At 35.6% G+C, this 69,786-nt stretch overlaps 8 protein-coding genes, 1 long non-coding RNA gene and 1 other non-coding gene across 21 annotated transcripts in view; 6 read left to right on the top strand and 4 right to left on the bottom strand.

The window, feature by feature from the left end:
- Positions 1-526, top strand: part of LOC125202838 — a 2,299-nt gene extending 1,773 nt beyond the window's left edge. Inside the window, exon 2 of the long non-coding RNA XR_007173200.1 lies at positions 72-526. This is a non-coding gene — a long non-coding RNA (uncharacterized LOC125202838). The remainder of the gene's footprint in view (positions 1-71) is intronic.
- Positions 527-971: 445 nt separating this feature from the next.
- LOC125219967 (transcription termination factor MTERF4, chloroplastic) lies at positions 972-2,819 on the top strand. 3 transcript variants are annotated; one of them, XM_048122103.1, is made up of 2 exons: positions 972-1,071; positions 1,163-2,819. In XM_048122103.1, the coding sequence occupies exon 2, from the start codon at positions 1,233-1,235 to the stop codon at positions 2,718-2,720; it is 1,488 nt and encodes a 495-aa protein (XP_047978060.1). In that variant the 5' UTR covers positions 972-1,071; positions 1,163-1,232; the 3' UTR covers positions 2,721-2,819. The 3 variants fall into 3 exon arrangements, with proteins under 3 accessions (XP_047978060.1, XP_047978135.1, XP_047978210.1); XM_048122178.1 differs by having other exon boundaries at positions 977-1,071; positions 1,223-2,819; XM_048122253.1 differs by having other exon boundaries at positions 995-1,071; positions 1,274-2,819.
- Positions 2,820-4,090: 1,271 nt separating this feature from the next.
- Positions 4,091-6,371, top strand: LOC125205027 (carnosic acid synthase-like). Its single transcript, XM_048103857.1, has 3 exons — positions 4,091-4,545; positions 4,955-5,422; positions 5,699-6,371. The coding sequence occupies exons 1-3, from the start codon at positions 4,138-4,140 to the stop codon at positions 6,299-6,301; spliced, it is 1,479 nt and encodes a 492-aa protein (XP_047959814.1). The 5' UTR covers positions 4,091-4,137; the 3' UTR covers positions 6,302-6,371.
- A 12,507-nt stretch (positions 6,372-18,878) lies between these two features.
- TRNAV-CAC lies at positions 18,879-18,952 on the top strand. Its single transcript has one exon. It is a non-coding gene; the product is annotated as a tRNA-Val (tRNA).
- Positions 18,953-19,698: 746 nt separating this feature from the next.
- Positions 19,699-20,903, top strand: LOC125201648. Its single transcript, XM_048099848.1, has 2 exons — positions 19,699-19,890; positions 20,567-20,903. Exons 1-2 carry the CDS (start codon positions 19,754-19,756, stop codon positions 20,796-20,798), a joined length of 369 nt encoding a protein of 122 aa, XP_047955805.1. The 5' UTR covers positions 19,699-19,753; the 3' UTR covers positions 20,799-20,903.
- A 273-nt stretch (positions 20,904-21,176) lies between these two features.
- Positions 21,177-23,270, bottom strand: LOC125215140. Of its 2 annotated transcripts, XM_048116468.1 has the most exons (4): positions 23,148-23,258; positions 22,804-22,854; positions 21,686-21,793; positions 21,177-21,582 (listed from the first exon to the last, which is right to left on the bottom strand). In XM_048116468.1, exons 1-4 carry the CDS (start codon positions 23,229-23,231, stop codon positions 21,355-21,357), a joined length of 471 nt encoding a protein of 156 aa, XP_047972425.1. In that variant the 5' UTR covers positions 23,232-23,258; the 3' UTR covers positions 21,177-21,354. The 2 variants fall into 2 exon arrangements, with proteins under 2 accessions (XP_047972425.1, XP_047972433.1); XM_048116476.1 differs by lacking the exon at positions 22,804-22,854 and having other exon boundaries at positions 23,148-23,270.
- Positions 23,271-25,103: 1,833 nt separating this feature from the next.
- On the top strand, positions 25,104-27,789 carry LOC125200713. Of its 2 annotated transcripts, XM_048098454.1 has the most exons (4): positions 25,156-25,296; positions 25,387-25,460; positions 25,568-26,887; positions 27,571-27,789. In XM_048098454.1, exon 3 carries the CDS (start codon positions 25,570-25,572, stop codon positions 26,866-26,868), a length of 1,299 nt encoding a protein of 432 aa, XP_047954411.1. In that variant the 5' UTR covers positions 25,156-25,296; positions 25,387-25,460; positions 25,568-25,569; the 3' UTR covers positions 26,869-26,887; positions 27,571-27,789. The 2 variants fall into 2 exon arrangements, with proteins under 2 accessions (XP_047954410.1, XP_047954411.1); XM_048098453.1 differs by lacking the exon at positions 25,387-25,460 and having other exon boundaries at positions 25,104-25,296.
- Positions 27,790-29,280: 1,491 nt separating this feature from the next.
- Positions 29,281-33,787, bottom strand: LOC125205994 (vegetative cell wall protein gp1). Of its 2 annotated transcripts, none has more exons than XM_048105243.1 (7): positions 33,246-33,787; positions 32,667-32,719; positions 32,527-32,572; positions 32,312-32,389; positions 31,887-31,997; positions 30,483-30,562; positions 29,281-29,786 (listed from the first exon to the last, which is right to left on the bottom strand). In XM_048105243.1, exons 1-7 carry the CDS (start codon positions 33,732-33,734, stop codon positions 29,675-29,677), a joined length of 969 nt encoding a protein of 322 aa, XP_047961200.1. In that variant the 5' UTR covers positions 33,735-33,787; the 3' UTR covers positions 29,281-29,674. The 2 variants fall into 2 exon arrangements, with proteins under 2 accessions (XP_047961200.1, XP_047961208.1); XM_048105251.1 differs by having other exon boundaries at positions 31,887-31,994.
- Positions 33,788-36,066: 2,279 nt separating this feature from the next.
- LOC125220663 (protein transport protein SEC23-like) lies at positions 36,067-53,501 on the bottom strand. Of its 6 annotated transcripts, none has more exons than XR_007176352.1 (15): positions 52,934-53,501; positions 52,282-52,560; positions 51,861-52,034; positions 50,621-50,782; positions 50,144-50,286; positions 49,714-49,789; positions 49,459-49,634; positions 49,272-49,353; positions 47,899-47,976; positions 46,732-46,893; positions 45,833-46,096; positions 45,357-45,461; positions 43,752-43,921; positions 41,225-41,312; positions 36,067-36,531 (listed from the first exon to the last, which is right to left on the bottom strand). XR_007176352.1 is itself a non-coding variant. In XM_048122823.1 (14 exons), exons 1-13 carry the CDS (start codon positions 53,402-53,404, stop codon positions 43,778-43,780), a joined length of 2,316 nt encoding a protein of 771 aa, XP_047978780.1. In that variant the 5' UTR covers positions 53,405-53,501; the 3' UTR covers positions 36,067-36,531; positions 43,752-43,777. The 6 variants fall into 6 exon arrangements, 4 of the variants coding, with proteins under 4 accessions (XP_047978780.1, XP_047978792.1, XP_047978785.1 ...); XR_007176353.1 differs by lacking the exon at positions 41,225-41,312 and adding an exon at positions 38,148-38,286; XM_048122823.1 differs by lacking the exon at positions 41,225-41,312.
- A 4,228-nt stretch (positions 53,502-57,729) lies between these two features.
- On the bottom strand, positions 57,730-68,409 carry LOC125201956 (putative acyl-activating enzyme 19). 2 transcript variants are annotated; one of them, XM_048100262.1, is made up of 18 exons: positions 68,082-68,407; positions 67,016-67,507; positions 66,677-66,873; positions 66,063-66,266; positions 64,979-65,686; positions 64,240-64,898; positions 63,929-63,970; positions 63,676-63,751; positions 63,500-63,586; positions 63,051-63,094; positions 62,558-62,666; positions 61,087-61,146; positions 60,399-60,483; positions 60,044-60,108; positions 59,379-59,438; positions 58,576-58,620; positions 58,287-58,396; positions 57,730-58,219 (listed from the first exon to the last, which is right to left on the bottom strand). In XM_048100262.1, the coding sequence occupies exons 1-18, from the start codon at positions 68,371-68,373 to the stop codon at positions 58,027-58,029; spliced, it is 3,528 nt and encodes a 1,175-aa protein (XP_047956219.1). In that variant the 5' UTR covers positions 68,374-68,407; the 3' UTR covers positions 57,730-58,026. The 2 variants fall into 2 exon arrangements, with proteins under 2 accessions (XP_047956219.1, XP_047956220.1); XM_048100263.1 differs by lacking the exon at positions 63,929-63,970 and having other exon boundaries at positions 68,082-68,409.
- Positions 68,410-69,786: the final 1,377 nt, after the last annotated feature.

Raw genomic sequence — 69,786 nt, 5'->3', positions numbered from 1 at the left:
TTCCATATCGGAAACTTTATTCTGTCTCTTCTTTTCACGTTTCCAATTCTCCTCTGTCTCAACATTTGCAGGACATAAGGCATCATTATATGGATAAAGCAGAACCCAAGAAGGAACTCAGTGAGGATTCGACTCGTGAATCATTGATTGCGCTCTCTTATAGAGTACCTGAGAACGAACAACCTGCTGCAGCGTCTCCTAAAAATACCAGTGGCGAGAACGGTTGTGGCAGCCCACACTTTGATGGAAAAGAGAAGCTTAGGACTGAGCTGATTTCCATCTCCTATTCATCGTCACCCGATATGGAAGTCCGGCCGCTGTCACCTGTGGAGTTTGATGGTTAACGTTCGCTACAGCTTCAACCGCCAAAAGTTGCAAACAACTTTTCTTCTGTGTGATTTTCTATGTAATAATGATTTGTGTTGCAAAACTTGTAACATCAACAGCTCTTTTGTTCAATAGAGTGAACATGTTGTGGATACTTGTATTTTAACCCCCTTTTTATACAGTCATTATTAGAACTGAATAGTTTACTGCAGTACTAGTACCATGTGGGATAAATCATTCATAATTTGAAGTAATTTCTAACAAATATATTTTGAACTAAAATATGTTTTCATCGAATTATAAAAATAATACGTTAGGACATCAAAATTTCAAATCAAATTAAATAATCACATTATAGGCGTACCGCGTCTTTGTAACCACGATTTTGGTCCTAAACATACGATGAAGGGTCATTTAACAATAACTACAACAAAAGACCCAACAAAATCAACATAAAATTATTGGAATTTTTCTTGTCACAAACAGCAAAAATAAAAAATTTTAAATGAATAAGTTCGAAATAATAAATCTCATACGCATATTTTTACATAATTTTTTTACAGTATCCAATTGTTTTTTAATTGTACTAACTATTTTTAATTCGAATCATATGGATTTGTATTATCCGGGTCGGGTATGCGGTTTTTCAATATCCATTTTCAGCGCCCAATTTCAGAGGACAGAAGCTCCAGTTCTCTAACTACGGCGATTCACCCTCTTTCCTATGGCTGCATAATTTTTCAGGTAATATTTTATTTTATTTTCTCATATTAATAGATAGGTATACATGAATCTTCATTCTTAGAAATATTTCAGCCCCATACCCTTCTTTCAGAAAATTTCTGGATTTCAATAATATTAATCGAGAATCATTCATCGAATTCCCTTGATTGAGGTTTACTAAAATGGCTGCGGTTTTGCGAAAAACCGGTCAATTAAATTCCAGAATCTGCAAAACGCCCAAAATCCCATTTTTCGCATTCCCTCTTAAACCCCTGCAAAACCCTAATGAGCTGCTTCGAGAATCCTTTTCTACAAAGTCGTCGAATTTCCCCGAATACGAGATGCCTACTGTGACTTGGGGTGTGATTCAAGGCCGAAAGGAGAAATTGGTATCTAGGGTCATCATCTGTGATTACATGAAATCCTTAGGAATTGTGCCTGATGAGCTCGAGGAACTCGAATTGCCCTCCACCGTTGAGGTGATGCGCGAACGAGTCGAGTTTTTGCAGAAAATAGGCTTGACTATAGATGATATCAATGAATACCCGTTGATGCTGGGCTGTAGTGTGCGGAAAAACATGGTTCCGGTGTTGGGGTATTTAGAAAAGATTGGGATTCCAAGGGCGAGGATGGGGGAGTTTGTGAAGAACTATCCTCAGTGTCTCCACGTCAGTGTCGTGGTGGAGCTTGCACCGGTTATTAAGTTTTTGCGAGGGCTTGATGTGGAGAAACAGGATATGGGCTATGTGTTGATGAAGTATCCGGAACTGTTAGGCTTCAAGCTCGAGGGAACGATGAGTACGTCTGTTGCTTACTTGGTGAGCATTGGGGTTAATCCGAGGGACATTGGTCCGATGGTGACTCAGTATCCCTACATCTTGGGGATGAGAGTTGGGACGATGATTAAGCCCCTCGTGGATTATTTGGTTTCGTTGGGCTTGCCCAAGAAGATCTTAGCTAGAATGTTTGAGAAGCGGGCTTATATTCTCGGCTATGATCTTGAGGAGACTGTGAAACCGAATGTGGATTGTTTGTTGAGTTTTGGTATCAAGAAGGAAGCACTCGCATCCATCATTGCTCAGTATCCACAAATTCTCGGTTTGCCCTTGAAGGCGAAACTGTCCTCCCAACAGTACTTCTTCAACCTGAAGCTGAAGATCGACCCTGATGGGTTTGCTCGTGTTATTGAGAGGATGCCACAGATCGTCAGTCTCAAACAAAACGTGATTATGAAACCAGTCGACTTCCTACTGGGACGGGGTATTGCTTCTGCTGACATGGCAAAGATGGTTGTCAAATGTCCCCAACTAATTGCTCTTCAAGTCGGGCTCATGAAGAACAGTTACTACTATTTCAAGAGTGAGATGGGGAGGCCAGTGAAGGAGCTTGTCGAGTTTCCTGAATACTTCACATACAGCTTAGAATCAAGGATCAAACCGCGTTACCAGAGGCTGCAGAGCAGGGGGATTAGATGCTCTCTGGCGTGGTTCCTCAATTGTAGCGATCAAAGATTTGAAGAGCGACTTCAAGGTGCGTACATAGAAGCTGAAAGCTCTGGTCCATCTTTCACTGTAGGTGGAAAGTTAGAGCTTCCTGGGAATAATGATGTTGTATCGGAGGAAGATGAGAGTGATGATGAAATACTTTATAGGCGTACCGTATCTTTGTAACCACGGTTTTTGATCAAATTATACTGTATCTGTTTCTGGTTTAGAGAGGATATGGATTTCAAATTTTCATCTTTTATATCAACCTGAAATTCTTTGTCATTGTGATATGCTTCTTGTGTTTCGATGGCTATGATCTTTAACTCATTCTGCCAATTCATTTTGAAATAATACCACTGAAGGTTTGTTTGAATTTACAAACAAACCTTTCTTAATTTGGTGCTGGTTTGTTACAGAAGTTGTTCCCTGTTCTTGCTAGATTTCATGTTTTTAGCATTTTTAGTTGGATGCTGCTGCCATGGTGGGGTCAGCCAAACCCAACATCCGCTCTGGAAAGCCGCCGGAAACAATGCGGAATTTAGGGGGCAGAATAAAGTAGAAAAGTGAATAAATGAGAGATAATAAAGTAAGAGAGAATGAGGTAAAGAAAAAATGAGTTAATTATTACTGTATATAGAAATGAGTCAATTATAAAGGAACTTTTCAAAATGGAAAAATGATTCAACTGGAATAGAGGGAGTATTGCTTTGTTGGATAAAATTCTCAGAGATACTACTTACTGGCTTTGTTTGATAAAATTCTCATAGATACTCCATATTTACTGTTTAGCACTTTTGTACTCCAACTTTTTTATAAAATTAACAAAATATGCATATTACTAGTACACAAAAATTTACTGTATATCTTTATACAAATATATGCATATGAAATTTACTCTTTAAGTGCTCACAGTATTTCGCACTTTTGTAATTCGATTTTTTTTATAGAAGAACAAAATTTACATATTATTTCCATTGTCCCCGAAAATTTATCACTTATTTTATTTTCATTCGTCACTAAAAACTTATCACATTTCACTTTTACTATTTTTAATTTAATTTTAAAAATACTACTCGCTCTATTTTATGTTACTCGCACTTTTCTATTTTGGCTCGTCCCAAACTACTTGCAGTCTCTTCTTCAAGTAAAAATTTATATTTAATTAATATTCTAATGTTAATAAACTATTTTGTTATTAAGTAATCTCTAATTACACTTAGAATTTTAATTAAAAACCAATTCTAAATTTACGTCATAATAAAAGTGCGAATAATACTATACGAATGAAGTAGAAAAAGGGTGCCGTGTATTTACGGACTTAATTGGACAACTCCTATTGACTAATTAGTTTCTCTTATTTTAATTTCTAGTGGGGAACTGGGGATAGTAAAAATTAATTTAAACTCTAGGATAGGAACAATTAAAATATACATATAGTAGAAATTAATAATTATTAAAATCTATATGTGTGTAGAATTAGTAAATCCGGCCGGCGCTCATAATAACAGGGTTATTGTAACATATAAATATAATTAAGTCATTTTCTAATTTTTTTGCGTACAATAAATACAGAAGAAACGCATAATCATGAAACCAAAAAATGGTCGCTTTTCTTGTTTATATCGTTGCCTTCGTAGCAGCATGGGCCGTAGTTGTACTCTCACGGCGGAGGCGAGGCAAGTTCCCTCCGGGGCCCGTTCCCCTGCCGATAATCGGAAACGCCTTCCAAATCCGCGGGGCCCCACACAAGTCCTTCGCGGAGCTGGCCACAACCTACGGCCCTTTGATGTCCCTCCGCCTCGGGACTCAAAACGCCGTCGTCATCTCATCCCCCGAGATGGCGATGGAGGTACTCAAGAAGCACGGCCAAGCCTTCGCGAACCGATCCATCCCTGACGCAGCCAATAATCACGGCCACGAGAAGGTCTCGTGGAACGTGATACCCGCGGACTCGGCCGGGTGGAAAAGAATACGGAAATTGGGAAGAGAGAAGCTCTTCTCTCATCAGGTTATATATTTATTTATTTTATGGTTAAAGTGAACTGATACATATTTGTATCGCCGCATGGGGAGTGTTAGGGTGTCACCACCTCTTAAAATAACACTATACCACCATTTCTAGCCAATCATTTGTACATATGGATGAATAATAAGCTGCCATGTGGCAAAAAAAGTTAAAAAACACGGCCAGCAATATGCAACACTGTATACAACAATTTTTCTCGGCCAGCAATATCTAACACGCTATACATCAATTTATAGATTGCTGTGCAGCGTTTATAAAATTGTTGTGTAGCGTTTATAATATTGCTGTATATGTAGTGTCACGATGTCACTTTAAGAGGTGTAGTCATTTTAACACAAACCATCCCCGCATATTATAAATATTGAAAATATAAAATTATATTTATGATCAGGCGCTTCAACAAACCGAGGGCCAGCGTCTAGAGAGGCTGCGGAAGCTCGCTGAACACGTGTGCGGGTTCAGCGAGCGGGGCCAGGTGATGAACATCGGGGAAGCGACGTTCACCACCATGATGGATCTGGTGTTCTCGACTCTCTTCTCTATTGATCTCACTGACTACGGCGCGGGGAATAAGGAGTTCAGGGAGCATATTAATGCCTTCACAAGGTATGCGGGGGTTCCGAATGTTTCAGATTTCTTTCCGGTCCTTGCACCGTTGGATCTGCAAGGGATCCGACGGAAGATCGGGTATCATCTTGGAAGCTTGCTGGATTTTGTGGATGGCATAATCCAGAAGCGAATTCGTGAACGAAAGGAATCCGATTACCGGAACAAGAATGATTTTCTTGATACACTTTTGGACATTGCAGAAGGAACAGAGTATGAATTGACCATCAAAGAAATCAGACATTTTTGTGTGGTGAGCATATGTGACCAAGTTTATGTCAACTAAAATAATATTAGTAAATCACTAAGTTTTTAAATTTCCTCTCAATTGTTCCATTTGTGTCTAAAACGTCTTTAGTCACGTTCAAAACTTTATCATTTCATTTCATGAAATGAAATGGCATTATTTGAGCATGAGCAAAAGACGTTAATTTATACACAGATGTGAAAATTAAGAAAAATAGAAACTTCAAATTTGATCGGACTTACCAAATTTCGTTATCATTTTAACTAATTACGTTTACCTTAGGACATACTTATTCCGGGAGGTGCAAGTGCAGCCACAACAGAATGGGCACTGGTGGAATTACTACTCCACCCTGACAAAATGGCAAAGCTCAAAGTTGAGCTTAAGAATGTTCTTGGAGATAAACGCATTGTGGAAGGATCAGACATCTCCAAACTGCCATACTTGCAAGCCACAATCAATGAAGTGTTTCGATTTCACCCTGTTGCACCTCTACTGGGTCCCCGTGTGGCTGGGGAGGACACACAAGTAAATGGCTACACAATAACCAAGAACACAAAGGTAATCGTCAACTTTTGGGCAATTACAAGAGATCCAAGCATATGGAAGAATCCTGAATCATTTGAGCCAGAAAGATTTTTAGGTAAGGTTATAAATTTCGAGGGACAACATTTTGAGTTGATTCCATTCGGATCGGGAAAAAGAATTTGCCCTGGCATGCCACTAGCTAGTCGCATGTCGTTCTGCATGGTGGCAACATTGTGTCATAACTTTAATTGGGAAATTGAAGGAGGGATTAGATCCAAACTACATGAGAGAGAAGATGTTTTTGGACTAGTACTCCAAAAGAAACTCCCTCTTAGGGCTAAACCCATTAAAATTTAATGGTTTTTAAGACTTGTATGAATTAGCTTCTTATACGTTGCTCAGTAAGTATATGAATATAAAATGAAATACCGTTGTACTAAGGGATTTTCGAACCTCATGAAATTTATCAATTTAAACATGTTCATCATAAAAATTCCAATAGCTTATCATGTTGTGTTAGTGCTCAACACAACATTGTCTATAAGGCCCAAACCTTCTAGGTTTATTTAATTAATTTTAGTCTATCCATTATATTTTCTAATTAGGTGTTCTAATTATCTATAGCTGAAGCACAATGAAAACAATCAAGCTATTTGGATTCTATATCCTGGTTAAACAAGATGACGAGTCGTATTTTATTTGCTATTATACATAGATGATATTTTGATTATAGGAATTGATTCAAGTAAGATGAATAAGTAAAACTAATTGTTCGAATGATTTCGTATGAAAGTCTTTGTAGAGTCAAAGCAGATGAAACAACGTGGATTGAATAACGTGTTACACTCGTACATACGTTCTTTGAGTCTTTGTTTCTCCAATTTTTATTATTTTTGAGGTAATAAATGTCATTATTATAAAAATGAAATAATAAATAAAAATTATATTTTAAATTCTACTCTCTCCGTCCCAATAAATATGAAACATTTGGTTTTCGGCACATGATTTTATACAAGTGTTGTTTTGTGAGTTAATGAAGAGAGAGTAAAGTAGGAGAGATGAAAAAGTAGAGAGAGTGATGTTTCCATTTTAGGAAACGTTTCATTTTTAGTGGGACAACCCAAAAAGGAAAACGTTGCATTTCTAATGGGACAGAGAGAGTACTATTTATTTCATGTATACATTACAATTTGAAAATAGTAATATTATTAATTGTGGAAACAGAAAAGCAAAATAAATTTATATACATTCGGCCACTAACAGTGAGGAGGGGAAAGGGAAAGGGAAAGGAAAAAAGATAGGGAATTAATTAAACTAGCTAGCCCACAACCTGTTCGTCTATATATATGTTGATGATGATGGAGGTTAATCATCAAAAACACATGTAACCAAAATCAAACACACACACCAAATCGCGCTGTAACAAGAAAAGAAAGATGGGCAATAGGGAGATCAAGATCGACATGACTTTCGACGAGGCTTCAAGAGAAAGGAAGCTTGGGTCAGATATTGTTACGATTACAAATTAAAGAAGAAGAGGAACGCCACGTAAGAGTGAGCTGGGTTCGAGTGCTGTTAACCTATGCTTGATCACATCAAACACATCACCAAAAGAAGAGACATGTCATCACATGATAGGGACTCAACGTCCACACGATGCAACCTGGACCGGTCCATGGAACGAGAGACGCACAGGATTGAAGCTCGCAAGATACAAAGACTACATCTCCAATTAGTTATGATTTGCATATTTTCGTGCGATACCTTTCCATATCTTTTGTTATCTTTTTATTTAATTATCTTGCTTTAGTTACAAGATACTATTAGTCATTGAATTCTATAAATAATAGAATTATATAGTATTTTGAATCATTGAGAAATAATAAACAAATTATTCTATTCTGTACTCTTCCTCCACCAAAATTGATCTCTCAAAATCCCACAAACTCACGTTCAAAATCATTCTCTCTCAAATTCTCATGATCTAAATTTCTGTACACACCATGCCTTTTCTCGGGGAATCACAACAACACATTCTCCAAGATATCCGCAAGTCGCTTGTAGAATTACACCGACTGATCGAGACACAAGAAAATTCTATCATGCCAACAAAGTTTGGGCAGTGAGCACTGACTGAGGAGGCTCCGAACAGCCTAGACTCATACACGCCGAAGCAACCGATTGCCGTTTCATCAACTCGAACGTGGAGACCTCTGCCGTCACGCACTATTGGAGAATTTGTCCACACCCGTATTCGAACCGAAGCACCTCTCTTCAATGGAGATGATCCATTAGGTTGGATTTTCGGTATTCAAGACTATTTTAATTATTTTTAACGGACGAATCTGTCTGGTTGGCTGTGGTTGAAAAAATTATTGGACAACCAGCGTTAGATTGGTTTCGTTATTATCAAAAAAATAACGGTGAGGGCTCATGGGAGGATTTCTTGATGACTGTCAATCAACGCTTTGCTCCAGAATTTATTGAGGATGACGTTTTACAGGTCGTTGATGGCAATGATTTAAGTGCTCAACCTGCGAATAATGAGTCTAGCAACATTGTTTATGATGTAATTGGTTCAGATTCATTGATTTGTTATGAGAATTCAGAAACAAAAAGGCACGGATGTAACTAAAACTGGAAATATCAATGCCAATTCTACATGTAAGATAGGGCAGCCTGATGTTTCTTGGAAATGGATGCAATTATATACATTGATCCATTCTTTTGTGTTAGTAGTCAAGAGTCATATTATGATTTGGATTATTTAGGCGTGACCACTAAGGTGCACCCCCGGAATTGCAAAGTGGATGATGGTATCTTGCAGAGTGAAGCACGATATATTCGAAGGAATTTAGACGATATATTCGAAGGAATTTAGACGATGCAGCGGGCTTCCTTGATACATACGGCGATGCTCGACAAAAATTGGCAGTGGAATTGGTTGACAATAATGTCTTTGTTGATGTTGACCCCGTCAAACCCGCAAAGACTGGAGAACTGATATCTGATGATAGTTGTGTTCTAGAAGGAATATTCGAGGATGCATGCTTGATTCCGATGTGCAATGAGCTCCCTAGTGATGTCATCCCGATTGAGAACTTGGAGGGCCGTGGGAATTCTTTGGAGGCTCTTGTGGCTTTGTGAGCCGACTGATCCTATTGTTTAAGTGGAATCGACATGTATAGTGGAGTGTGATGAACTGGTAATTTGTTCCAGACTTACAATGCCAAAGGGAAACGAGATCGCACTTGTTCTAGATCCCATATTGGCAACGAATGTTACTTCATTTGCGTCGCAATGGGAGGCTGGAGCGACGGGACTTGCCACAAACTATTTCACTGTTGATGCCTTTGAAGATGCCATGTTTGATCGAGCAATGATGTACTCCGGACTAGACTCAAATGTTCTACTGCCAAGTTACGGCACCGATGCAACAATTGTGAAGAAATTCGGTTGGAAGAATGTCCTTATAGGGTACAATAATAGCAATTACGGAAGAACATCGATGCCCTGTTTGCGAGTGAATTTGATACAGAACAAGGCTTTGGTATCACACCAAAGTGTTGTTTCCTTCATCATGGATCAACATAGTCTGCCACATTCAAAGTTGTTAATGTTGCAGCCAAGGGTGTTTGTAGACCATATTCCTCCGGACCTCGGAGCCCATTTTTCAATGGTGGCTAGAGAAGAAGTAGGCCTGGCGGACACGGATTATGCTTGGGTGATCGCGGGGCTGTCCAGTTTTTGGATTTCTAAGGATTCAAAGTCTATGGAAGCAATGCAAGGTGTACTTGATGTGTGGGCTTGCATCCCATTATTCGAGGGTCTTGTCGATTTCAGAAGCCTGTCATATTCTTTGACAAGGAACGGTGATTGGAAGAGAAGAGATAGGGCCTTCGCTTCGCCTCCTATAAAGATTTAGCATATATATGTCCAATGGCATATTTATTGGTCGTCCAGCTCATCTTCCCATCCACCTTTGGATGGGGGTGTTGATAGGGACTCAACTTCCACACAATGCAACCCAGACTAGTCCATGGAACGAGAGACGCACGGGATTGAAGCTCGCAAGATACAAAGACTACATCTCCAATTAGTTATGATTTGCATATCTTCTCGTGATTCCTTTCCATATCTTTTGTTATCTTTTTATTTAATTATCTTGCTTTAATTGCAAGATACTATTAGTCATTGAATTCTATAGATAATAGCATATAGTATTTTGAATCACTGAGAAATAATAAACAAATTATTCTCATTCTTGGTTCCTAGCGGAAATCGCCCCCTAGCACTTCAACTACGATTTATCTCGTTTTTCTTCTCACTTCAAATGTTCGTGCTCTAATTCGATAGAACAGGGTTCTATCTTCACACTACTCCTAGCTGGAAAGATGTTCTGCTGCAGGAAACCAAGGGAATGGATAAGAAGGAGTGTGGCCACCACATTACTCCACACGCTAGCCACAATGTTGCTCCACGTATATAGTCTGTTAGATGTTTGTTTGTATTGAATTACATTCTAGATGTTTCCATTGATTAGTAATAAAATGTGATAGTATTTTGTCTTCCTCATCAATAAATGTGAATCGTCAAGATCAATCAATAAAACTTCTATATTTTGAGTTACTTTCTACCCTACTTTATTCATGCTTTTCCTCTTTTCCTATTAAGTGCCACGTCAGCTGATAAATGAGGACAACTGGATCATCTTATTTAACAACCAAGAGAGAGAAAGAGGAGAGAGAGGGGCTTGTGAGCTGGATATAAAGGAGAGAATGGAACAACACGACCTCATTCATGAAAATTGTGTGTGTGTGTGTGCGCGCGCGCCTGAGCACTTGGGCTAGGATCTGAGATCCGTAGCATTTATTGTAGCTATTTATTATTGTTCTTATTCTTAGTGACTGTTCCATTGTTCATCAATTTGTTCTAGTTTAATTGCTGGTTTATCTTCTATAATTGATCGATTGGAGTTATCTTTGTTTTGTGTGCATTTGTGGTGTTGATCTTGACGAGTTGAGCTTGCAAATGAGATGAATTGTTCCTTAAATCTTTGTTGAGAGGCAAGTTGCATCTGTTATGGAGGTGGAGGTATATTGGAGATCATCACCACTTGTTTATTCGTCGATACCAGAAAAAGGATGCAACAGATATAGCAAGTGGCTCAAATCATCAAGAAGACACGGTGGTAATCCCAGAAATCCAAAGTTGATTTGCCTATTTAAGTATGATGATGATGGAGGTAAGGGGTTGTTGGGCACATCTAATGAAGAAGCAAATGCTAGAAACCCATCTTGCATCACCTATTTGCCTATTTTGATCACCTATTTAACTATCAGATGTTGTGAAGATGAAAACCCTAGTTCATTTACTTTTGATGATGGAGAAAGGGGCAGTTGGGCATGTTTAATCAATAAGAAGATGGTGGAAACCAAATCTTGCTTCCTCTTTTCGATTATAGGGGAGAAAATGGGTTGTTGGGAACAAAAAGTGAAGAAGATGTTGGAAACCCAAAGGCTTCTCTTCAAGTTAAAGATATGCTTATGGTAATCCTAGTTTACTTGCTTTATTTGATGATGATGATGATGATGATGAAGGATAAAAGGGACGGTTGGGCATGTCTAATCAAGAACAAGATGGTGGAAACCCAATCTTGTTCCCCCTTTTCGATGATGATGGAGAAAAAGGGCTGCTGGGAACAAAAAGTGAAGAAGATGCAAGAAAAACTTCTTTTCAAGTTCAAGATCATACTTCAGGTAATCCTACCGTCCTTATTTTGCACCCCCTTTTTCTCTCTCTAATGATTAAGATACTTTGAGTCTTCTTCTCAACCCAGTCAATGTTGGAATATTAATAAATATACTTAATTTTATAACGGAAATATCTGCATGTTATGTAGAATTATCTGGAATTAAGCATGAGAACATATCTAGATATTTGATTAGAATTCTCTAGAATATACTAATTTCTCATATATTCCATTTAATATCTTCTCAAATATTTTTTCCAAACTAAACACTCCTTCAACATATAGTATCTTATATTCCAACAGTCAATACCTTCAACAAGATGCTCCAATTCAGCCCGCTGATCATGATTGTAACAGCCCGCCTCCCTAGGGTATAATAAATACGGCAACTGCTACCAAAACGGACTTAAAAGAAATAAACATAGGCTAGGGTTTCATTTAAAGAGATTTGACCAAAGTATTTAAAGGAACTATCAAAGCAATAAGTCAACGGTTTAACCTAGAAGCTTTAATAAGTAAAAAAAAGGTACCATAAACTATGATCAAATATCTCAAGAGTTTGACATAATTTCCAAGAGAACCACAAGAAGTCTAAAGCTTCTAAACCGAAAGGAATAAGTGCAAAATATCCAGATAATACTAAAGTGTTTCAAAAATTCAGCGGAAACGACCAAGAGAAAGTGCAGCTATGTATGAAGACACAACTACACTCGAAGTTCAAAACATCCATCTTAATTGATTAATATGCTCAACACCCGCCACCGCTCGTCGTCGTTCAACCTGCACATAAGGAAAACACATGCAATGGCTGAGTATTTTGAAATACTCAGTGAACTCGTTGCCAAAACATTTTATAAGTTATGTCACCCTTACCATAGTGAACTCGAGGTTTTACAATTATCAAAATAAATATCAACGAGTATCACAAAAACATTTCCATAGACTGGCCAGTCAAACAACTCCCCACTTTTCTCATCAAATTCCACAATCACAACTTTTCCATGGTGCGACGAAAGTGTGGACACACTTTTCGCCCACGAGACCGGCCGACTAGCAAGGACGGCTCCCGATCCCACCGTGTACACAACCTGGTAGGGTTTGCGGCCCTACTCAGACCCGAATTCGTTTAAACATATCCATAGCCCTATAGCCCAATGGAGCGAACTCTCAAACTGGGCATCAGGCGCACAATATCACAACCAAAACAGACATAGGCATGGCATAACAGTTAAACCACCTTTATCTCTCCATATTCATAAATTTGCACATAAAAGAGTTTAAGAATAAAGTCCACCTCGATTGCTTAGATTTCAAATATGTTCTTTCCCTTTGTTATCCTGCTTCGCAACCGAGGTTTCACCTTTTAATCACATAGGCACATATTGCAAATCAGTTTCAAAATCAACTCCTAAAACATGCATGTCTCAACGCTTTCCCTTTTCCCATCGACTTATCTTAATATCACCAATCAAAATCATGTTCGTCGTATAAATCTCATTCGCATCTTAACTCTAGATCTAACATCAACATATATCGCACATGAGTGTTTTGCCAACACACACACACAAACACACACATGCGACGCACACACGCACACACACGACGCACACGAACACACACACACACACGATTTCACACACACACACACATACATCCAAATCATCAATTTATTTCCCCCCTTTCACTCGTTCCATATGCATGAGGGTTCAAGAGCACCTATTAATCGGTTAGAAGAAGAAGATTAATATGAGAATACCTTTTTGAGAAAACGAACGGTAGAAATCAAAGTATTAGCCTTGGTTCTTCAAGATTCTTGGATTAAACTTCAATTCTTCTCCAAAAGATGACGAAATATTGGAGAGTAGAAGAAGAAAAATTGAGAGAGTGAGAGAAGAGAGGGAGACGTGTACTTTGGGTGGGGGGCGAAAATTTGATGGCTAGGGTTTAGGGGTTTCTCTTATTTATAGAGTTAAATAAAATCTCTAGGTAAATAAGTAGAATATTTGAGAAGATTTGATTCTACACAATTAAATAAATATTGTGGAGTAGGGAAGAAGAAATAAAAAAAAGAACTAGGGTTTCAAGGCATGGAGATTTCGAAAATTATGGCTCTTATTTAGCCAAGATTTCGTTTGGTATATTTTCCGGAGTAGAATAAAATATCACGGAGCAAAATAAAAATAAGAATCCTCCCAATAAATAGGAAAATAGGCGTGTAGAAGGGGTTCTTCATAAGGAATGGATTTTGAATATTAACTAAAATAAGATATGGCAAGATCTCTTGAGGTATGGAAAGATTTTGTAGAATATTTAAATTCTAGGTATGGAAGGAAATCAAATAAGGGATCAATTAAAAATAAAATAATTCTTCTTTCCCAAATAGAGGTGATTTTCGAAAATCACCTAGAGCCAATAGGGTTCGATTTTTTTCCTTATCAAGAAAATAGAGAATTTTTGGGTTTTGGATTTAATTTGGATAAATATCCCAAGAATTAAATTAAATCCGGAAAAATAGAATTCCTTCTCCAAAAGTCAAGGGGTTCGAAAATCTCAAAAATAAAATGGTTATGGAAAGTATCCTAATAATCTCACTCACCCTTAAACAAACAATCCACCTCATAAATTAATTAATCACATGCCACATCATATAATCAACAAGTTTGACTTTTCAAACTTCCAACGCAAACCCTAGACTCGACTCGGTCAAAGAAACTCATGCAATAAATTCATTCCTCAATTAATTCTCGTCTCCCACGTCATCAATAAAATTTTAGGGCTCTAAAATTAGGGTTCGAAAATCCGGGATGTTACAATGATTATGGTATAATGCTTACCAAAGAGCTCAGAGCTCGTGATGTCAATCCTAATGTCAGTCTGTCACCGCGAAGTCTGACTCCGAAAAATTGATCAATGCTTTAACTACCGGAAAAAAGAGAAAGTTGTAAACAGTATATGGAAGGTTGTCGCGACCGATCAGAATGGGGCTACAAATACACTGGGGTTAAGAAGAGCAATCAGAATGGGTCTAAAAATACACTGGGGTTAAGAAAGCATGGTGATTACCTAAATCTCGTTATGGAATGGGGATTGATGGCTCTATCAAATCAACTCAAGAAAGAAGAAAGCAGATGTGGTGCAGAAAGGAGATGTGGTGCACGGATGGGCTTCCAGAAAAAATGGTCTATTAGAAATGGGTGACTCACCCCTTATAAGGGGGAGGGTTATCCATACTTATATAGATGAGCTAGGATCATCACCAAGTCGACGTGGGACAATAATTAAGAGTTTTAACACTCCCCTTACGTATGGGCCGGAATGACACATCGGACTTCCATCACGTGGGTAGGCAAGAGAAAAAAGGTGGGCAAGAATTAAGAGTTTTAACACTCTCCTCACGTGTAGGCCGGAATGGCATATCGGACTTCCATATTGGATATGGTCACTCACCCCTTAAAAGACCTTATAAGAGGGAGGGTTAACCATACTTATATAGGTGAGGATCATTACCAAGTCCATGTAGAACAAGAATGAAGAGTTTTAACATGGTCGACAAGAATTAAGAGTTTTAACATTGTCTCTTTTTCTTTAATTCTCAATTTAGTTCGATATGGTTTGATGTAATAATTATGTGATGTGGCTTTCCCTTAAATGTAATCATCATGTGATGTGAGTTTCCCTTTTCTCTTACTTGTGGTATGATATCAAATGTTCTATATCAAATGTTGTCCCTCCCTCCCATCGTATTTTACACATTTCTTATTTTTTTTACGTATTTTAGAAAAATTATAATAAGTTATTAAAATGGAGAAAAAATAAATAATTAGAAGAGAGTTCACACTAAAACAAACCTAAACACTTTTCCAAATTTTATTAGTGAATGGTTGGAGAAAATCACTTATACTAAAATAAATTTAAGTTCAGTGCAATTAATTAAAAAGAAAATCATTTATATTAAAATAGATTTGAGTTTAGTACAAATGAGTAAAAATGCTCTTACAAAACGTACAATTATATAAACATGGTCAATTTTCATTGAGTTAAAAGAGTGTAATTTGAGAGTATATATTATGGCAAATTTGAGGAAAGATTCTTTTTGCATATCTCGATGATATGGTGATATGATATTATCATGTGGATCGAATCGATAAGATAATAAAAAAACGAAATAAGCTTTAGTTGGATTTATCAATCCATGACCTCTACTTTAATTATTTTTACTCTGTCCATTATATTTTCTTCGAATATACCCTCTTCTTCAAATTCAATTCTCTAAAATAAATTTCAACGTGCATAATTTGTTTATTAAATACTCCCTTCGTGAAAGATTCTTTTTTGCATATCTCGATGATATGGTGATATGATATTATCATGTGGATCGAATCGATAAGATAATAAAAAAACGAAATAAGCTTTAGTTGGATTTATCAATCCATGACCTCTACTTTAATTATTTTTACTCTGTCCATTATATTTTCTTCGAATACCCTCTTCTTCAAATTCAATTCTCTAAAATAAATTTCAACGTGCATAATTTGTTTATTAAATACTCCCTTCGTTACTTGTTAATAGAAACGCTTCTTTTTTATACGGATTAAAAATAATGCGTTAAGTAGATAGTGAATAAAGTAAAAGAGATGAAAAAAATAAAGTACGTGTTACTTTTTGCCAAAAATAAAAATAACTCAATTATTTAGGAACTTTCTAAAATAGAAAAATGACTCAAAATATTGAATGAATGAAGTAATATTTCTTGTATTTTGAAAACCATCTAACAGTTGTATATATGAACCATATCTTTTTGCATGTATGAATGACATAAATAATTTGAAGAAAATTTCCAATAGCTTATTACAAAAAAGTTTTGCAATAATAAATATATATGTTACCAGGAGAATGAAACAATATACAAATATAATATATTTTTAAATTGGGCTGGAAAGCAACTAATTCATTATCGGATTTTTACTTTTATATAAAGATGCCGTTATTTTCCTAAAGCGAATGGAACTGAGAATATGAAAAGAATATTTCGTTAAATATATAGGGGTAGAAAACAAATTAGTCTCTGCAATTTGTTAAATTTATCATATGAATTGAAGATGTCGTTATTTTCGTAAAGCAAATTAAAATAAAAAGAAAAGACGAAGATTGGAATTTTAGTTCATCTTGTTAATATTATCCTACAATGAAAGGGATTGGGAATGTTGTTAGTTAATAATCCCACAACGAATAGGAAATGGAATTGAAATTGAAACGCAATCTCCTCTATATATATCCAATGAATCTCAATCTGCAAATACCTTTCACCATCACAAATCATTCATCATAATATATTAATTCCTACGGGTTCGATAATATATTGAGAGCAATGATGTTGTTTGGAAAATATGTTCGTGCTGAATCTGATGGTAATCTCTCCTGCTCTCCTACTCATGATGGCGATATGGGTTCGATGATGGACGAGTCTTCAACTTCAAGGAAGATAAAGTTAGCAGCGACAACAAGCCCTAATCAACTCAATGGCTTATCTCTTGGCCATGTCGATATGGGCGAGAGTTCACGAAAAAAGAGGAAGTTGACAACAACAACAAGCCCTAGTGAAAAGGATGCCTATTATCTTGTTGAATTATCTGTTGAGTCATTTGCCAAAATTGAAAACAATCCTCCTAATGATCAAGAGGATGGCTTATCTCTTGGCTTGCCCACTGCTTCATCTACACAAGAAGATCAACCACCAACTATGCAAAACCCTAATCAAAAGGATGGATTATCTCTTGAATTATCTCTTGGCTTTCCCACTGCTTCATCTACACAAGAAAATGAACATGCTATGCAAAACCCTAATCAAGAGGATGACTTTTCTCTTGAGTTATCTATTGGCTTTTCCACAGCTTCATCATCTACACAAGAAGATCAACCTGCTATACAAAACCCTAATCAAGAGGATGGCTTATCTCTTGTCTTGTCCCTATCTTCTTCTACACAAGAAGATCAGCCTACTATGCAAAACCCTAACCAAGAGGACGAGGAGGTGGAAGAACAAGAACAACAACAAGAGGAGGAGGAAGTAGAACAAGAAGAAGAACAAGAACAAGAAGCTCCAGCTCCAGCTCCAATTCCAATTTTCATGTTTGAAAAGAAGCTTACTTCATCGGATGTTGAGAGGAATCACAACCGGTTGCTCATCAGCGGACACGGGAATAATCTGATGGCTTCTTTGACGGAGGAAGAGAGAGGAAGAGTGGAATCGATTGGAAGAAGAGATTTTCTGAGGGTGGTGACGATGACTGCAGGTATTAATCATGGAGTTGAATACATATTGCACTTAAAGAGGTGGGCTGGTTCCGGTGCCCTAGTTTTGAAACATGAATGGGGGAAGCTCGTGCGAGCAAGCGAATTGCAGATAGGGGATTCCGTTGAGGGACGGGGATACCGCGTAGATGATGAGCTCTGTTTGCTTCTCAATATAATCAGGAATCATCAAGTCCATTAGAAACTGCTCATCATCCTATCGTCTTTATTTTATTAGTCTTTTTTATTTCTCTTTTTTATCTTTCTCAATCAAAATTTGACCACATTACCACAATCTTTATTATCAGCACTCTCTCTAATCTCCTGAGTAACTGCATCAACCAACCATTCTCTTCTTCATTGCTAGCCTATCAAGTCGTCAAAATTTTAAATCAAATTAAACAAATCTAACTGTATAAATTCAATCTAATAGAATAATAAAGTGGTGTAATAGATATAGTAAACCCCAATTGAAAGGGAAAAATATGAGACAATATAAACAATTTAAATTTTAATGAATAGTATTTGTTGTCACAATCAGAAATAAGAATCAAGAGTATAAAGTTTGGAACAGTGCTTCCTAAAATCTGGTGACCAAAAGGAACATCGATCTCACTAGAAAATCATTATACGGAGTACATGGTTATTTTTGTTATACTATATAATCCCATATTCCCATATGAATTTCCCTAAAAAAATTTGTCACGTATCCATACTATTCAATAGAGAAAAAGACACGTGCCTAATAAAACTTTAAATCAGAAAAACCATCGATTAATTGTACTATCTGATTACATTGCCTAATAAAAAATCAAGCTACCAATTACCAACAACGTATAGGTAGCTATTCATGATTTAAATTGATTGGTGAGAGATATACGAAGCAACGAGGTCTGGGTGGTGTAGTCGGTTATCACGCTAGTCTCACACACTAGAGGTCCCCGGATCGAACCCGGGCTCAGACATGTTATTTTTTATTATATTTAAAAAAATTCATATCACATCTAATTTTCTAATTTTTTTCTGCTAATGGACCACATATTTGTTGGTTGTGTTGTGACCAATTCATACAACTTAAAATTACAAAGCTAAAAAGATTAGTTAGAAGAATTAAACTTATAAGTTAGTATAAAAAGATAAGATAGGCTGACTATCCTCTCTTGAAGAATAAAAGGCAAATAAATCTCAAGCTCTATTGACTATTTGTTAAATCATGTTTAATGGTGGATTTCTACACATTTTATGGGTAGTGGACTGTTGCTAATTCTTTTGCCATACACTTAATGATATCAATAAAAGAATAGACACGACAATTGAACCAGTACATGAAGGTTATAATATTCTAAAGAACGAATATAAAGAAAAAGTGCATAACTGCATATATTTTACTAAGCTAAAAAAATCTTCATTATCTCTTGAGATTATTTTCATTAGTGTGTACATTGTCTTAATCCTATTTTTCATATTTGAAGTTTTGTATAATGCTTGTAGGCTTCTTTTGAAGATTATTACTCCATATATTTAGATTTTGTAGGAGTTTTATAGGCATGGTAAAGGCATAATCTGGTTATTGATTCTTACTCTCATTAAATTTGTTACTAATGAGATTATTTATTGGAGGAAAGAAATAGATTCTGACCCATCAAAGCCAAGTTGGCATATAAAAGGCCACATATTTATCATCTTTTTCATTTCCATTTTCTATATTTCCTTTTCCCTTTTGTTTATGCTCAGCCACTTTAGCTCACATTTCAAACAGCTAAATCATGGCTTCTCTCTATACTTTTGCGCCGCCGTCATACTCAATTGGAATTCTCCGCCGTCCCTCACTCGCAATTTGTTCCCCTTTCCTTAACCGTGTTGTTCCTGCCGGCCTTAATTTGAACGCCAATCTCAATGTAAGGTACATGTTCTCTCATTTTCAAGCTCCAATTCATCATCGATTTTCTCTATATCGGCGCATTCTCAGTTTTCTGTTATCTGAGCTTGTTAAAAAAATATGTAATGTAGCGATTTTTCCGGTTTAGATTGGATATTTGGTTTCGCGACTCATTGAGCTGAGAATATTTGTAGGTATTGCTTCTAGTTTCTGATTGAAGGTTTTTGCGGTTGCGATTCAGATAGTGACGATTTAATCTTTGATTTGTGTTAGTTTTATTTTATGTAAGGTAGTTGTAAATCTGGAAAAATGCTAGAGGAAGGATACACTGAATCACTAGTATAGAATATACAGTATCCCCCTGCTTAGCTCTATCCTATAGTCCTAGCTAGGCCTTGACTGAGATGTAAATTTGTCTTTCCTTTTTCTTAGAGCAGCATTTTGTTTTGAAAAATTATCATGATATTGGTTTTGAATAAATTTGGGAAACCATTTAGATATCTGATATCTTTCTGGATGCCTGATCACTGTTATTTGGATATATAAGTTGTGTAACAAACAGTCTAATAGATAAACGTCGAATATGTTGAAGTACACTCCCTAAATTTCCCAAATTTGATCAACTTGGCCTTGTTTTTTGGAGTAAACTCTTGGTGATTCTTGATGTTCAAGTCAAGTTTGTTATGTCTAACCCTTTCAGATTCAGTAAGGAACTCTATCTGCAAGAAAAGAAGAGGCGGGGTCGAGTATCTGCATCAAATACGAACCCTGAGAAAAAAGCAGATGACACTAAATCGAGTGATGGTGCTTCGAGTCCTCCATTCCTGACGATTTTAGCTGGTCTCCTAGTCTTCTTGTTCATCTCTTGGATAATAGGATCCGTTGTAATGTGGATTATTGGCTTTGTTTTACATCCTCCACAGTTGAAATGAGACTGAGTTTAACATTGTTTGATTCTCCGTTGCATAAACATGAGGCAATATTGACAGTATACTAATGCGTTACTTGCACCTGTGCTGACTTTGGCTTTTGCACTAGTTGATCATGTCATATTACAAGTTAATCTCTCGTGTAGATTGTCGGATACGTAACTCAATCCGTAATTCACATATGACCTTTAAACTTTGCAGTATAACATTTTTTGGAATAAATTGCAGATCTAAAATCATGAACTTTGGGTCTGTTTATCCAATTACTTTAGCAATCTACGATGGTTTGATTTTTAAAATTTTTCCTAAGACAAGTAATTCTGGTAAAGTTGGAGCTGATGTGGAAGCTTGAAATGGCAACATGGAACTTATCAAACGCAGTGAGAATAAATGGGGCTTCTTATTATACATCTTCAATAATTTGAACTCACATCTCCAGTAACACATCACACTCACATATTCAACTCCTTACACTTCTAGGCCTGAGTTAAATGGATATATAAGGTTTATCTCAATCTTGTTCTCATTTAATAAAGAATTCATATGGTATATTCAGAAGCTACAGTTTCTCAGAGTTTTGATCTTTTCCTCCGACACCATCTTCTCCAGCCATGGATGTAAAAGTACGTCTTTCATCAGAGGTTGCGGTGATAACCGGCATCCAGACATCAGCTGTAGTGCTTAAGAGAGCACGGACCTGCGGGTCTTCAGCCATTGTTGAAGATATCAACTCATCAACATGATCAAGCTTTGCGGATAATTTGTCCAACTCTTTTGCTATCTCAACCTAATTGGAGAAAAAAGCTATTCTTTAATTGAGTGAATACCACAGAGATATATTGAGAGATCATAACATGAAAATGAGATAATATCATCTGAAGTCCATCTACCTCATTAAGATGTTGAGCTGATTCTGAAGGAAGTTTTCGGACCTCAAGTCCAAGAGCTTCAATCTTAGCCCGCAACTCCACTTCTTCTTGATTGGTCAGTGATTCCACCTGCAGAATTGTTTGTAAGTAGATGAAATAAGTAGATTGCAAAGGGAGTGCCTTGAATTTGTAAAGAAGATACTTGACAGCCATAAGTGGAAAAGAGTTGCGAACAGGAATGTTTGTGATTGCATACTTTCTCTTCATATTTAAAAGAATAATACCATATGTGATGCTATTATGTGCATATTTTACAAAAAGTTGTTCACAAGTCAATAATTCAAGCCATACTTTAACAATAACAGTTGGATGATATTATATGAAGTAACAGTTGGATGATATTATATGAAGTACGTTGACACGAAGAAGACTGTTGCTTGCAAGTTATCTAATGACATTGAAAATTTTCAAATGCTTTAGATCATGTACCAATAGAACTGTTCCATACTTCCGCTACTCAACTTCTGGAATTATAATTCTCTACAAAAAATGGTGGCAAGTTATTCACTGCCATCCAGCTAAAAAGCAACATTCTTGCACTTAGTAAATTTATTGCCACATGCTTATGTTATGCAGTGCTAACGATGATTCAACTTGACTTCTCCAATTTGTTTTTTTCAACTGAGACTGCATGCTCGGATACAAGGAAAGTGCAGTTCTTTGAATTATTATGTGTTTACTTTGAGTGATATGATGGATAGATGAAAATAATCCAAGGTAATCTACCATTTAGTTTGATGGATTGATTAGTTTAGGACTTGTCTGACCATCCTATTCGTCAAAACACAATCCTTTACTTTATATATCTAGCTTATCACACAGAGGAAACACCAGCATACATGTATCAAATGATTGGATGCTCTCTGCTGTTCTGTTTTAGTTGCCTTGCCATTTCTTAGCACTAGAAGAAGTAGCTAAGCAAAAATTCACTCAAACATCACTAAAAAGGCAATCGGTGAGAAGCATAGAGAAGATAACGGACATACTTTTTCTTTTCATTTCATTGATTTACCAAAAAATCAGAATCACTCATTCACAATTGAGATAAAAGTTCCAAATTTAACAAGAATAGGGAAAACCTGCGCCTCAATGAACCACAGCACATGATAATTGCAGACGAAGAAGATGCGCTAGGAAACAAACAAAATCATACCACGAATTCAGCAATTAAACGAGCATAGCTCATTCCGAAATACCCCAAATTCCATACAACAACAATCCCAGTAACAACTACATAGTACAGTAATATTTTTTCTCGTCAGGCAAAATAGTCCACAATTCAATCCGATTGAAACAGATCCACACATCAAATATCGGATTATCAAATCTAAAATAGTTTAAAACGGAGTATCAATCAATATATGGAATTAGATCGCATATGCAGAAAATCGAACAGCGGTGTAAAATGACATTGTTAGTGCACCTGTTGAAGGAGATTAGAGAGTAGGCCAAAAAGATGCGCATCTGCAGCCGCCGGCGACGTTGGCACTTTTCCTTCGTCCGCCATTTTTTTCTCCTGATTTCTGTTTGTGCATAAACGCGAACTCCATTTTATAGTTATCGCTGAAGATTGGGCTAAGCGCGATCTTGCGTAATGCGATTTAATGTCAGATTTATCAACATATTTTTTTATAAATATTTTAACTTATATTTTAAAATTTGATCTTATTAACTTTATTTACAGGCTATTAAATAGTCAAATTATTCAACATTCACAAATTTCTTTTATAAAGTCAAATAATTTTTAAAAATATATACACGTGGCAATTAATGGGAACATGTGGAAGTATATTTTTTTCAAATATACCCTTAGCTTTCAACTATGACCAATTTAGGTACAAATTATTTTCTAACAAGATTTTCATTGCTTGAAGGTTGATCACGAATATATGTGCAACTTTTACTCGCATCAAATTTCTCGGATTTCTAGTATTCGAAAAATTAACTAGAGCTAGATTTGCACAATTATTGACAATTTGGATGTTAATTATCGCAATTGATAAATCCAGATTTGAAGAAATAACTATGGTGTGAGAAAAAAAATCAAGCATTTACCTTTATTTAAAAGTGTAATAATCATTTGATTGTAAAAGTTGGTTAAATCGCATATAGAATTTGAAGATAAAATATTAAATTATAACATTTTATTTTTATAATTGTATTGTATGTGTATAATATGATATTTTTAAGTGAGGCTCAAAATGTTATCATTTCATTAAAATAACTAATGCTCTTTGGTGTGATTAAGTCAAATAATTGTCTCATCCATGTATAAAACAATTGTTGATTAACGATTTTGGATCTGATAGGTTCAACAATGACCTCAAGATCATTTAGACATTAACCATTCATTTATCTTCAGCGAGGTATGCACTAGTAGGGCAATGATGACCGACTTCACAGCCAACTGGCGAGTAGTATGTATAAGCTACTATCTGGTTAATGTCATTTATGTCAAGTGGTCGGTGTTAATGAAACTAATTTGTGTGTCAAGTTGCCCGAACAAAGTATTGCTAGCTCAACTGCAGGAAGGAACACAAAACGACGTTAAATGTGTTTTTGGTACATTGGGTGACTATGGAATGTTTGTTGTGAATGCATTATCGATCATGCATATTTGACATATATTTGACGTCATGTATCCATGCATTATCATACATAAAATGATCATCAATTATGAATGGAACACAACTAAATTCGGCAGACAATGAAACCACCTCTATCTCAACACTCGCCCCCAAAATTCATCACAAAGCGACACATTTCTACCCGCTAAGAATGAGTTAACAATCAACTCAGATAAGATCTCATTGAAGAAAATTTGGCACACTCAACGAACTAGAAACTTTATTTTGGAGTAATAAGTAGTACTGTAGTATGTAATCAATTTAATTAAGTACTCCCTTTCGTCCATCTATGGCTGAGTCTTATTCATTTTTAGGTTGTCCATGATAGTTGAGTCATTTCCTTTATTACCAAAAAACAACAACATTTCTTCTCTATTACTTTATTCTTCATTCATCTTTCTACCTTTTACTTTTCCTACTTTATTATCCATTTACTTAACTCATTGAAAATAATTTTTCTTAAATATCGTGCTAAAAATATGCATCTACTACAGAGGAACAGAGTAAAAAGTTTTTAAAATTATAATGTTCGAAATTTTGTTAGTTTTTGTAATTTCATCAATATTATTACAAAATTAGAGATTAATATGGCGAGGTTACTAAGAAAAACACAAAAAATGTTTTGGGACAAAAACATCGCATTTTAGGGTTGATCTTTGAGGTTAAGACAGGACGACGTCGTACACGGGCCTAATGACTTCTGACTCCATATTAGAGGAGAGCACAGATTCCGAAAGTGCGCCAAGTGTGAATCGTAGCATATGCTAATGCTAATGCTACCCTTTCTCTCTCTCTCTAGAATTATCCCAACCCAGCCTGTCTTCCTCGCTTTCTCTCCTAGATACGCACAACCCATGATGATGAATTAGGAGCTCCGTCCTTCAAATCGCCAAAATCTCATGGAGATTCACTTTCTCACACCAAAAATTCTTCCTCCCGGCGCAGGTTCACTCTCCAGTGTTTCAATTTCCCCGCACGCGCTCATTCATTTCACCACGAATCTAACTCGTCTCATCGTTTGATTTTCATCTCCAGATGTTTGTTTAAGCGCCTTTCTACTTTTCTTTTCCGGTTTCGGGTTTCTAGACCCCTAATTTTGCTCATTCAAGGTCAATTTCTGTTACAAGTTCTGTTTTTTAGGGTTATATGTGGGTGAACTGAGGTGGTCTCTCAGGAATTTGAGATTTGGTAGTTTTGTGTGTGTATGTGTGTGTAGTGATGGATGAGAATTATTTGATGGATGTGGATTTTTCGGATCTTGATTTGAACCAAGAGCCTTCAAACCCACCTCTGCATAGGGTTGAGAGGTATGGGTCGATGTTGAATGAATTAGGGACTGCTCATGATAGGATAGAGGAGAGGATCCGGCAGCTGGAGGTTGTTACTGCTCGTACAAGGCAGCGCCAGCGCTGGCGACAGGCTAGGAATTCTATGGAGCTTAATTATTTTCCTATTGAGAGGACGGTAGATGCAGGTCAGAGAGGGAGCCTTAATGAAAATAGTAGTACGACTACGAGTGCGTTCAAGAGTAGTTCTGAGAGGGGGAAGGGTTGTAAAAGGGATAGTTCGCATTTGGTGGCGAAGGCGTTGGAGATGGGGTCTGAGGTTAAGAAGGCGGATAAGGAGGGTGGAAGCTTTTACGATTGTAATATATGCTTGGAGTTTGCGAGGGAGCCTGTCTTGACTACTTGTGGTCACTTGTTTTGTTGGGCGTGCTTTTATCAGGTGTCGGATGTTGATTCTACTTCTAAGGAGTGTCCGGTTTGTAAGGGGGAGGTCTCAGAGGGTACTGTGATTCCCATTTATGGTAATGGGGAGAGTGAGCGTGTGTGTGAGACAGAATCGGGCTTGAAGATACCTCCAAGGCCGAAGGCTCATAGAGTTGAAAGCATCAGACAAAAGCGAATGACTCAAGGGCTGTCCCATGTTCCTGTTGCGGAAGCACTTAGGCGAATCAGGATTAGTATTGGTGCAGTGGGCAATCAGACACAACAAGAAGCTGGCCATGGTATCCTCAATATTGACTCGGATACTCAGGCTGGACAAAATGCTGAGTCAGCAGGGGGCCATCGCTCGAGGATCCATCAGGTTTCAAGAGTATTATCCGAGAGTGCTGCTTCTCTTTCTTCCCTCTCATCTGCTTTGAGTAATGCAGAAAGACTGGTGGAAGACCTGGAAGCAGTTATTAACAACAGGCTATTGCGAAACGAAGCACGGTCTTTGTCGGTTGATGTTGGGAATCTTTTTACTAGGCCATCGACTACCATACAACCTGATCATCAGCCTCTAGTTTCAACTGTGAATACCAGTGTTGTCTTGCCCATTCCATCTTCTTCCCAATCAACTGATGCTGCTAGTTCTGTTGCTCACAATGTTCCGAGGCCAATGGGTTCTAGTGATGTGAGTCTGCCTTCGGCTCCTTCGTCATCCACTTTCCGAAGGAGAAGCTTAACGTCGAGGACTTTAGATTCAGATAGCCATGATCCCCGTGAGTTGAGAAGAAGAAGATTGAATTAGCTGCATCAGGAATAACATGGTAAATTCTTGCTTATTTAGGATTTATTACCCAATTAACTCCTGTAATTTACTGTCTTTTAAACTGCCATGTGTCTCTTTCCCTTGCCATAGCACAATCTTAAATTCCCCAATCATGGACGCTTGTGTTTACGTAAATTGTTTTCCATTGTTGTATGTAGTTTCCAGCGTAATTTGGATATATTCTAATGCCTTGCTACACATGTCTGTCCGTTAGTCCTGTTTACTTATGTCCCTTAGAATTCACAAGGCGATACACAGTGTCTGCATTTTTTGCCTGCATGTTATGAACTAGTATCTCCTAGGTTGATTATAGCTTAGTATAGGTGGCCTATTTGAAGATTATTTGAACCATAGAAAATAAGTAGTACCCAAATGTTGGTTGATTTATGTGTGCTCTTTGACACCTAGTGGATTGGTGTGATAATTTAAGGCCATTATGAGTTTAGTGATTGATGAGCAGAAGTTGATAGCTTGAGTTATATATGCACCTTTGAGGTTTGGCAGGATTACACAAGAACATGTTAGTCGGTACTTGTTTAAACCCGCACTCAAGTGTCTGGTTACAGAATTCTTTTCCCGACCTTTTAAAGTTTTTGAAAGACTACTTGAAATTTAAGCACACTTTGAGCGGCTATATTGTAATATCCCTTAATTTTGTTTACTTGAACATCTCTATGTCAGGGTTGGTAAGGGAGATTCGAGAAATGGCGCTACTCTAAAGGATCCTGGATATCAGGTAATTCTACTAGGTCGAAGTTGGGAACACCTTATTTGATATCGGACATGGACGACGATAGAGTAGTAAATTGTAATGTAATGGAGGCCATTGTTGGTCATGTTAAGAAACTGGGAAAAATTCTTCAAATCATTGATTGCAATCAAATGGAGTGTATTAGACCATATCCTACTTCTTCCTGATTAATTTTTTTTCTTATTTTTCGTATAGTGGTTGTAACTTAGCAATTTACCAGCTAAGCCAGGGCTGATTGAAAACTGCTTTAACTGCTTAACCATTGTGCAATGACTTCACTTGGCTGACTTGTGGTTTGTTAAATTCTTTTGGGGGGTGTTCGGTTGCTTGAGATTATAGTACTCGGGCCGAGACCAAGACTCGTGTACAAGATTATTCCTACGTGATATTGTCCTTATCCAACTATACAACAATATCACACGGCTACATGTCTATGTAACTATATAAGTCCATCAAACAGCTCATTTACGTATTAAGACCATGAAAAAAGTTGGGTCCACCATTTACGTAGTTGAAATAGTTAGGTAGACATATAATAAGTGACTTCATTTATCTTCCTAGATATGGCACTAGAGACAACGACGTTAATATGAAAATAATAGTACTACTAATGATCAAATCAAACGAGAGATATACACTATCTAGTTCTTTGTCATAGTATGATATATGCTAATTTAAACCATCAACTTCATTTTTATCGGAACACGTGTATCGTTTGTAATCACATAAAATAGTACTCCTACTAGTAAGAAATAATAAAATTAAAGTATATAGATGATTCACTTGTATGTCACAAATTCTAATTGGTTAAACCATTCGCGTGTAAATAATTAATACATTAGATACATTTTAAGAAATTATGTAAATGTTAAAATGATATTGAATACTACTAAGTTGATGTCATTATTCGATTAACGACCTCCTTATGTAACGAGCTCACCATATAACAGTGTATCCGCAAACTCCAGACAAAACGATGCTTTAAATTTAGCTTTGGTCTTTCAAGTACAAGGTGAGAAGATGCTCAAAGCTAGATGCAACATTTGAAGTTGAAAAATGTATCACCTTATTATATCTCATCTCGATAAGTTTTTCACATGTCACATGAAAGCTTACAGAAATGTATTTTCTCAACCTATTAAATTTAACTGATGAATGTGATTAGAAATAATATAATCAAATTTAAGGACTGTTTCATATTTGAAACGATAGATTACTTTGATTAATTATATTTTTCTCATTCAAAGTCTTTTCCTTATGTGATTGGTTAGAAGACGACCAATATAAAGATTCAGAGTTAATATATGAAGTACAACGTCAAGATTTTTGAATCAAAAGTAACACGTGTTTCTTCTACTATAGAATTATTTGTTGAGAAAAGTACTTAAATAAAAAAGGATGCCACAGTCTGTAAAGGCACATCTGTACACAATTTCAAAAGTCAAGTTTTAATTAATTTCGTTGAAGTTTTCATCATTGGAGACAGCTACGACTGAATAATGCAACTGGTAAATAAGAAAACATAGACAATAGTAGAAAACAATTATACTATGGATACTTCGATGAGACATCATCAGAAATAAAACTTGTAGTATGAACACGACACACATAATAAGATAAGTAACTACTACAAGACGACCTTAACAAACAAATTCGTTACATTACATTTGCATACTGATAATCTTTAGTTCACACTCTAGCCCTAGAATTTGCAACATCTAAGCTGGTTTCGGACTGCCTTGCTACAGACAACCGTTCATCCTACAAATGCCTTCGATTCTCATCACCCTACTTACTGAGATCGAACTATGTTAGGTCCAAAGAACTACAGAAATGCTTAAGGGGCAAACACAACAAAGAGGGAATGCACGATAAGAAAACTGAGAATGTATGACTTTTTTTTTTGCTCCACAATGCAGCACATAATCAAAGAATATGAAATATGTGACGCTGATGTGATCCTGCATCTTACAAGGGTGCCATTCCTTTCAGAGGGAGTCAAGGGTATCTGGATGGCAAACATCGAAGCCTTTTTCAGTTTGGTGGACCAGAATCATTTTTGAAGTGTTGTTCTACCATTGGTGGCAAGAGAAGAGCAAGTCTAGTTTTGTATCTTGTAATTCGTTGAAGACGTTCTTCTCTCAGCCTGCAATGATGCACCAATATCATTGTAACATTTACATAGAGGAAAACAATGTAAACAATCAGTGAAAAATGTCTGCATGAGCATATGATCATATGATAAAAATGAAAATGAGCAACTACACTTTTTAGCACTTGTAGTTTTGTATTCAATTTGAACAATATTTGACCAGTAGATTTACAGTGAAAAATTTTCCGGCAGTATTAATTTAGCACTAAATAAAAATGTGCCACGTAGAGGCATTCAAGGCATTTGGTCGGCAAAAGTAGCGCTGACAGTACTTAATGAGGAAGCGACTCCAATTATTCTTCAGATAAATATTTGATCTGAACTAGTGGGGTTAAACTAGTTAATATCCAGAAAGAAACTTTAATAATTGACTGTCAAGAAACATATCTTGAACCACATCCCAGCATGAGTTTCTCATTTACACTACAAATTGTATAAGACACGTATGATAAGTAAGATCATCAGTGTAAAGATCAAATTAGAAGGGAATTTACAATGCATCAGCAACAACTAAAAGGGACACATATTAAATATCAATGGGTAGCCCATAATGTGCATGGGCAAACATACACATTGCACATGGATAGGAAAGATAACTTGCAAAATAAGTAGAAAGGCCACTACATATAAAATGCAGAAATATTGAATAGGATATCTCACAACAAGACAAAAATAGAGGATGCATTTTACCGTGATCGAACCCTCTTTGCACGTTTAATGTGTCTCCGCAACAGTTCCTTCTCAGACAGATGCTCGCAAGAGTCCTTATCCTGAAAATGAGTACCAGTAAATTTGCTTATTCCTCTGATTCCCAGGAAAGCATACATTACAATCTTGAGCAAGGGGAACTCAAAGAAATTGGTGCTAAATATATACAACTGTACGGAGATCTTCACTTTCTTACAAGACTAAGCTCCACGTATCGCAATACACAATTCATTTCACTTCTCAAAAACCTCATGTTTCCACCATGTTTAATATCTCACAGATATCCTATGTCTTACAACAAAAGGGAAAGAAGAGAAATCTCACAATTATAATGGGGATAATCATAAAACGTCGTGAAAACATCCATGAATTGGAACTTTCATAAATGTGAAAACTCGATTCTAACTCATTGTGCTAGAAGCAGAGTTTAGTGAGCTGGGTTTTATGAATGGCTAAACAAGCTACTGCTATTATATTGCAGCAAGGTACCTTCTTGTCCCAACAGTGAGTAAATGTTGACACTTGACACTAATCTTTTTACATAAAAGGGTATAAATTAGTGTAGCCAGCTTTAATGCATTTTCATATTCATACCTTTGACAACAACATTGAAATTCATAAGGGAGTAGACTAAAATGAACAAGCTTTTTCATGCTATTTTCCTTAGTACTGGACCCTGCCATTTTCATATACTACATAACACAGTTGTGCATTTCCCAGACTAGGAACAGGTATGAGTGTATAAAGTAACAAGATAACCCTAACATACAGCTAAAAATAGTACATCAAATGAAGATCTAATCATATTTCACAGTGCTTCCCTAAACTTACACACAGCTAAAAGACACTTAATAGTACATCAAATGAAGATCTAATCATATTTCACAGTGCTTCCCTAAACTTACACACAGCTAAAAGACACTTATGTGAGTTAGAAACTACTAGTAATTACCAATTAAAAATGAGAAGGAATCAACATAATATTTTGTTCAACTCTGAGGAACGAGGCACTTGTAAAATTGTATTCGATTTTCAAGGACATTCAATATTTACCACATCGGGAAATCTACGTGGTTATAAATCGACAATGTCCCACATCACTATATGCAATAATAATAGCATAGGAAAAAAATAGGTAACACACCAAGTCATTTCATACTTAAATAGTTAAATTTGTCATCATTCCAAGCTCATAACTTTACACAACGAAGAAAATTCATCTACAAAACCATTCCTTGAAAGCCATTAGCCACCACAAAATTTCCACACAATCACAATTTCTGGACAAATGCAATTATCTATAGATCATCATTATTTTGGCATTGGAGTATAATTGAAAAGAAATACTCATTTCTATGGTCCAGTAGAAACATTGTAATGACTAACCTCATCTTCCTCTTCTTTGTCTTTTGCTATTTTATCTGGTGAATTTGCATCTTGTGCTGGTATGGGCAAAGGTCTTGGAAGAGATTTCACAGTATCCAGATACTGTGGCTGCTAAAGATGTGAACTATCAGGGAGAAGTGAATCTAAAGTTTTAATATGCCCTGGCTCAAAAATTTACCAAAGATTGACACTAAATATAAAGCTACCAATTACCAAAGCAAATTAAAAAATGCTTTTGATTTAGATTCCTATTTTTGGAGCTAGTATTTGGTTCTGGTAAAAAGGGAATACCCCTGACTTTCAGCAAATGAGAATATACAGAATTATCCACTCAAGATTGAATACATACAGTTGACAAAACTGGAATTCTTAAATACAATAAATCTAATATGGAAAACCTCTTTCAGAGCTTTGAAGGAGTATACCTGTGTTTCTTCAGGAAAACTATTTCTCAACCATGACCGGCAGAGGGAATAAAGTGTCGCGTCTTCATGTATCCTAACCTGAAACAGATAAGAAAGACATCTCTCACCAATATGAATACTAGAATAGTTGAAAGGGAAAATAACTGAAAACAAAATAATGAAATTCACCAATCTGCTGGAAGAACAGATTGTTGTCTTCCACAAGAACAACTTACCTTCCTATCCCTTATTATTACAAAAGCATCATCTTTAGTTCTATCCCTGCAAAAGTGAAGAAATAGAGTGCAGCCCTGAGAATTTATAGCACAAGAACAAGAAGACAAGAGATGAAAGCTGAAATTACAACAAAATTTACCTTGAATCCTTATGTCCATTGTTATCAGATAACGAAGCTGAAGGAGAACCAACCTTTCAAAGTGAAAAAGTACAATGACAGAAAATTCAGAAGATTATATTACAAATATAAAAGACCAATGTTATTTAATCTTTTCACCTAATTAAGCGTAACTGTTACTTAATAAATGATTAATCCTCTCAGCAGTTAATGAACTTCATAGACAACAACTGTCTAAAAACGTTCTGATAACCATTTAATACCACAGTGCATCTAATAGTATAATCAAAGGCAACAATAGGTCACTAAAAAATCTTAATCAGAACATATAATCAGGTATAAACAAGGCAGACTGTATAGGTGCCAATTCTTCTAGTGTTTAAGCAATGCATCAAATTGAGAAATTTTAGGTTTTAGCGCCTTCAAACTCATTACAATGTTGGATCTACTTTCGGATGAAATTGAGAAATTAAGTTATGGCAAAACTAATCTAATTCATTCCGAAATTCAGTGATTGTGCTCGATTCAAGACACATTCAGCAAGTTACAGCTCACAACAAATACATTCAAATCCCCGTATCAGAAACAACAGTGAAGTACCTTTGTCTGGTGTGAAGACGGAACAGGAATTCCTTTAACGACAGGCATTGCTCCGGCAGCAGCAGAATTAGTAGGAGCCGAGCCCGCTAGCAAGTGCGGCAAGTGGTTCGGGCGCACAAAAACCGGATTGGCCTGACCCTGACCCTGACCCTGATCTAGATAGGGGAACATAAATGGGGGTCGCTGGGTGGAGCGGGTAGCTGGCAAGGCGACGGGGCGGGTGAGGAATCCGCGACCGGAAGAGGCGACCGGGTAGAGAAGCTGGGAGGGATCCTGAGGATGGGGGAGGGAATGAGGGGGGCGGGGGGCCAATTGGGGGTAATTAGGGTTGGGATTGGAAGGGAGGCGAGGCGGGGGTGGGGAGTAATGGAAGTGGTGGCGATTTGGGGGACGGGGAGGATTCTGAAATAGGGGCGCGGTTGTTGCTGTGGCGGCGGAGGAGGTGGAGGTGGAAGTATCCGGTGGCGGAGGAGGGGTGGAGGGGGCCATCGGTGGCGCGGTTTTTGATTTTGATTTTCAAATTTTAGGTGCATTCAAGTTCAACACAATTATATTCTCAGGTATATATGTCATGTTCTGGTGTGGGCCCATATAGAATTGTGTTTCAAATTTGCCAAGGACTCTCTTTACCTCTTAAAGGAGGTGTGACATCTCGTTGTCGCCTCCCCCACCCCGCCAACGGATTTGGGGGTGGGGGGAGACTCGAGAGAGTATGCCCGACCCTAGGTCTGCTTATTGGACTGATTCCAACTGATTTAGGGGGCTGACACACAAGCGGGTATGCTCGACCCTTGGCTGGATTCTTCGGTCGGTTTTGATTCTAACCCCAATCGAAAAATCAATTACTAGTTGATTGCAAATTTTTTAGGAACTGGAATCGGAACTAACTAGTTTTAACCAGTCAGTTAGTAGAAACCGAAGAACCAATTATTTCATCCAATTTTAATTCAAATTTTATTTTATTAAAACTTTAATACCCCCTCCGTCCGCAATTAGGAGTCTCGATTTACTATTTTAGTTCGTCTATCATTAGGAGTCTATGTTTGCCATTGTAGGTCGTCTAACATTATGAGTCCTGGTTCACTTTTTAACTATAAATGAATGGTAGATACACCCCGCTTTCTATTAAAAAGCTAAGGAATTTTGGTACTTGAAACCATTAACTTTCCCACAAATCTGTTATTTCCTAGTATAAACTATAAAAGTAATATGAAAAATCATAAACTTTGGTGGTGCGTGTTATTTCCCCGCCTGAGCCGATTTTAAAATATCCCGGCAATATACGATCTACTTGGACAATTGTAAAGTCTGTGTATGCACACCAGAATTTTTTTTAAAACTTACGACGTTGTTTCCTTCCCTAGCTTTTTCAATAAATCTAAGAATTTGACTGAAAAATCGTACTTTGAATTGGCTAATATTTTATTTCTTAAATGGTTTAATTTTACCTCTATGGTTTTACAAATCATACGCTACGTGAAGAGAAGTAACAACAACTAGGATTAAAAATGTCATATAATTCATCTGGAGCAGCCTTCTGACCCGTCATGGGAAAATACAATTAAGGTCAAAGTTTATCATTTTTCTTACCAATTTTATAGTTTATAGAAAATAGCATATTTTTTTAGTAGGTTAATAGTTTCAGGGGCCAAAATCCCTAAAACTATATAAAGTTTAATCTCAATTTTCACTAACATTTCCCATTAGGAAAGCCCGCAGGAGGCTACAACGTGCATTGATCTACATAATTTTTCAGTAGAAAAAGACATGAAATTATGTTGTAAATTACTTGCTCAGTTTTTGAAAGGTGGAAACCATTTTCATTTTGGTCTGTTTCTTAAAAGTAGAAACTTTCAATTTTACTAAGAAACTATTTTTCTCGAAATTGGAACTCATTTCCCACTAATACTGTGATACATTTTTTCTTTCTTTTATTTTATTAATTTTATTCATGATGTTTTAAAAGTTTTTATTTTAAAAAAATAAAGGAATTATAAGTTTTATTTCATAGTTAAAGTAATAAATATCCTTCACGCAATGTTAGGAGTGTCAAACAGTTCTACAAAGTAATGATAACGTTACTTATCTCTTCATTAAAATTAGCAATGATATAACTACGTAACTATAGGGATGTACTAGTATAACAACTAATTTTAAAGTTACGAATGAACTACACAAATGGTCCCTGGACTATGGGTTTATCTCGCCCATAGTCCTTGGACTTTAAAAATATCGCCAGTAGTCCCTGGACTAAGGGTTTATCTCGAAATTGGTCCTTTTGGCTTTTTTTGGTACGAAAATACCCTTTGATATTATTTTGGGGGGTTTGGGCAATTTGGTCTTTTTACACTTTTAACATTTTAAATCTGATATTATTTTAGTTATGTACTAACTTTGATATTATTTCAAAATTATCATTCTTCTTCCATTTTGTTATCCTTCACTGAATTTGTTTTTTTAATTTCAATATTAGATTTAATTTTACAAAATTTTAAATTTTATTTTTTAAATATCAATAAATTTTTTTAATTATAAAAATTATTAAATAGCAAAAATTAAAATTAATAGTTATAATCAATATTTGATAGTGTATAGTACTATGTAATCAATAAGGTCAACGCCTTAGTTTTAATCAATATTTAAATAGCTTTAATCATAAATAGATTATATAACACAATTTATTCTGAAATAAATATGCATCTAATGTAAGACTAATATAATTTTTGTTTATTAATTTGAAAACAATCAAAATTTACTAGAAAATTTCAACAAAAATCCCCTATAACTATAAGTATAAACATATAATTATCCTGATCGTCGATTCATGGTTATAAACACATTATAACAAGCTGGATCAAATTACAATGATAGAAAAGACCACAAATCTATAGTTTCTCTTCTTCACTATATAAATCAGCTGATTGTTCCTAAATACAGTCTGTCAAGACATGATGACACAAAAAAGTATTGATATTTGCATTGATCCATCACTTCCAATTCTCCATAGTATTTCACACCAAATTCATTTTTTACTTCTTTTTTCTCATAGTTAACGCCTCTATTGTCTGTCTGGAGTGGCAAAAACAACACCTTCTCCTCACACACCATAATACAAGATCAACTTTTTTCTTATCAGGAAAGAAAAGAAATTTGAATCAAATCTTACTCTCTCGATGTCGGTCCTCATTTCGAAACACACCAGCCCACGCTCACCATCCCGCTTGAAGCTACCTCTGTTGAGCGAGCTGGTCAGGTCAGCTCGTTCAGTTAGTTCGCCGGTGACTACCTGGTCCAAGAAACTTGGTGAGTATGTCAGAGGAGATAAAATGGATCTAAACCTGACAGAAGAAAATCTGCAAGAATTCAACAAAAGAAATGCACTGATAGAAGCAAGGTACAATGGCAGCAGCCCCTATTATAAGGGATTAACCGACTTTTCGCTGGATATCAACAGAGCAAAACTCTCAGGGTTCAACCCTGTAAGCGAAAGAAATGCAGCAAAATCTATCAGGCCATGCTATAAAACAGACTTTTCCGTTGCTATCAATACGGAAAAACACTCCGAGTGTAGTCCTGGAAGAGAGAGTCGGTGGTCAGCAAGTTCCATCAGCTCTGGCTCCAAGTCTCGTTTCAAGGTGCGTGAATGGAGCTCGTCTTGGTTTAGCCAGAAAAAACACAAACGAGGCAATTCCTCATCAAGTTTTTCTTCTAACAAAACCTCCCAAGATGGTTGTGCATCAAAAACCACAGAGAGTGTAGCAGCAGCCGCAAAAGTCAAAGCCAAGAAGAAAAAAAAGGAGTCTGAGAGAGAAAATGTCACTCTTCTTGGAATTATAAATGAAGATACTACTATGGCTTCCCAGAAGCCCTTGAGGGAGAGAGACTTTGAGCCACTACCAAGGCTGCCACTGTCACCACTAAACAAACCTCTACTCGAATCATTACCACATACACTACCTCAGATAACACAACCGAAAGTACTATCATTTCCCTCACCACCACCAACACCACTCTCAGAATCACAATCTGCACCAACATCACCGATGGTTTTACAGAGTCCAGCACCAGCACATCAGACTCCATCCACCGGAGGAGTTAGATACGAGAACCAGGAGACAAACACAAATGAATATGAAAGAGAGTATATCTGGGCAGAGAAGTATAGGCCTCTGCACCTGCAGGATTTTCTATGCAACAGGAAAGCTGCACTTGAACTACAGGCAGTAGTAAGAAATCTTCACGAAAAAGGAGAAGACTGTGGTCACTTCATATTTGAAGGCAACCCAGGAGTAGGAAAGAGAACCATGATTTGTGCTTTGCTTAGGGAAGTTTTTGGACCAGACAAAGTGCAGGTTACAGTTAAATTCTCATCTATATAACAGATATCAAGGGCTGGAAAATGCGGTTCTTAATATGCACACAATTTAGTCTAGTTTAACTTAAGTATCACTCTAAGAGCAACTAAACCAATCATTTTGAAAGACTGCCTATATTCATAGTATTTACATGAAAACTGATTCAAATGCGGATATTACTCTGTCCCAGTAATACGTAGTGCATACTTGCAGTTATGTGATCATTTGACTTTGTTATCCACAGGCAAAAGAAGAACGCAAGGAATTTCACTTCAAGGTAAACTGCATAAGCAAATAGTAGCACCTCATAGAATATTCCTAATTAATTTTGGGATTACTTTCTCTCTTTTTCAGCTTATTAGACATGCATAATGACTACTAAATTTCAGCACAACAATGGAGCAACAAAGGAATAGACTTCCATCACGAATAATAGTAATTAATAATTGCATTATATGTCTTATAACTTTTATTCAATGGATAATCATATAAAATAGTGCTCAGAAATTAGTAAATTAGCTAGGTTTCATACAATGAAATGCTAGACCTGTTACAAGCACAAAAACAAAAGTCTAGGTGAGAACAATGTTGAACTATGGACCCTGAAAAGAAGTGAATCCGTCCATGACCGCAGCGATCCCACTTGCTGGTGAGTTTTCTGGGGGTAAGGGGGCGGGCTCCCCTGCCTGGGGTTTGGACACAAAAATATTTCTACTTATGTAATATCCACAGGCCAAAAATTGCATTAGATAAGCTTTGCAAGCACAATTAGAAGAGTAGAATTGAATTTTTTAGCATATTAGTCATCTATAAACAGCAGAACAGCAGTCAATCCAAATACTGATTTAACTCACAAAAGAAAGAAGCAAGCTGCTTAGTGATGCCTTTTCACTGCATACACTTCTAAATGCTAGCAAACCCCTCTTCATTACCTAGTTAAATTTACACATGAGAGGGAAATACGACCAAGTCAAGGAACTTATTAAATTTGTATGTTCCCAGTAGATTTAAATATTTGACTCACAGGGAGAAGCCGTGGAGAGCATCCACGTAAGCTTAATGGTATCACCACAACATACTGAAGTCAGCCTTTCTGAACTCAAAGGTTATGCAAAGCATGTGATACTTGAACTTATCAATGAGAAAAATCAGAATTCTGACAAAGTATTGCACAGCAACTTTGGGAACAGTAGAGGTACATATATCAAATCTTTAACAAGAATTATATGGCTTCAAACTTGCAGATCAATAACAGTATCCAATGAATAACAGCTATTATCCTATACGAAGCAGACAAGCTATCAACTGATTCCCTGTTGTATATGAAATGGATGCTAGAGAAGTTCAAAGGATGTAACAAGGTATTTTTCTGCTGTAGTGATGCCTCGAAACTTGAGTCTGTAAAGCCACTGTGCAGGGTTATTCAACTCCTCGAACCTGCAAATGAAGAGGTGCAGTCTCTATGTCCCATACTTCCAAACTGTCGATTCACCTTCTCCAAATCTGACTGACTTATATCTTCCATCTAAGCAATTCTCTCTTTTCTACAGATTCTGAAAGTATTGGCCTCCATAGCACACCAAGAAGGGATAAAGCTACCTCAACAATTGGCCAATAAAATTACTCAGAATTCCAGGAATAACCTAAGACAAGCTATACGCTCATTTGAAGCTACCTGGAACTTCAAGTACAGTATAGAAAAGTGCACCTATTTAGTTCATGCCATAAATTATATGTCTCTGGTTCCCAGTAGTCTAGTATTTGGCTAATATCTCCATTTCCCATACCTTGTGCAATAAAGTTGCTGCAAGGCTTCCCTGACGGGAGCTCAAATCAGAACTGGGTGGGAAGATACAATAGCCAAAATTGCAAGAAATGCTGTCAAAGAGCAGAGCCCAAAACAGTAAATTCCATCTAACATAGATTATCTTCTAAATTTGGCCATTGGCTATTTTTTAAGTTGACAGTGCAAATGCATATACCCACAGGCTTTACAATATCCGTCAAGAACTTCAAATACTTTTAGAGCACAATGTGGCACCAGGCTTCCTATTGCAAGTAAGATTAACCCAATTTTATGCATACCATCGACAATTTCAATCTTGTTAACATATTATGTCTTTTGCAGGCTCTAAAAGACGAGTTAAAAATAATTCTTCCACAAGATTTACTGCCTCAGTTTGATAAGTTATACGACTGTAAAGTATATATACATTTTTATGAACTCGCTTGTCCAAGATAGAAGTGACACAGCATGGACAGCTAACCGATTCCTTCCATTCTCACTTTCTCAGAAAAATCATGTTACTAGAAAGTACATGGCCTCCGCACATCAACTAGTGGAATCTGGAAAACAACCAAGTGATCCACGAAAGAATGTACACGAGTTCATGAACATTGAAGGTAAGCAATAAGAATTAATTATAAGAATGAGATATATAGAGTAATACAGTATATTGTAGATCCTTCACTTAAGATATGAAACCATAGTCAATAGGAGCAATTCCAGAAGAATGCCAGGAAACAGTCCTACAGATATTTTTGAAGCATAGAAGAGAAATGTTTGTGCTAGAACTAAGATATTACTGTTATTTAGAATTTTCAATATTGTTTCACTAATGTGCCCAACTCCAGGAAGTTCCCAATCAATAGATGGATAACAGAATTGGTTTCTTTATTGAAACAAAGAGTAAAGCATAAACCAATCTAGCTTAACAACTTACCGTTACTATAATAAACCAACACCAAAATACAATGAAATAATTAGATAAAACTTCTTTGTACAGTAGCCTAAACCCAAATTGGACAAGAGGAGACCTTATGGAGTAAAATCTACACAAACTTGATAAACTACTTTGAGATTGTTGGTTTCTCAGTTTAGTTTTAAATATTGAAACTGGTTATACTCAAGGAATGAACAAAAATGAACCTGCCTAGGGATGTCAGAATAAGGTCTGTTTCTCTATGAAGGGAGGACAAGTCAAGAATGAACAGTAGAGTGAAAATTACAATTAACCAGAGTCAATGGTGAGACTTGCTAGCATGTCCTGTGTGAATATCCATCACCAGCGTTTCTCACAATTAAAACTTAAAACCAACACAGCACAAGTGCAATATAGAAACAAATTGTTATTTGCCAAGTACTTTTTGCAAACACTAGAATTGGGATGCTTCAGGCAATGGGATCATACTTCTTTCTTCCAATTTGTTTGAGCTTGCCCTCATTTCTCTTGCAGTAGGGGAAAATCAATTTCACTTTAATCACAAGAGCAAAATCTACAGTTCATACTTGCTACAGCTCTAATGACTGTTCAATCATTATGTATATATTTTGTGTGCTTAACACTTCTCCTGTTTCTCTCTCTTTCAGAGTTCATAGCGAGATTCATGAGTTGGTACAAAGCATGGGTTTAAAAGGAGTCTAACCAGAAGAAACCAGGAGACACCCGAGATCTTATCCACCATACCATATTTTAGCTAGAACGGGTTCTAGCTATGCCTTATCATACATGATTGCAGCATAATATAAGCCGGTAAAACAAATTAATAATAGTAATATTAACAAACAAGTTATCTTTCTATATCCTGTAAAATATTGAATAAAAAACCTTTGCTGCTTGCAACCTTATGCTGGAATTTTCCCGTCGTATTCATAATGTATAATTAATTCAAACTGTTCTGAATAATAATTCTCTTTAGCCGCATATTCCTCCTGAAATCCAAGTATGCATGGATAAGATTGAATAATAACACTTCACATGTGATTTCCGTGCTCATAAAGTACAGAAATTGCTAAAGTTATCAACAGAAATAAGTAACCACATCTGACATCACCCACTTCAAATTCAAGAGCTCAAAATAATTACTGTTAAACAAGGAAGTAGCACAGGGAGAATCTGCTATCTAAGACAAACCCGGCACCACCTAATCCAGCACCACCCTCTTGAGTCAACTTTATGGCTAGTACATCTCAAGAGGTACACCACACTGTATTATTAGAGAATTTCTCCAACTCCCTCACAAAAAAACAAAGATAAGAAAAAAGAAGGCAGATCCTACTTCCATTATCTTGATAACCTTGGACCAGTATTACATCAAGATACGACAAAAAGTGACTGTTTATGTAATACTTCAACAAATTATCCTAGCTCTTGATCCCTCAAGTTGTAAATAGAAGGAAGAAAATGACTCAACAGATCTAAACACCAACATAAGGAAATCACTTGAAATGTTAATTGCTGCAAAGAATGAGCTAAGAAACATAAGCCAAGAAAATATAAGTGAAAAGAAACTGATGTTCATTCACTCAACCCACAATATTATCAAAGAAACAATTGAAATTTCCAAATATCAGCTTTAAGCGTCACAAGCAAATATTAATTTATCATAAGCAGTGTAGTGGACCTCTATTAATCACTGGAACCACATAAACCACATGTACTGTAGCACACTATGTCTCAGCATATGTAAGCACCAGCAGAACCTTAATTGCTTACATTTTATACAAGAAGGCTCCTGGGCCACTTACATCAATCACTATTTAGTATTTAAGAATATACTGTAGTACCATCCCAGAATATAAGCACAATCAAAAGCCTTCACAATGGAATATGTTTCTTGTCATGTCATCTCCCGAAGCTTGGAAAAGAGGGATTCTTGTTCAGTCCATTGAGTAAAAGGTGATATATGATGCAATTATTAACATTTCCAGAGTCTACCATTTGGACCGTTAAATAGGTGAAAAGTGAATCTTGTGGATACATTTACAAGCTAATTTCAAACTCAGTGAGTTGAGCAAAGAGATGCCTGAACCACTACGTGATAATTAAAAAGAGCCAACAGAATAATTGTAGTTTGCCTCTTGCATTGCAGTGAATTGTTGACCATACTAATAGTTCACATACAGTTTCTAGCTTGGTATGCTACTTTCGAGCATGCTTTCTTTGCTTGCATTTCTTCTTCGGACACGCTTGGCATGGTGCTAGAACCTTGTTCAGTGATGTTTTTTCCAAGATTGACCTAGAGTTTAGCAGCAGCTTCACTCCTATACAAATGTATCTTATCGCGTGGGACAAGGTAGCCAAATTTTCTTGTCATGACTCTTACAAGGATCACCCAGGCCTTAAGCTGATAAGTTAATCTGGTGGAGTTACAAGCTCCGTCTGCAATTTGAAGGGGTATGGTAGACTCTCCGAAAAAGGGAACATTATTGAAAGCCAAGAGCGACGACGGGAATGAAGAAATCTTCCATCTGAAGGAGTATCTACATATAGATGTGTAGAAGAAAATGTTCATCTCTGCAGGGGTCCCTAGTAAATAGCAGAACTTGGAAAGATGCACGTAAACGTAAAGGAATAGCTACAAAGAGAAAGGTCTTTTCTCTTCAAGTCTTAAAAAACATAACATGATAATATGAACGAATCAACAGGATGATGTAGCTCAGTCCTTTGCTCTGTGTTGAAATATATTGATAATGAAAATATTACTAATAGTTTGCACATCATTGAAAGGTAAATCAGATTTACAGTCACGATAATAATTGGTTTAATTTATCAAATCAGTTCACCTGATAATTAACCAAATGCCAAATAACAGAACGAGAACAGCTTTGTATTACAATGAGCAGGAGTAGATCATGGTACCATGGCTAAATGGTAGAAAAGGAAACACGAATAAAAGTAGAGCTTACTGGTTCATTCATAGATATGAATTAAAGAAAAAATAACTATTTTATGACTGACAATATTGTTTTAAGTAATACTCCCTCTGTCCCACTCTACGTGGAGCATTTCCATTTTATGCAGTTTTGTTTTTTGAGTTGAGTGGAGAGAGAATAAAGCAGAGATAGTGATATTTCCATTTTAGGAAATGTGTCAGTTAGAGCGGGACGGGGGGAGTAACTTGATAATACACACAGGTTATTCCAACCCCACACACACTCTCTCACGATCAAAAAGATGCAAAGGGATCATTCAGGTATTTAAAACTGATAAAAAAATCGAACAGCAAACCTTAATTTTCATTAATAGTAATAGGATCATAGAGAGTCTACAAGCCTTTTCCAATGAGGGCGTAAAATTAAGACACACTGTTCATATTACTTTCTAGAAAGAAAAAAACAGTTTACAAAATCAGTTGTGTGCTATCTAACCTCAGAAAGTGTTGGTAAGTACCACTCTATTGAACTGCCAAGCGCTGCAGGTGGTCCGAGAAGACCTCAAAGCTGACATCATCAGTGAAGATGATATCACCTCCAGGAGCTGCCTGAGTATCTGAATTATAAGTAGCTGACGGATTTAACTTCACTAGAAGAAAACGGGCCTGCACATTTTATGGCAATAGTCATATTAGGGCAGCATCAGATAAAGCTCCTTAGTATTTTCAACATGAGGATATAAGCAATAAAATACACTCAAATATTTATATCTGACAGTACAGTGATAAACAAACATCTTCAGCATCTAAAACAGTCCTCCTACAACACAACAACATGACCTCGTGGTATCATAGATCCTCTTTAAATTCCCTCCATTAGGATCGCTATATCTTGTAGCCTCTCCAAACTCTAGTACCATGCGTGCAAATTTAACTCATATTGATTTTGAAAGCGTATGCTTTCCAGCATTTTAATATATATCAATAAATGATCTATTCACCATAGTGCTTACCATGTTTAGAATTTCACAAATTCTTTATCATTCTGATTTTACCACTTCAATGTGTGATCATACTATTTCCTTCTAATTCACGGATTCGTTTGAGTGAAATCAAAGCTCAACTGAAATGGCATTAACCCTCATACGAAAAACAAGAGAGAGATCAATACTGGTTGATGGGGGAACATGCATTGCCTCAGTTATCAAATTATTGTTGTCCTTGATGGCATGAATTGATAATGCATTACTGATTTTACTATTGCAAGTGTATATGGGTTGAGGAGAAACAGGAATTGATTGGGGAAGGATTCACTCTGCTTTATGCTGTAAACTGCTATCCAGACATACCTCATAACTAAAGCAACAACAAATGTATTAATGTTCATTTTACACGATATTAACACTGCACAGATCATGTAACAGTGGGAGATGAACAAATTCACCAGAAGGAAAAGGAGAAGGAGCATATAATGTTGAGGATTTCAAATCAAAATAGTAGAGGTAGACACTAATTGTACTGAATTAAACCAAGGAGAAAGAGCTTTCCATCAGACTAAGGTGTGTTTCTGAATGACTGTGTGGTGAAAATAACAATTTCCTCAGAAATTGACTAGCTATAAACACCCAAACTAACTTCATTGATCTGAGAGTTGATAGACCTTTTCTTGATATCTCTACACAGAGCTGGCATGAAAAGACAATGGGATAGTAACAAAACCACCAAAGAGATCACCTTTAAATGACGCACATTCTAAATATCAGTTTACATGATTAGATAGCTTTAGGACATGCAACTGAATTAAGTTCATTGTTTGATTACATTGATTGAAGGTAAGTCAACACAAAATAAAACAAATATAAAGAATATTCAATCATCCAACAACTCATATAACTTGCGTTAAAGCCTAAGCAATATTCTGAACTTAATATAGATAATTCAGTGAATTCCCAGAGCATTTAATTCAACTAATGTTGATTTTATACTAAGACAAACTACAGTGCCATGAGTAACAACACACAATGTATGCAAATGAGGCCAGAGTACCATAAACACTTGTTATGCGTTCAAATACTAGTTCTGATGAAAGACAATAAAAAACCTGAGAACCGTGCTGATCACAGATTACAAGACGAGGAACTGGGAATCTTTCTCTTATTATCGTATCTGTGTCACTTCTGGGAGCTTGTAGCAACTGAGCGAAAGCCTAAAATAACAAAATACTTGATAAGGTAACCATGCAAAACATCCACTGAACTAATGCCTAGACTTAAAAACTTTCTTCTCTAGGTTGATAATCACTTTCCACCACATCAAATGTTTTATAATACGAGCTCAATAGCACATTCAGATTACTTCATCATCTACGATAGAATGGATCAATGTCTAGTGCTCTAGCCAAAGTGATAGGGTACAATTTATTATCTTGATATATTAAGACCAACAAGCAGCCCTGAATTCAATATAACATAGTCCATGTTAACTTAAAAAATCATCTAGTACCACCATTTCAAGAGTTTCCAGATATAATTGAAGTACATATATGGAGAAAATTCATACAGCAACAGACAGACTTACCTGATGTTCAGGCAATTCATGATATCCAGCTTTTCGCCATTGAGCAATAGATGCTCCATGAAATACAACAATAGTGAAATACGAATCAAGAAGAAGGATTTTATCAGCAGCAATGGAAACCACATCGAGAAGTGCAGCTTCTGGCCCAGAGTTGAAAGCATAGGAGATCAGGGAAGGTTGAATCATGACAACTGAATTAGAAACATTTTCTCTGTTCAGAATCATCCTAAAGTATGCCGTCTCATCGGGGCTATTGTTGAATACCTTAATCGAGAGGATAAAAACAAATTCAGATCTCAGCTCAATGAAACAATAGTCTACAAAGTTTTAGAGGTGGTGTCATGAAGAAAACAATCTCATATTGGGTATCTCTATCCTACAACATGTAAGTTTTGATCTCATTTTCTTGAATTTTCCATTTAAAAGGTAAGAAATAGCATGTTTAACCTAACCTTTTTTATTTTTTTTTGTTTTGTTTGAGGTAAGTATATAACATTATTTTCAGAGCGAATAGCAGAAAAATAGTTAGCACCAACTCTGTGTGATTACTGGACATCACATACATTTTAGAATTAGATGAATCTGAATTTAAGAGCATAGTTTATACCCAAACAGATGGCATTTGTTTCTTTACTTAATCAGTATGAGAGACATCTATTACGTGCCCATTTAGGAAAGAGGTACAGCATCTCAACAAGTAAAAATAACATCACCAAGAGAGTATATGACTGTGTAAGTAGTTTTCTCATCATGTGGGACGAGTAGGTGCCTGTCATACCGACTATTTTTCTGGCTTATTTGCCAGTTCAACTTCATTTAATTCCTATCCAGTCATTGTAGTTGTGATTTAATTCAAATTGTAATCCCTCACTACATATTCAAGAGAGATAATCATGCACCTGGACAAATTGTGAACGCCGCAGGTGGAACATGAACTGAGGAAATATTGATAGTCTAGGGGATAACCCAAAAGAAGATGGGTTATCCTTCTGGTACTCTCCGAATTGTGTACATATATGTATCAATGACTTATCCAGCCACCTTATTGGGTCAAATTCAGCCTGTAGAGAAAATTAAAATTTATTTGTGGACAAAAAGGTAAAGCAAGTAATACTAAAAAGCAATTAGAAGGCAACACCGCAACAGGCATAGCACCCATCCTCAGCACATGATTAGAAACATAAGAACTTTATCAGTTCTTATTCCTTACCAAATTGCTAGCAACCAAAAAAACAGCTACCAAGTGTAACCCTTTCAAGTGTTATCTCATAGGAAGCCAGTACAAAGAGATGCAGCACTAAGTATTACATTCCTTAACACAGATACTATAAGACAGCAGCATGTACAAGATGACGCTAAAAACAATAGCCTCAGAATAACCACATTCAGAAAATTACCAATTTCATATGCATTTCAATAGCTGAATAGCATATAAAAAAATGTCATGACCTTGTGATAAAGAAGATAATGACTGATATGTACAAAAGAATGGTAATTGTAAAGCAAAAGGAAATGGCTGATATACTCTATGTTACATCAGGTACATGGAAAATTATTAAGCTTAAAGAAACTGCAAGCAAGTGTTTTTGGAAAACTTGGATTAGTACCCGATAAGGTTCAGAAGAGGAATTAATTTAGCTTAGCTACAGAGAATTCATGCCTTCCTTGTATGTGATACTACTATGCATTGGAGTGGAACCACTTAGCTGGCATTCTTGTATCCTAGTGTTATCCTTAAATAATAAAATAATGGAGTATATTCCTATCCATCCAAAAGACTCAGAGAGCGAGCGAGAGAGAGCTAATTAGAAATGCTTCACATATGTTTGATCAGAATAAAGCCCCTCGTGAAAGGTTCTGTAGCTTGATATAGTTACTTATGGGTCAAACTGTTATGAGCTTCAAAAATATTAGCGGCTTCATTAGGATACAACACAAGGTAATGGAGGCTATTTTAAAAACTGAACCGCAACAGGTAGTCTCATGCTACAGCATATGGAATCTGAAACATGAGAATTCGATATGCTTCTTCGCAAAATCTCAGACAGAAAGGCATAGTATATCACCTCAGTTTCCATTTTGAAAGAAACTTGGCGTGCCATTACTACAGCAGCTGCTTCTTGATCAAATCCAGATATCAGTTCCTGCAGAATATACATTAGACTTAAATGCTTTTCTTAAAGTGCCGGGATACACCCCCTCAAAAAATAAAAAATAAGAGGTCTGACTTGGATACAGTTTCAGAAACTACTTTTTATCATCCCTATACATATGTACCATCTTTCTTTCCCTGTCTTTATGTTCTAATCCTTGATCATGCCCATTAACAGAACAGTGAATCTAAGGGAATCTTGCACATACTTTTAGCTAGTGATAACATACATAAGCAAGAGAAGAAAATAATAGTGAGAATTATGGCACATTTAATGGTATGTGAATCCAAGAGTCTAAGTTAATTGTTCCCCATTCAACCAACTGCTATGCCCAATTAAGTATAATAAATATAGCATACAAGAATTTCTCTTCATATCCCTTAAATCCCTTCCAAAATCTTGTCAGAGAATTCCCCTTAAATGCAATAAACACAGTAAAACCTCAATAATTTATAGCGTTGCGACCTAGGAATTTTATTATTTCGAAAGATATATAATAATTTATTCATTTGTAGAGTGTTTTCTTGATCTCAGAAATCACAATATTAGGTCAATTTATAACATGTGAAAACAAATGGAAAATAATCCATTGTAACTAACTAAATATTTCCTTGCATCTACCAGTTCATTGTCTCTAATAAAATATTTTCACGCATCTACCAAATTCAGTGTAACTAATCAAATGTCTTTAAGTATTACACATTACTATATAGATCTCAATATGAGAAAAAAAAGTTCAAGATCATAAATCCCAACTATGGCTTCTCTCCTAAAAGGTAACCACAAAAACCATTCATATTTTGAGAATTTTTAATTGATAATATTGACAGGACATGTATGTTTACAAAGGGGATCTCCAAAAGTTTATTTTTCTTATTAAAATTGATGGTTTTTTGAATGGGTACAAGTAGGGAACAAATAAATTTACTAGTTTAGAGAGTAATAACTTATTGAGCATTATTTTAAAGTTATACTCTATTCTGTATTATATTACTATAAGCCTAAAAGAAAAACCTGATATATATTATATACACAGCTACCAGAACTATGACCAAGTGCAAGTGTGCAACTAAAATTTACCAAGTCTTCTACATAACCCCTCACCCTAAAGGTCTTCGTTTTTTTATGTCTGTTGCTACAGATCTAACTCTTACACTGAAAAGGGTTAAGTTGTCCACCAGATACAAAATTTCTGAGAATGAAATTATGGAACTATATGATTGTCCCACAAGGTTCCATTTAAAATACAAGAAAAGAGTAGAAAAATAAGAGATAAAGATGCTTACATCTTTGATCCCAGGTCCAGCAACCCATCTTCTCGAGAGAGTAGTAGCACGGAGTCTCATTTGCCCATTGCTGTGTTGATAACTGGAAATAAAATTTCTCTTTAAGTTAGGAAAGCCCTTAATGAAATACTAAACTACCTGCTGCAAGGTCAAATTGATTCAAGGTAAAATTGATCCAGAAGCCTACTATGTCAGAAACTGGAAATAGAACTGGTTGTTTGCTGATTGAGAAACAATGTCTGGACTCTCTTTCTTAGCAACATCGAATACTATACACAAGGAAGTATTTTTATCAAGGCCACATAACTTCCATGCAGTGGTGTTCCCTTGGCCAATAACAGTTTCAGAGCACAAAGGACCTTTCTGTACAAGACCAAAAACTGTTAGAAATTTAGCTAGATGCACACTGCATAGGATCCTTCAGAAGTTAAGGGGACCATACCTTATCAAGTGATGCACAAGGCCCAATTATTCCCTGAATTTTGATATCTTTTGAGCAGTTGATCTCAAATATACCACTGCACAAATTAAAAAGACTCAATTGGGACTCCTATCTAAAATCATCTCACTTACTACCTACTTAGTAAAAATGTATGCTAAAACAAAAGAATCATAACAGTTCAAACTTTAAAATAGTTTGGAACTTTCATAGCAAGACGCTATAATGGCATGCACAGCCAGAGCATTTCATACAAGTAAATAGAAACTTTTCTTCAATAGGACAAATAAATTAGAAATCATAAATAGGTAATAAGGGATAAAAGATTCCCAAAGGTGAAGTTAACCAAATTACAAGTCTAACACCAATATCTTGATTTAGTGCCAAGAGTATTAGCCAATGTTATATAGACAAAAACCCATCCAAACCTTACTTTGATGCCAGTCCCAGATCATGATCACCAGCTTGGAAAATACATCGTAGGGAATCCTTGAAAACTGAATGCCCAAAACTTTCAGCAAGAACAACAAGCCCTCCAGTTTTTTCAACTGCTACTTTAAGCTCGGCAACTCCAACCTATTACATACATACAAAAAGAGAAAATGAATACCAATTTCCTCATTGACAAGGATGTGAGATACTACTAAAGAAACCACTAGGAATTATTAAGAGAATTTAGAGACGGCAGTCAATAATTGGCACAGTTAGGCACCAGTGAAATCAAAGTTACGACATAGTTGGCTGTTAGAAATTTCTAAGACACTGATCCACATGCTACCAATTTAAGAAATAAAAAATATGGAGTATATTAGAAAGTGATAAAATCCTAACTACAAGTTGTTCAAACATTTGAAGAACATAGAGACCATATTTTTATCTTTTCTAACATGCAATCTACATTAATGAGTACCTGATCAAGTGCACAAGCAAAAACGTCTAGCACATGTCCTTGATGAACAAGTTGTTTTGAAAGTGCTTCATAGAACTTCACAGCTTTGTGGTAGTGAGGAGCCGAATCTTTGTCCAGGTCCTTGTGGGAACGTATAGGTTCAGACAGACTTTTGGACACTATCTGCAAATTAAAATGGAGAAACTTCAGCAAACTCTTATCCATTTCACTTATAAAGCACGATAAAGCAGTATTTGCTTCGCAGTAAAAAATAAGAATGATTTTGCAAATTGGCGATCAAACAATATGTATGTGGTACTTGTTTGTCCCAAATAAGCATGGTTCAGAACACTGATGGAGCCATATATTTCATGCAAAGAGGGCCAATTCGACATTTCATAACTTCCTAGGTAAATTTTTTCTTGAAATCAAAATAAAAGTTAAACTCACAACTTAATTTCTTTTTTACAAATGTCGAAAAGTCCCATTTTTAATGAATTAATTGCTTAAAGTATATGAACTGCTATGTACACCCATATTTTGGTTTTTAACAAACTCTACTTTTTGGTCAAAAAACACATGAATTCTAAGTACTTTGTAATTTAGTAAAAGTCCAAATTCCATTATCCAATAAGGCAATAACTTGGTTTTCCATATTCAGAAGTGAAGTTCGGATGTACTATCGGAAAGTTCTCGACCACACCTTTCTAATGGCAACAAGTTTGAAGCCATTATGACCACTTTTGGTGATCAAAACCCAACATTATGGGTAACATTAGAAAGCTATCATCAAGAGCTTTCCAACAATACCTGTGGATTTTACATTGAACTCCAGAAAATTGCATTATAATCCAATAAAATTTGGATTGTGCCAAATTCTAAAAAAGAAGTGCATTTATTATTTACCAAAATAATAGAATTATTTAATAAACAAAATTTGGATATAATTTATGTGTTTACAAGCAGCAATTTATTTTTATCACAGTCCGAGACAAATTTCTGAATTCTCAAATATAGCTAAAATATTTTTTTTCAAAATTTTTAATTCAAATATAAAATTACGAAAATAACCTTGACAATTTTCAAAATTGCTGAGGGCATCCCCCCCAAGCCCCAATGTGGCTTTGTCCCTAGTTCAGAATGATGTGGAAGATTAAATTCTTATAGAAGAACATATAGTCTTTTAACAAGACACCCTAAAGATGTAAGTAACAGCTGTAATGGATAATAAACAAAAAACACCACAGGCTGGTCAACTTACAGCTCCTGGCCCCTCTGTTGATGGTCCACCCAAAAATGCCATAATTCTAGCGCCAGAACCAGGGACACATGCCCCCAGCAAATGAGCAGCCAGACTCAATGCTGCACCAGTACACCTAGCAGCCCGTTGATCAGATGGAACTGGCCAAGGATCTTTCTGAAGCTCCTCTAATATCTTGTATATATGACAAACAATGCACAATAAAATGTCATAAGTTGATGACCCCGTAAATTAACTAACCAAGCTGACAAAATATTATGATCCAAGAGACAATTTAGATAGAGCAAGCAACTTACATCTATAACATGCATTTAAGGAGGTGTCATTTTTTGAACCATTAATAAACAAGCATAAAAGGTATCACTGACACTTCTTGAATCAGAATTAAAAAGTACAATAATACCATACTTCAGAACCATACCGAATTAAGAACGAACTCACAATCTGACGCAGGTAACAAGAACCTTCCAACACTCTCCTGTGACAGACCATCTCTCACGCCAGCTATGACACCTGTAGTTGGCCTTGGTCTTTTTGTAAAGAAGCCCATCTGGTCCAACAATTGATCCTTAGTCACCTCTTTTGTCCCCTTGAACACGTGAACTTTTGGAATCAGCCCAAAGCCAAGCTCATGAACATGCACATATGTACCAAATGTAATCAATCCGATCAAACAATTCTCAGGCACCACTCCCAACACCTACATCCAGATAAATAGCCCATCAGTAAGTTATAGTGGTCCAAAAACTACGACATTATATATTTATTATATTCAAATGTTAAAATGAGCTCTTGTATGGTTAGCAAAAAATGTTTGGAGTATAGGATTTCATTTAGGTGCTTGGTGTAAGAATCTAATCAATCAAAAAGTTGGTTAGCTCCCAACAGGTTCTCAGTTGAGCACCAATTCAAAAAACCTTATATTCAATCACGCACTAGCAGCTCTAATCACCAGAAAACTCAGGTACGGGTCAAGTAGAAAGGAAAAGTGCTTTTTGAATCGTGATCGAGTGAATATTCTGCGTACGCTACTTTATTGAAATAATCGCAATAAGTGATAAAGATAATCGAACCTGCAACATAGCGGACTTCAAATACCCCAGCTCCTCCTCGATAACACAAGTATCCACCACAAACAAAAAAACATTAGTGCTCCCAGGCTGCGCCTTATCCTGCGGCTGCGGAGCAGGAGTCTCGTACTCGATAGTCGTATACTGCGGGAACAGCTCAGCCGGGAAATTCTGCTCGGAAATCGACTGGTAAAGCGGCGGAAAGTGGTTGCGCTGGAGGCAGAAGCTGCAGATCCATATCTTGTTGACGGAGGAGAAATCGACGATCGAGAACGGATTGATCACGGATCGGCAGCTGCGGCATCGGAGCGGCGAGTAAGGGAGGAGCGGCGTGGCCTCGGGGAGCGGCTTCAGAGGCGTGTAGATGGCGGCGATCGGGATGGCGCAGTTGGCGGCGTGGGCTTTAGTGCCGGGGAGGACGTTCCACGGCATGCGGACGGAGTCCTGAATTTCGAGGTCTAGGAATTCCGTCATTGTAGCGGCGGCGGGCGGCGGGATGCGGTGGCCGGCGGTTGTCGTTAGTCAAGTAACAGTGCGTTTGATGTTCAGAATTTCATGGTAATTATTAATCTGATTAAATTTTTTATTCATTTAATCATTTTCGGTGCGTGATGTCATTTTCTTGGGTTGTATCGTTGGGCCCAGATATACTTAGTGGGCTTGAATTTGGGCGCATCGGATATATACTTTGTGAAATGTGTTTTGATTATTTTTCTGTTTACATATAAACATTAAAATGAGTTCATAAATACGTGAACTACTAAGACTGTTTTTTTTATTGCAAATTCATCAATGGATAAGAAAAATATAGGAGTATCAGTACTGTCTATAAAAAATATTAATTAAAAAATATTAATTAGAGGTATTAATTTTATTTAATAAAAATTTAATTATATTTAACTTTTAAAAAATATATAAAACGTTATAACTATCTCAATTTATTTTTTTTACATAATATTTATCGAAACTAAAAATAAAATTTATAAATATTATAATAAGATCTCACTTGCACATGTTCTCCTCTGTCAAAATTAAAAAAAAAATTCTTGAATTTTCATATTTTTCAAGAAGCAGTTTAATGTTATCATAGTTATCATTATATGTCACTATAGTTTTCTTATCTTTTAAATTTAAATAATAATAAAATAAAATTACACATTATAATTTATGGACCACTAAATATCTACAAAATTACCAGTTAAATATTAAGTTAGCAATTGACCACGCAACAGTAAAGTCTTTTATCACATTTTAGTGGTTATGATAGATATCGTTCTCTATTGGGCTTCTTGGTATGATGAAATGGAATGAGGAGGGAATGCAATGGAGATTGTGAATGAAATGAAGGTGGGAATGGAATGACAATTTCATTCCATTCTTGTGCGCTTGGTAAACACAAGGAATGCAAAGGGAATTGAATTGTTATTCCTTGATTGATTTCATTCCTGTGTTTAATATAATTGGAATGGAATGAAATATGAATATCAAAAAAATATTTATTCAAAAATATTTTTGTCAAATACTCCATTTTTCTTGTTGTGTATATGTGGTGTTGTGTATGTACGTGTGGCGGTGTGTGTGTATGGGGTGTTGTGTGTGTGCATATGTGTTACTGTGCGTGCGTGTGTGTGTGCGCGCGGTGGTGGTGGGGTGTGTATGTGTGGGGGGTTTTCAATTATTTAAAATTTTAATTTTATTATAAAATTGTGACGATATTAAATTTAAATATAATATAAAATAATATTTATATAATTTTGTTAAAATTGAAATAAGAAGAAAGAGAAACGAAATGGAATGGAATGAAATGGTCATTCCTTAGCTAAATTATAAATGAATGGATGTAATGACTGTTCTAATGTGGAATGGAAATGACCATGCCAAATGAAATGATATGAAATGGTAATTCATAAAAAAAAAAAAATTTATCAAGCAAAGAAATGGAATGGAAGTAGGAATATCATTCCATCCTATCATACTGAGTAGGGCCTACGGATTTTTCTTGAGATTATTAACGGTTGTTATTCTTTATCATTAGTTTATTATAAATAGGGCAATATTAATTGTTTTAGAAGTCTCTCTTTAACTAAGCGTAATTTATTTTAAATAGAGTTATGTTTCATAGTATTTTTTTCCGTCTCAACTATGTTAGGGTATTTCTTTTGGTTATAGATATTAAGAAATTATATTGTGGTCATGTTTGGTTGGCGGGAAAGTAAGTTGGCAAGGAAAATGATTCCTGGGAAAATAAGTCCCAGGAATATGATTCCTAGTAACTTTACTTTCTTATGTTTGGACAATATCAAGATTTTAAATTTATATTTAATTTAAGCACCAAACCAAAAATATACTTATTATTTTTTTATTTATAAAAAAATAATATTGTAAAATTTTTAATAAATTTTTTAATTATAAATAATAATAGTTTATATTATTATATTTATTATGATGGATAATTTAAATATGGATTATCCATCATAATATATGCTAATATAATTATAATTATAGTTACATGGAGTATTATATTCATTTATTATAATAATAAATATAATAATTATTATACTATAATTATAATATTTACGAATATTATAATTAAATAAATTTTATAAATTAAAATTGCAGTATGACTTTATTGATTAATTATTAACTTATAAAATATAATAATTATTATTTATTATATAATTTATATTATATAATTATATTTTAATTATTAATTATTAATTAATTATGAATTACTATTATGAATCATTATAAAATATAGTTATAATTATGATAATTTTAGTTATAGTTATTTATTATAGTTAACTTAAGTATGATTTATAAATTTAAATTAGTTTTAAAATATTGTAATTAATAATAATAATAATAATAATAATAATAATAATAATAATAATAATAATAATAATAATAATAATAACAATAAAACTATACTATATTGCTTAAATATGTAAGAATCCTAAAACTGGCAAAAAGAATACCTAAGAAAAGTTAGGATTCAGAATCCTGGAAAGTTGAACTAACTTTCTTTATTCTCGGATTCTGATTACTTTCCCAATTTTATTAAAAACCGAAACAAACACATGAATTTAAAATTTAAGGAATTAGATTACTTTCTCATACAGAATCCTGACAACCAAACATGGCCTGTAGGAAAAATAAGAGATAGTAAAATAAGTGATGGAGTAAAGTAAGAGTGATTATATATTTTATTTTTTATAGAAAAGAAAATCATTCAACTTTGTTATAATGTACTCAAAAAGAATATGACTCAACTTAGTTGGGAGTTGGGACGAAGGAAGAAAATGTTATTTGTTCATGAATATATTGAGTTCAACATATTTATTGTAACCTTTATGGACGAGGAGTTTATTTTTGTAGAAAAAAGGGAATCTTAGTCACACCAGTAACTCATAAATTTATAACAATATCATCATGGATTGGATTTAACATGCGGAAAATTAGATTATTCTGATAATAACACGAGTTTTAATGCGCAATTAGTAAAGTATGAGAAACAGAAAATGAAAGAGATAGGAAAAAGTAAGAAAGATGGGATAATGAAAGTAGAAAGCAATGTTAGTGGGTTATAGGACCAAATTAATTTTTTGGGATGATCCAAAATTGGTTAAAAAGTTTCCATTTTTAGACGGAGCCGTCCAAAATGGATTGATTCCAACTCGTTTTCAAATGTATGGAACGAAATAATTCGAAACACAATATACTCCAAATGACTAAAATCATAAAAACTGTCATATGTTTAAGACCACGTTATACCCTAAACAAAATACCCTACACTATGAAATTGAGTTTTTAATTGAGTGAACTGCCTAATTGGGCCATAGACTTGTATGCTCTCACTTTTGCGGTGTCTAAACAAAATTAATATCACCAGCGGTACCTGGGCTTGTAGTTATGCACGTTTGAAGGTTTTTTGCACTTTTTGACACTTTTACTGGACATTATAACCCTCGAAGGGGTGAAGGGCTATTTCGTCGTCTGTACCTTGCGCAGACATCTTAATTTCCCAAGATTTGTCATTATATCTTTGAAATACCTTTTCCCTTTTTTACTATATATCATTCATCTTCTTCGTTTTCTTCTTCAATGTCCCTTGGACATATGTTCTAGGTTTCCCCGTCAACGTCAATGATCTCCAAATGTGGGGGTGGCGATGGTGGTGGTGGTTGTGGTGCTTGAGCTTGTCTTCCCCTTTTTCTCCACGGAGGCATCGCTTGATGAAAACGAAACTGGGGTGTGGCTTGATAGGGAGGGTGAAATGGCTGTAATGGTATAGGCGGTGGAAATGGGTGAAGTGGAAGATGGGGCGTCTTTTGAGCTTCCAAAAATGAAGTGGTAGGAATAGGAATGTTGGTCAATTTTTCGAATTGTGTTTAGGAAGATGGGCGTACAATACAACTTCTTTGTACTATTCTACTCTCTGAACATGAATTGAGATTAAATCATTTCAAACTTGTCCAAAATCCACTCAAATCCAGATGAAGACAACGAAAGATAGTGAGCGGACGAATTTGCCCTTCACCCTTCGGGGGTTAAAATGTCCAAAAAAAGTATCGAAAAGTGCAAAAAACCTTCAAACGTGCATAACTACAAGTCCGGGTACCGCTGGTGATATTAATTTTATTTAAGCACCGCAAAAGTGAGAGCATACAAGTCTAGGGCCCAATTAGGCAGTTTACTCTTTTTAATTTAACTGTATTAATTAGCTCATTATTTTTATTTGAATCAATATCAATGTACTACCCAAATAAAAGTGGCAGGCGATTATAACCGCCAACAAACAGTTAGTTGGAATAGCTATTCTTCTATCAATAGCATTGAAATAGCTATTCCTCAATCAATAGCATTATACTCTTCTTCTACAACTAAGCAATGAAACGATGAATACTATCACTTCTTCTACTCTATCTACTCTCTCAAACAGCTTTTTTAGCTACAATTCTTGCAGCAGAATCTCGATGGACATTCCCATCTCTCCGGTGATCCTGAGCTCTCGGCCAACACCGCTCAAATTTACTACTAAAATCTTTATCGTGGTCGAGGAAGTGGAGATGGATACACTGTTCATGTTGAAGTTTGAGCTATTTGATGTCAAGCTTAATGCAACGCACATAGTCATCCCTACAACCCACAAAAATCCTGCCCCCGATCATCACTGGGGAAGAAAAGATATCGCCTTCCAGGTCCAGTCGAGCAAATTCCTCGACTTTGTACATATTGGAGTCGACTCTAAGAACAAAAATACTACCAGAACTGTCGCAGACACAGATTAACCTGAAAAGAATGAGGAAGAGTTATGGTTACATTACAAGCAATGTAACACCAAACCATAAACAATCACCTGTCAGATGAGCTGGAGTTGTTGGACATCAACTGGGTGTTCTCATCTACATAAGGAGACGAAGTGATTGGACGTCCTAATGTGTGCTTCCAGATCAGATTACCCATCTCCTGAAATTATAAATTACAGCATGACAAGCGAATTAGTTAATTTTTTGTATTATGCTCCAAGCTATATGAATATCCCACAATTCCAGTTGATTCTTGTGATGTGGAAACGAGACACAACAGGTTAAGAATTCAACTTAACAAAGATGGAGGCTTAAAAACATGCATAAAGCCAATCTCACCATCTCAAAAGAATAGATGCATCCATCTCTAGAGCATATGAGCACCTGTACACAAATTAAGTTAAATAACGTTGTACCCGGAACTGATGAAAATAACAGCCTGTCAGACAATAGATTTCAGCTATGCTTGCAAGGTTTAATGTTTATAGTACTCTGTAAATCAATATATTAACCATACATTATACACTAATGCAGAATCTAGCAACAAAAGTTTGTGTATGTCTCTGGAGCCTGATTTATCATGCTGGTTAAGATAATCTTACTTGTTTCTAGGTGGAAGAAATTGGTTTTTAGAGTTCATCTGTCAATATTGGATTCTCTTTCATGCTTACCAGGAGTTTCAACTTAATAGAAAAATGGATGCATAAAATATAGGAAAAGAGGGTTGAGCTTGTTTTGGAGAAGCATATACTATGAGCAATGGGTAAAGATTCAACTTATAGAACTTTACCAATAAGCTTAACCTCTTCAACTACCAACTATGTTTGATAGTGTTACAAAGAAGACTGGTGCAAGCATAGACCAGCCATTGGCTTGCTGCTGCCACAGCTGCTATAGACTTGGCTATTGTCTTAGTTCTCTAGAGGCTGCTTCTATCAGTAGGAGCAACTAGGTTTGTTTTCTGATAGTTCTTTATACCTTGAGTATCAGTTATAGTTCATTATTGAGTTCATATTGGTGTATGATTTACCTTCCATCTAACAAATATCAACATATTTAAGAGCAAAAAGATTTGTTTTGAGCAGTAGACCCAACCTTACAGTTATATTCTACTCAAACCGCTTCTGGAACTAAAAACCAACCTGAGAAGGCAATGCTTGAGTTGTGCAGGGTCCAGCAAAAATTGGCCCACCAGTACTGACCTGAAGCAAGAAGTGAATGAGGATAAGGTACTAATATTCTACATGAGTGTCATCTTGATAAAAACAGTTTTTTACACTTCTTCATGGATAAAAATACACACGGGCTTTATCACAAAAAAAGAAGCCACATCATGGAAGCATCAATGAGATGCCTCCAAGTGACTAAACCTATGAATATTAAGAATAAACACTGGAGTGACCACATGCCTGGGACAATTTGTTTGTTTGATTGTCCATAAACACCTAACAGCATTTGCACCCACAATATATAAATTAGCCTCTGACAGAACTAGTTATTTCCTATGGGGAGTAACTTTTAACTCAAACGTGAATGAAGGAAAACAAAGGTTGAGTATTGAGATAAGTGTCAGAAACAACACCAGTGGAAAATGTGAAAGAAATGCATCAAACATTTTGAATCAGGAAGAAGCCACTAATTCGTCAAGCACGAGGATTTGTAATAACTCAATAATCTCTCAGCAGCCAAGTAACTTGTGTACCCAGCACTAATATGGAAAATCTTAACTAGCATTAGCCACAAACGTCATTTAATAATTAATGTCAAGATGATAGAGAACATGACTAAGCAGAAAATTATCCAGTACCTTCCAAACAATGGACCCACAGGTTCTGAGGACAACAACAGTCCCATCTACCAAGCAACAAATTACTGCAACTCAAAAAACAAAATAACATGAATGACGTATCTCAACGGCCAGTAAAAGTTCACTACTGTATGAACATGGACTTAATGGTAATAAATTAACAATACATGCAAAAAAAATGATAACTGAAGGCAAGGTATAATTTCTCAGCAGATAAGCTTAAAAGATCATGCTCCTAAAATATGGAAGAAACTGAATTGCAAAGAAATGGCATCATAATGATGGAAACAAGTCTTTATACTGATTAAGGAAATCAAGAAACAAAACCAGATGGTTAAATGATAACTGTACATACTATTTCCATCAGAAGAATTGATTGAAAGAGATCCAAAAACAGGTGCCCCCACGTCTTGCTTCCATAACTTCTTAAAGGGAAGATTCTACATAACACATAAAATCTCATATGAGGAAAAGCCATCTGCATTGCATCTCAGGTGAGTGTCTGACAGTTCCCCACAAGATAAAGCAAAGGAAAAACTGAATAAATAAATAAAAGATATCATCGAAAACAAGAAAGAATGAAAAATACAATATACTTACTCACTAAGCCAGGTAAGTGAAAACAATGGAGAACGTAAATCACATGTGATGATACAAGATTCAATCAAATATATATCCATGATGACGTTACATTGTTTCTTTAATACGCAAATGCCAAATTGTTGAGAGGAGCATCCAAATATAAATGTTTTAAACAGTGAGCACAACAAATCTTGTAACTTCTCAGTATCTACATAAATAATGAAGTGTTTCCAGACAATGTAATATTTTGTACTAAAATGAATTAACCATTCCACAAACATGATCTAGGTGCATGATTTCTGAATCTACCTCAATTAGTTGTTACAAGCCTGTTAACAGAAAAGAATTAGGTAAAGTTTGATTTTAGTCGATGCTTTTTGTTAAATTTGGTGATCAAAGAAGAAGACAAATACCGAAAAGAGAATCTTATAGAAAAAATGTTAGAATTTGAGGTCTCAAACCTTAATTTCCAATGCTGTAACATGCCCATTGGTGGATGCTACATAAAGCATTTGTTGCATCTGTAAAGCCAAAAGAAAGCCCACAAGCTAAGCAAATAGTCCATATAAAAAGAAAACTAAATGTGATCATGCTAAGCAGCTGTAAATAATCTTGATGTCCATTAGGGCATATATAAATACAAATAATCACTGACTAGATTCTTAGGGCACATAATGAAGATGGTCAGTTGATTTATGCATTTACACATACAATATATGTCTGGAAGTAAATTGAGTCTCTATATCATATGGTGTACTTTAATAAATGCATCAACAGATATTTGAATCCTTATAACCACATCTAGATGTGAGATGACAAAGAAATTCCCTCACTGTCTCCAATCACATTAACATCCTAGAAGGCCAAATATATATTCAAACATTGTCCTGAAATTCTCAATTTGTATATTCAAATTTACGGTACAACCTAAAATCAGTACCTAAAGAAAGAAGCTAAGGATAGGCAGCAAAACAGTTTGAGAATAAGGGTTTCTTAACAGCATCTACCAAAAGATGGGCTAGCGATCTGTTGAAGTCTGCTGATGGTATGGCAATCCAAGACTGAAACATTTAACAAAAATAGTCCTTCCATAGCAGAGGATAGCTTTAATATTATGACATGAGACATGAGAATAACTTATTTTCCTGAGAATCACAAATAGGCAACACTCATTGCAGGTGTAACTTATTTTCCTGAGAATCACAAACAGGCAACACTCATTGCAGGTGGTGTTTCTCGCTTAATCTTATAATATATCATGAAAAGTGAACATTGTTTTTTAATGGCCCTGGATTTGTAATTTAATGGCAATAAAAGTTTGCCAGTGCCCCTTGCTGCATTAAGATCTTCTGATAGCATATGTACGCCGTAGAGGGTCTCCAAACATGGGAAGATAGATATCATTGATTATTGAGTTGTTTTAGTTATTTGAATTATTCAGTCTTGACTCTTGTTCACCAAGCTTCACATGAGCGGGATTTTGTTTGGGACTGTTAGGGTTTTGAATGAGGTTACTGTCATTCTGGTTTTCTGGAGGATTTGGGACAGCTTTGCTGTAGCCCTCTTTGAGGAGTTCTGCATTCTGTTATTGTAATCAGTTTTCAGGTCTACTGATTGTTCACCTTATTGCTATCATCACCGTAAAATATTAATTCTAAGCATGAGCTTTCCACAATTAATATTTTACAGTGATGATCTAAGCATGAGCTTTCCACAATCAGAGTTAGATTAATAGCTGGAACACATCATTAGAACTTGTAAACTTAGTCGATATAAAAGATAACAAAACAATTAAAAGTAGAAGATCAACCCCGGAAATACAAGACATCATAGATTGGTTTTGGGGCTACGGGAAATGGTGATAAGATGAATGAATAGTCAAGGCCCCTTCGTTAATAAAGATGCATGCCATAATGAATTTGCCAAACTAACCTCATTTATAGCAGGTGAACCAAATATACTCCCCCCACAAGGAAGTTTATAAATACAGCAGTAGCTTTTGTAGTCAATGGCATACAGACTGTGGTCATAAGATCCACACCTAGTAAAGTGTTAACTCACAGGTAAATACATTTGAGCAAGAAAATGATATGCAGCAGGTTTAGCTACATGTTCATATCAGCTGCTTTGTAAATAAAACAAATACTATAAAAAAAGTATTTATCAAAATAAAGCTTCATTTTCATTTTGCACAGGTATAGCACCACATTGATATCCATACAGATAAAAAGTAAAAAATGAATAAAATCCAAAAGAGACTCAAGCACACAGGGGAATTGAAATATCAGCATCTATGTTGAAAACTCCCAATCTTAGTTAACAATAATGCAACAGATTGATTCATACTTAGGGATAAAAAAATAAAAAAATGTTATATATAAAGGTGTTAAAAACTAGTTTTTCAAAAAAAAGCATGAAGGATTACCAAACCAAATGTCTGCACTTGTCAACCACTGGCTGCGATTTTACCTTCAAAAGTTCGAAGAAATAGGAATCAATAAAGTTAATTGAAAGTTTTACACCGGTTTCAAGAAATGGGCAGTGAAACTAAATAAAATAGCAGTAATAAGATGCAACCAACCAGCCAGTTTTGAAAGGTTTATGATCCAAAAGCAATAAATTATATGGTCTTAGGGTTTAGTATCCAGTATCTTAATCAACTAAATATGTACATGTACTTTTCATATATGTCAGGAAAAACATTAATTGTTTCAACAGAGAGGAAATCCCTACAAACATACTGTAAGAGAGACTTCATATGCACAAAATCAAATGAAAACTAAAAAGAAAAGGATAAAATCTTATCCAAATATACATTTCTATTCTACACTTCCATTAATGATGAAAGGAAGCAAGGTTAGGATGTTACCATACCTCACCATTAGTTTGAAAACTCCATTTGACATTGCCATTTGAAAAGTGAAGGAAGTAAATATTTCCTTGGTAACAACCAACTACAATCTACAAAATCCACCCAAATCAATCTAGAGTTTTTCCGAAAGGAACAAACGAGTTAGGACATCAGTCGAGAAAATAACATGAGACCAAACCTGAGAAAGTTCATTGACAATTGCAGCTGAACATTCTACACGACCATCTAATCTAGTCTCCCATTGAACAATTCCACTGCACAATGTAAATAGTAATGATTTTCAGGTAAAAACGTTTTTGATGATAACTAACACATTGCCAAGATTAGATCACAACAAATCACTGGTCATGGCACAGTCCACTGTAAAACTACTTCATTAAGCACTCTATACCAATGTATGAGTGAGAAAGAGCAATATGATGAAACTATACCTTGTGACAAAACTAAGGCAGCAGCTATTTTGAGACTCCCATCTAAAAAACTACAAATATAAGAGTTTTTCTAAAGCAAATACTTTAACGCAGATACTTCCTGCAGTTCTTTTATAAACTAACATCAGGGGACTAACAGAAACAGTTCATCAGAGCAGATGAACAAGCAACCAGATACAACCAAATATCATAAAAAGGTATCATAATTAGGTGCCTGCCGTAGGCAATAGAGATTTACATTTTCATATCTAGTTATTACAACATGGACATTGTTTTGAAATTTGAACTAACAGAACTTCAAGCAATATTACCTTCTTCCATCTATACAAACAAATTTGTTCGAGTGAGATCCAATGAACAGGTAGATATTACTTCCTCTGGAAACCACAAGAGGTGATGCATCAACACAAGAACCCATGTCAACTTTCCAAAGTTCCCGCATAAATCCTTTTCCATCTCCTGGTACAATGTTGGACCCGATACTATTGCATAAGTAACTTCTGTCACATTTCCTTCCATGCACGCTTTTGTTGCATCGACTAAACGAGCATTCAGTTTGCACTGCAGTGGGATTCCACAAACTATTGGTAGGGCTTTGTTTCTCCGAGGAACAGGCATTTGACTCTGTCTTTGACTTCTTGGTAGGATTATAAATGCCTCCATCAGTATCAGCCTGAACTAACATTTTATTAGTCTTGTCAAGAAGAGTACTGGAAATACTTGATTCCCTTGATAAAATCCTGCCTTCCGGCCTTCTGGAATCTATTTCCAAATCAGTATCAGTTTCTAGATGAGAACTGGGTGACAAAAGGGCCATTTGAAGCCTCGACGGAGTAGGGTAAGTGTATAGAAACTTCATATGGATTCCCAGCTTGAATGAGACATAAGCTGCAGATATAGAATTACCGCCCATCACAAAAAAATTGTCATCAGCTGAAACCTTCTCAACCATTAACACTTCAGAAAAGGCCTGAATATGGAAAAAATACATGAATATTAGGAAGTTTCATAGTAAGGAGGTTTAAAATTTATGTGATCTGCAAGGAGAACCTTTCTGATGACTTGAATGAGGTGGTCCTGAGGAATTTCTCCGATATCAATCCGGGATTGTTGGTCAGGAAGTGTTGAATCAGCTAATGAAAGGAAGTCAACCTTCCCTGAAGATGTCAAAGGAAATGAGTTGGTTAACATGATGTTGACTGGTATCATTATCCTTGGAAGCTTGCCAAGTAACCAATTTTTAAGGGCAGTTTTTAAGAGTTTATCATGTTTGGCAGTTTTCTCCATCACCACATGAGCTTCAAGAAGTAAGAATTCTCCATCAACCTCGCGGGATAACACTGCTGCATCAGCTACATCAGGATGATCCCGCAACGCACTCTCGATTTCCTCAAGAGCAATTCGATTCCCACTAACCTTTACAATACGATCCTTCCTTCCAAGACAAACCAGATCACCACTAGGGAGCTTTCTGGCAAAATCACCAGTTTTATAATAATGCTGAACTTTACATCCATTAGCATCATGTTCAGAAGACAAAGTCCCATCTGCTAAGGGCTTGAGATATGGATGGTCAAAGTAACCTGCTGCAACACATAGTCCACCAACATATATCTCCCCTTCATGTGGAGTATTTTCACCATGAAGAACCACATCACAGTTAGACATAGGTAAACCAATTGGTACACTGGTTAGCACCTCCTTTTCCAGAAGCAGGGACAATCTTTTGCAGTCGAAGTATGTACAGTCACCTGTCACCTAAATTTGAAACACACATGCTTATATCTGTGAGAACTAAGAGGTAGTACAAAAAAAGAGAGGTGAACTGATATTTAATCCAGAATACAGAAGTTTTTTCTTTAGAACAAAGCAGTACAAGGTGCCTGCCACTGGTCCAAATGGCTGGAAAATATGCACATGCCAAATATAATTGGAATAGCAGGATTTATTGACGTATAATCAGCTTCCACATGCATACAGGAGAAACACTGTATTTAGAAAATACTAATAAATAGAGTTTTTAATTCGGAAAAATAACCTGATGTATACATCTTTAGATTTATAAAGGTTAAACTGATGAATACATCAGGACCAATCAGAAGCTTAAACAAGTACCAAGTTTTTCAGATCTAACCTCAGTGCTACCATAAAGATTCAATATCGAAGTCTTGGGTAGTGACTTCAGAAGCATATTGTACAAGGGAATATTCAGAACTTCACCACTTAGCACAAGTAACTTCAGTGAGTCTTGAATTGCTGCTAATAATGGACCTCGTAGAGAAGGAAGGATTGTCCTCATTAAGGACGGTACTGCTACAAATCTGCTAATGAAGTATTCCTGGAGGAGAGCTGCTTTTAAGTAGTAGTTTGCACACTCAAAATAATAATATGCATAATTTAGCTGTCCATTTGAATTGATCAGAGCATAGTATCGTTTTAGGAAAACAAATAATACTACTACATAAATTTTATAATGTTACATATCTCAGTTGTCCTAGAAGCATAAGATGCAGACTCAATACACTTCCCTACACCTAGATAGCCAATAATATAATCTGCATATCAAGAAATAAAGGAGTATTTAACTAACTATGGAGAACTAGACACATTCTACCACTACAACTCTTCATCGAAAATCAAATTTGTTGACATTATCACTATTCGGCATTCAGTAACATAGTGGTTTTCAGTTGGGTCTCACGTCAAGCATTATAAACATCACGTTGCAGCACATCATTTAAAATGTACCTGTAAAAAGTCTATAATACAAAATACATTTTCTTTTAGCTGACTGAAAGGAGGTATCACCAACGTACAAGTAGAGAGTATCGATCCAAGAAACTCTTGCATGTGATCAATGAAGCTTATTGATGTTTTGAAAAGCACTACATCTCCTTCGTGTAGAGGATACATGTCTTGCATCCATAAAAACCGATTAAGAAGACCTACAATAATTTCGTTCTGCCATGAGAGCACTGGCGTGGGTGAACAAATTAAATGATCTAGACTTGTCACAATTATCTGAAAATATATATTGAAACAGGGGACCTCATACTTAATAATAAGGAAATTGACATGAATGCTCACCTATTTCAGTGCCACATACACCTTTAGGTTTTCCAGTTGATCCTGATGTATACATCAAGTAACAGAATGATCTTAAGCTTTCATTTTCACAAGGCCAACCCAATATTATATGAGACTCTCTGTTAATGGTCTCCTTCACAGAAAAAGACAAAACAGGAATTCGTCCTTCATCAACAAGCCATTCTGATGAATCAAGCCTGTGAAAACTATTCCCCTCGATTGACTTATCAGTCCCAATGACTAGATCAGCTTTTGAATATGATAATAGTGACAATATCCTTTCTGTCGGCCAACTGGGATCAAGAGGCATGAATGCTTCCCCGCATCTTAAAATCGAAAGGACGGCGACAATGTACTCCACGGATGGCTCCATATATATTCCTACCACTTTTGGAATGTGCATGTTCCTAGTCTTAGTTGGCTGTTGTGCACTTTGACTTGAGCTTTCCAAATATTCAGAAATGTGTACAGACTTGTCACTTACAATATTATCTGAAAAACATTCAAATATAAGTACAATATCCAATTAAAATTATACAAGTCTGCTAGACAATATCCCTGTACAATTACATAGGAATAGGATGATAAAGTTTATGTCAGTTTAAGGCTTTAGGAGGCTCCATATTATCCTCCCACGTCTTCTGATTAATTCAGTTGGCTACATGGCAATGTTTACTCAAAGCATTACAACTTCAAGCGCCAATAGCTAAGCACTACTTCCAGAGATGTAAAATGCATGCTATTCGTTTAAAATAGATAACATAGCATAAAATCGGTTCTGACTTCTAATTACTCTTTATTCATCTCAACACGTTTCCTTGTCTAATTTACTCTTAATCCGGTAACAAAATGTTCCTACCTCAAATTTATCCAAATGATCCGCTGCAACTTGCAAGTAGCAATCATGTCAAATTCCAGATTAGCATGGGAAATTTATGCTAAGAAATAGTACTATATTTTCTTCAATTAACTAGAGTAGTGTAGCAAAAACAGTTCACTTTAGTAAAGAAAATACTTAGTGCTAGAGCAAACAAATACATCGCTAGTCTAAAACATTCGCCTATACCTGAACGAGGTTTGATCAAAGACGGCTTAGTGGTGGTGCCATCGAGAACTCGCCTTAGCCGGAAACTGAGATTTTCGACGGCGGAGAGCATATCGGAGAAAGTGAAGTGCTCGTCGCCATCATAAAGCGGAGGTCGGGATTCCGCGGTGGCGAATTTTTGCGCGGAATCGCGGGCAATTGAGGAGGCGTGTATAACGGCTATCTTGTTGGGGGATTTAGAGGCGGCTTTATAGAACTCGTGCGATATGCAGCACGGCGACCTCCTGCACTCCGCCGCTCCGGCGCCGGACATTTTAATTTCGAGTAGCCGGAGTGAAGAAGGTTTCAAGTTAAGTCTAGGATTATTATTAAAAATCTAAAGCAAAAAAATTACTCGAATTTCCAAATCAACTTAATTGGAGTATGAAATTGAAGTTATAGTCTAACTTGTGTCAATAAACATCAAACTAAAAAATAAAATACTTATTATTTTCTTTAATAAAAAAAGTAATAATATTAAATTTTTAATAAATTATTAATTACAAGTGATAATAATTATATTATTATATTTATCATTACAATGGATAGTTTAAATATAGATCATCCATCATATTATATAATAATATAATTGTCATTATACTTACATAGAGTGTTATAATCATAAATAATTATAATAATAAATATTATTATTACTATTATTATTATTATTATTATTATTATTATTATTATTATATTTATGGATTTTATAATTAAATAAATTTTTATAATTTAAAATTTCACTACAATTTTATTGATTAATTATTATTTTTTAAAATAATAATAAGTTATTATAATATTATTTATATTATATAATTATATTTTAATTATTTAATAAATTATTAATTATTATGATGATAATGACAATTATATATAAATATGATAATAATATAGTTATATATATATGATAAATTTAATTATAGTTATTTATTATACTGAAATTAAGTATGATTTTATAATTTTAAATTACTTTTAAAATATTATATTTAATAATAATAATAATAATATTGCATTAAATATGTAAGAATTCTAAAACTGGGAAAAATAATACCTAAGAAAAGTTAGGATTCAGGATCATGGAAAGTTTACTAATTTTCCTTGCCTTAGGATTCTGATTACTTTTCCAGTTTGATTAAAACCCGAAACGAACATAGGAATTTAAAATGTAAGGAATCAGATTACTTTTCCAGACAGAATCCTGACAACCAAACATTGCTATTGATTTTTTTGATAAATTTTGAAATGTTGACGTGACACGTGAATATCATCATGTCTGATTGAATTTCGTGGTGTATATTATAGATAATCAAAAAACATAGTAATCTAGCATGTCTAGGATTTGATGCTCATTTAAATTGTGTTGATGTTAATATTGCACGATTTAGAAAAAAAAAAGTTTGAAGAATATAAAAATATTAGATTATTGTAGAAGATAGAGTAATTGATGGTTGGTTACACTTTATATATATACTAGATATTAGAAATGAGCTACTCATCTCTTAAAAGACCTCATAGAGGGAAGATTATTCACACTTATATAGAAGAGATAGGATCATCACCAAGCCGATGTGGGACAAGATATTAGAATTTTAACACGCTCCCTCACGTGTGGGCCGGAATGACACATCGGACTTCCATCACGTGGGTAGGCAAGAAGAGAGATAAAGAGATAAACCATCATCGACTTGAG

The sequence above is a fragment of the Salvia hispanica genome, chromosome 1 (genome assembly GCF_023119035.1).
Source record: "Salvia hispanica cultivar TCC Black 2014 chromosome 1, UniMelb_Shisp_WGS_1.0, whole genome shotgun sequence".
In the NCBI taxonomy this organism is placed as follows: Eukaryota; Viridiplantae; Streptophyta; class Magnoliopsida; order Lamiales; family Lamiaceae; genus Salvia; species Salvia hispanica.
This window is presented reverse-complemented; position numbering and strand designations above follow the sequence as displayed.

Coding starts and splice junctions, on each gene's coding strand:
- LOC125201648 (XM_048099848.1), top strand. CDS start 19,754: ATGGCTTCTCTCTATACTTTTGCGCCGCCGTCATACTCAATTGGAATT. Junction 19,891..20,566: donor AACGCCAATCTCAATGTAAG/GTACATGTTCTC, acceptor TAACCCTTTCAG/ATTCAGTAAGGAACTCTATC.
- LOC125219967 (XM_048122103.1), top strand. CDS start 1,233: ATGGCTGCGGTTTTGCGAAAAACCGGTCAATTAAATTCCAGAATCTGC.
- LOC125205027 (XM_048103857.1), top strand. CDS start 4,138: ATGGTCGCTTTTCTTGTTTATATCGTTGCCTTCGTAGCAGCATGGGCC. Junction 4,546..4,954: donor AGAAGCTCTTCTCTCATCAG/GTTATATATTTA, acceptor ATTTATGATCAG/GCGCTTCAACAAACCGAGGG. Junction 5,423..5,698: donor AAATCAGACATTTTTGTGTG/GTGAGCATATGT, acceptor CGTTTACCTTAG/GACATACTTATTCCGGGAGG.
- LOC125220663 (XM_048122823.1), bottom strand. CDS start 53,404: ATGACGGAATTCCTAGACCTCGAAATTCAGGACTCCGTCCGCATGCCG. Junction 49,354..49,458: donor TATTTCCAGTTTCTGACATA/GTAGGCTTCTGG, acceptor TTTTATTTCCAG/TTATCAACACAGCAATGGGC. Junction 45,462..45,832: donor ATGAATTGCCTGAACATCAG/GTAAGTCTGTCT, acceptor TTGTTATTTTAG/GCTTTCGCTCAGTTGCTACA.
- LOC125205994 (XM_048105243.1), bottom strand. CDS start 33,734: ATGGCCCCCTCCACCCCTCCTCCGCCACCGGATACTTCCACCTCCACC. Junction 31,998..32,311: donor GTTTTCCTGAAGAAACACAG/GTATACTCCTTC, acceptor TCACATCTTTAG/CAGCCACAGTATCTGGATAC. Junction 30,563..31,886: donor ACAAAGAAGAGGAAGATGAG/GTTAGTCATTAC, acceptor ACTCATTTTCAG/GATAAGGACTCTTGCGAGCA.
- LOC125215140 (XM_048116468.1), bottom strand. CDS start 23,231: ATGGCGGACGAAGGAAAAGTGCCAACGTCGCCGGCGGCTGCAGATGCG. Junction 21,794..22,803: donor TGTGGTTCATTGAGGCGCAG/GTTTTCCCTATT, acceptor ACAATTCTGCAG/GTGGAATCACTGACCAATCA. Junction 21,583..21,685: donor CAGCTCAACATCTTAATGAG/GTAGATGGACTT, acceptor TTCTCCAATTAG/GTTGAGATAGCAAAAGAGTT.
- LOC125200713 (XM_048098453.1), top strand. CDS start 25,251: ATGGAGATTCACTTTCTCACACCAAAAATTCTTCCTCCCGGCGCAG. Junction 25,297..25,567: donor AATTCTTCCTCCCGGCGCAG/GTTCACTCTCCA, acceptor ATGTGTGTGTAG/TGATGGATGAGAATTATTTG.
- LOC125201956 (XM_048100262.1), bottom strand. CDS start 68,373: ATGTCCGGCGCCGGAGCGGCGGAGTGCAGGAGGTCGCCGTGCTGCATA. Junction 65,687..66,062: donor ATCTTTATGGTAGCACTGAG/GTTAGATCTGAA, acceptor TTTCAAATTTAG/GTGACAGGTGACTGTACATA. Junction 62,667..63,050: donor AAGTGCAGACATTTGGTTTG/GTAATCCTTCAT, acceptor ACACTTTACTAG/GTGTGGATCTTATGACCACA.